We start from the raw sequence: 72,089 nt of genomic DNA on the forward strand, positions 1-72,089 counted from the left end.
GGATCTATTTGTAAATGAGCTTGGTGAAAAACATGCCACTCAGAACAACATTTTGGGGCTGTCACGTGCTCAATGACTAGCAACTTGACATAAGGTCTCATTGCTTCCCATCTGCTCTTTGTACACAAATGATATTCAAACTCACCGAAAGCAAATGAGGAGGGCCCACAGGTTCCAGTCTTTTTCCTCACCCTCCAGCTAGCAATGCCCTAGGAGAAGGCTCTTATTCAAGGGGTTAACTTCAAGAAACTTACCTGATCCGAGAATTCCAGCTGTTGATGTTTCTATGTGCATTAGCCTCTGCTAAAGCCACTGCTCCCAGGGAACAATTCAATCTGGATTTGACAAGTTGGAATGAAATGGGAGATATCATTATGAAAAACGTTACTAAACAAAAAGAGATACACAAAGATGTAGTCTAATGTAAACAAAAGAACATGGGCAACACAATACTGATAACAAATAAGCTAAGACCAGAACATTAATTGGAACAAGGAATATTTTTAAATTGTAAAATTTATAATCCACAAAAAAGATATGACAGTGTTGATGTATAAAATATCAAAAATAATTCAAGCATATAGTCATTCAACAAATATATATTAAACACCTGCAGTCTGCTAAGTGTTATTCACTAGAGGTATATCAGTGAATAGGTTGATTCTCACATGACAGACACATTTATCAGAATCATAGAACCTATATTGTAGCATGAAGGATAATAGTCAATAAACAAAGAAAGATACAATATAAGAAAGCAGAAAAAAAGACAGAAGGAGGATACTGAAGACTAATTAGGATCTGATTTTCAAGGAGGATCTCTCTTAAAATGTGCTATTTGAGCAAAGAACCTAATGCAGCTAGAAAGCAATCTGGAGTTATGGAGAAACACGAGGGACAAACATGCAGACCCTGAGGCAGGAACAAGTTTGGCCTGTTCAAAGACTTGCTTGTTAAACAAGTTGGTGTGGTTGGAGCTGATGGAGCCAGGCAGAGTGGGAGATGCAGTCAGAGGGGGAGCTGGGGCCAGATCGGGTAGAACTTGTGAGCCATTGCAGGGAATTTTTATTTTATTAAGAGAATTGGGAATCACTGAAAGATTGTAAACAGTTTTGCTTTGTACAAGATTACTCTGACCACTGTCCTAAGAACTGACTGAAAGGAGGTGCAAAGAAAGCCAGGAGGAGGGGTAGAGAGGCTTGGGGCAAGAGAGATGATGGAAGTTGGGATGAGGGTGATAGCAGTGCAAGCTGAGAAATGACACAATCTGAGCTATATTTTAAAGATAGTATATTGATGTGGGGTATGAGGAAAAGAGTAGAATCACAGGTAACTCCTAGATCTGAGGCATAGATAATTCATTGAATCATGGTGTCATAGAGATTTGAAAGACTAAGAAAAATCAAGAGTTCTGTTCAAAATACCTATTAGACATCTAGGAGGTGATATCAGGTAGAAAGTTGGGTCTACCAGCCTAGAGCCCAAGGGAGAAGCCAAGACTGAAGAAGCTAATTTAGGAATTGTCAACATACAAAGCATTAAAAAGCTTTGGTTGAGAAAAATCAGAAAAATCTTGTATATGGAGAAGAGAACTAGGTGTAGTCCCAAGCCCCGGGGGCTCTCCGGCATTTAGACACAAGAAAGAGGAGAGGAGCTATGAAGGAGACTAAACAGGAGTAGGCAGGGAGGTAAAGGGGACACCAGGAGAGGGAGGTATTCCAGAAACTAGAGAAGGTATTTCAAGGAAGAAGCAATTGACTGTATGAAAATTCTTATGAGTAATTGAAGATAAGGACTAAGAACTAATGGCTGGATTTGGTAACATGGAGGTCATCCATAATTTTGAAAAGAATAACTTCGGTGTGCTGGAAAGACAAAGCCTGAGTGGGGTGGGCTCAAGAGAGAACGTAAAGTGAGAATTGGACACTATGAGTATTTGAAGAAAACAGAGAAATGGTGTAGTATCTGGGGGGAGAGTGTGAGATCTGAGAAAGGTTTGTTTGCAATGGGCCTTTTACACTATGTTTATATACAGATGGGAATGATCCCTTAGATCATTAGAGAAGGAAAGATTAGTGATGCAGGATGGAAGGAAAGAGAAAGAATACTTAGTGGAATAGACAAAATCCCTTCCAGAGAAGTGGCCAGAAGACTGAATACAAAAGGGAAGAGTTGGTCCCGGGGGGCAGGAGAGACCCATCATGGGGAGATAAGGCAGGGAAAAGTATAGAGATGCAGATGTGTGTGAGGGGCTAAGCCTGGTGGTGAGAACTGGGAGTTGTCTTCTGGGGGCTTCTGTTTTCTCATTGAAATAAAAGTGACATTATTAGCTGAGAGTGAGGAGGTGGGAAGAAAGATCAAGTCTCTACAAAAGGGAAACTGCAAAACGGTTTCCTAAATGAGTGGGGATATAGTAGAAGTGACAGATAGTGTCCCTTTTGTGGTCATAAATGAAAGTGAAAACAGCCAAGCTGACGTGCAGCTTTGTCCAGGAGTATTTCAGTGTTCTCTCCTGAGATTGGGGTACGTAGAGAGTCGCATGCAACCAGAGTTGGAGTTTTAAAGCAGCATAGAATGGAGGGAAAGCAGAACAAGGGCACTGAGGGTTTATACAAAGGAGTGATTACAGTCATGGACCATGGAATTTAGGCTGATATGTATAAAAATCCAAATATGAGGGAATGATCCACAACGGAACTAGTGGGATCCATGGATCAGATATGGTAGTTGAAGAACTGTTACCGTGGAAAATGAGCTGGAAAGTTAGGAAAAGATGGTGGACAGAATGTCAAATGCTTGAAATTAAAACCATTTTGATTATTGGTAATGGAAATTTTTTTTAATTATTGGTAATAATAAGATCTAGGTATGAGAGTAAGTGGCTGAGGAAAGGTAGAAGAAAAGTAATTGATAATAAGAGAAAAGGGTTTTGAGTGGTTCATCTATATGAATGCTGAAATCATTGAAAGAAAGGACAAGAGTAGTGGTGAATAATGTTGAAATCTTTAAAGAATGAAAAGGAATGAACAGAATATTGATAAGTAATTTTGATCATAGCAGTCAGGATCACAGTGAAGGATTTTAAGTATATCTCTTTCAGAACTTGGTAAATCAAGCACAGAAAACATACCTAAGGCTCTAAAGAAATGTAATTCACAATGAATAAACCTACTTTAATAGAAATATCTAGAACTAGGTACCACGTTAGCCAAGAATACACATTGTTCTCATGCAGTTATTAAATTTTTATAACTGAATTAAGTACTTCACCACAAAGAAATCTTTCCAAAAATTCCAATGAATGAAAAGAGAAAAAATTGGGGACGCCTGGGTGGCTCAGTCGGTTAAGCGTGTGCCTTCGGCTCAGGTCGTGATCCCAGGGTCCTGGGATCAGGTCCTGCATCGGGCTCCCTGCTCCGCGGGGAGCCTGCTTCTCCCTCTGCCTCTGTCTCTCTCTCTCTCTGTCTCTCATGAATAAATAAAATCTTTAAAAAAAAAAAAAGAAAAAATTAAAATTATAACATTTTTATATAGATGTAAGGAAATTATTAAAAAGATAAAGAAATTTGTCAGAATATTCACAGTAGGGGTGAAAACAGACGCTTCATCTTAAAAGATGGTATCATTTACTTAATTTGTCTCCTCTTCTCCACTAAAAAGTTGAACTTTTTAGAGTCCCAAAATACTGTACCGTATATAATAACTTGTAATAGAAATTATTTTAAATTGAGTTGGTCATCAATATTGCTCCTACATAACCTCAAATACCCAGATATTTTATTGCCCAGAATAATCATTTCACTTGCTTCCATGTGTCTGCCTTGCAAACCTTGTGGGATAATTATAGCTACTTCACTGCTCGTGCAAGAAGTGTAAGAATCAGTGAGACACTGGGCGCCTGGGTGGCTCGGTCGTTAAGCGTCTGCCTTCGGCTCAGGTCACGATCCCAGGGTCCTGGGATCGAGCCCCGCGTCGGGCTCCCTGCTCCGCGGGGAGCCTGCTTCTCCCTCTCCCCTCCCCCTGCTTGTGCCTCTCTCTGTCAAATAAATAAATAAAATCTTTAAAAAAAAAAAAAAAAAGAATCAGTGAGACACTATTTCAAGAGTTCTTGGAATGTTTTAGACAAAAGAAGCTGTAGAAATGTAAAGTCAGAGTGTTACTGTTATCCACCTACTCCAAATAAATGACTACAATTCAAGCGGTGCCACCAATATACGTGGTACTTTCCAACAGCAGTAGAGAAAGACAACAGATCCTCATCCCTCAAACCTATCACTAATCCTTCCAAGATATAAACAAAAAAGGTCCCAAGTATTCAGAATATCAATTTACAAACTCTAAGGTTTACTGTCTTGACAACATACTGGTATTGTGAGCATGATGATAAGGACATTTAAGTCTGACTAACGTACCAAAGTGCTTTGGGGGCACACAAATTTCCCGAGACCACTAGACCATGTCTTCAAAAAGGTAGGATGGGGAAACTATACCCAGCAGTACAGAACAGCCCCAATAGCTCGGCAGCTTACAACAAGCATCTACTGACTTCTCCTGTTACTTGAAGACTGTGACTTGGCTGGGCCTTGCTGAAATCAGCGGGACTCAGCAGTCCTCATGCCTCCTCACTCCCCACCCCAGACACCACTCTCTGAGACCTGCCATTCTCATGGTAAAGGGCAGGAGGAAAAGGGCCCAAGATGAAGCACCCCATTGCATTTAAGCTTCTATTGAAGGAGACAGCTGTCATATCCACTCCCATCTCGTTGGCCAGAGCAGGTGACAGAGAGCAAACAACTGGGAATAATCCCACCTGTCACAAGACTGTGTCTCAATGAAATCTCCCATCCACTCCCAACAGGATCTTTCACACTGTGGGAGCTAAAGCTAGGGATTACACTTCCCCAGAGCTTCCTCTTGTGGAACTGTGTGCGGCTGTTTATAAGGCTTTGTGAGTGCTTTGCTCCTACTATGAGGAACCCAGTTCTCTTCCTCCAAATATCCTTCTTTTAAAAAAAAAAAAAAAAGATTTTATTTATTTATTTGAGAGAGAGTGGGTGGGAGAGGGAGAGAGAACCTGAAGCAGACTCTGCTGAGCACAAAGCCCGATGCGGGGCTTGATCCCATGGCCCTGAGATCATGACCTGAGCTGAAACCAAGAGTCTGGTGCTCAACCAACTGAGCCACCCAGGCGCCCTTCCAAATATCCTTCTTATTGGCCTTCTTAAGGATGTTAGGGAAGCTTGTGCTATTCAGATTCAGACGGATTGCAGCAACAACCTAGATCTCCTTTGACTGGTACAAAAATTCAACAGTGTCAAGACCCAATGATAGACGACTTTCAATCCTCTATAATCCATTTCCCTTTTTAAAAATCCTATATGCAAATTAAAGACATAGATTTGTATTCATTTTTATTTCCTCTTCAAACCACATGATATCCAAGTTAGAATAATAAACCCTCACATAACAAGCACTCATGTGTGCAGTGTATGCCCTTAACACAAAACCGTCACCAAGACCGTTTGTTTAAGGATTGATTTTCTCTCATTGACTTTTTTAATAAGTACTTCCATAGCATGTATTATATGCTAGATGCTAGCATTTTACACATATTAATTTATTTACTCCTTGTACCAATGCTGTAAGGTAAATGACATCATCGCTATCTCTGGTTTACCGATGAGGTAACTGAGGAACAGAAGGTCAAACAACCTGTTGAAGGTAACACGCCAGGTTGGCCGCAGAGCTGGGATTCAAATCTAGGCAGTCTGGCTCCTGGGTTCATGCTCTTAGCCATTATGTGGTGCCGCCTTGTCCCCTTCACTCAGAATTTTCTCTATTCCAGGAGACTCCATGTTGAATTTCTCCAAGCAAAGGAGAAACTTACGGTGCTCGTTGCCTGTGTTGTCTTGAACTTTCAACCCTTGCACTTTCTCAAGGCCTCCACATTAGAAGAATTTATACAGACATAATGGGGTTTAGATTTATTCCACCCTTCAGAATTAGCCATGCTGCGATTCAAAGGTATTAAAAGGGACTTGCCCACTTACATACCTAGTAGGAGACAGCTGGGACTTCTTGAAGACATGAATCTGTATCAGCCCATGTATTCATTGCCCAGTCCCCATGGATCCAAGGCAGTGAATGCCCTTAATGTATAAGTCAGCTTTCCTCTGAACCAACAGTTCTTTCTTAACGAATGGTCATTTCTATTTTACAACCTAGCATTTGCTAAGCTTTTCCCTTTTCTCTCTTTTTCAATATACCACACAAAGCTGGATATGTTTTAAAATAAAAAAATATACTGTGGCTGAGGCACCTGGGCGGCTCAGTTGGTTAAATATCTGACTCTTGCATTGAGCTCAGGTTCTGATCAGATGGCTCTTGGGATTGAGTCCCACGTCAGGCTCCGTGCTCAGTGGGAGTCTGCTCGGATACTCTCTCCCTCTGCCCCTTCCCCCTCTTACCCACTCTCTCTCTCAAATAAATAAATAAATCTTAAAAAAAAAATATATATATATATATAGTGCTATTTTTAAGGATAACAATCTCAAACAAAATTCACATATTTCAACCCCTTGTTAGAGATTACAGGTTCAAATTTCTTCTTCTTCAAATCTTGCTATCAGATGTAAAACAGTGAAAGTTCCATCGTAGAAAGTAGCTAATTTCAGGGGTGAGGAAGTTAACAAGCAGTGTAATTTGGAAGGGAGATGGGCCTCAGAAGGAGAAGAAAAAGAGGATAAGCAACAATATAGCTGGATAAACTCTAGACTATGGAATTCATTGCTGTGTAATCAAGAACTGGCTCTCAGTGAATGTGGTTAGTAACCTTCTTGGCAGATGAAATGGTTTGGTGATGTTGCCAAGAATATATGTAGATTCTCTTTTCAGAATTAGCCAGCTTTGATGCAAATCATATTCTTTCATCCATCAATAATCAAGATTGTTGTTTCTCAAAAGAGACCATTATCATGCCTGTAGGCAAAGCAAGTTTTATTTTAGAATTATACTTTGTGTGAAAAGATATATATATACATATATATGTATTTGTGTGTGTGTGTATATATATATGTATGCTCTGTGTGAACCAGTTGCCATCTTCTAAAGTGAATAACTAAATAATCACTTTCTACACAAATCACTTAAGTCATGTTTGCATGTTAACATATATGGGCAAGGTATGTAGGACAGGAAAAGTTATTTTTCTGTATTGTTAAAATAATTATATGTTAGCTAGATAATGGCCTAGGTCTTTATCATAAAATTTATTTTCTAAAAATATTGAATAAGACCTAATCTTCTTTATAAGGCTTATGAATCTCAAATGCACTTTGGAAATTCAAAGATAATGCCTCCTATCATACTTGTAATAATCAATTATAACACTACCATCTATTGAGTATTTATAACATGCAAACCTAATGCTTAAGTCCTTTCCTCATAATAACACTAAAAGATAGGTACTGTTATCTCCATTTTATGTGAGAAAATGAGGTTCACAATGGTTGAGAATAGCCCAACGTCACAGAAAGTGGTGTTGCCTAGATCTAGACACAGGTATATGTGGCTGCAAAACCCACGTTATTATTCAGTATACAGTAGAGATTCTGTGTCCGAGAACAGAAGCTGTAGAAACAGAGGCTATCTCTGTTTCATTGTCTTTTGCAATAAAAATATAAACATGCTTTTGTTAAGTATACCAGTAGAGTTTTGTCTTCACAAACACTAAAACAACTCCCCCCACCCCAGATCGAATGTGATTTAGTGGGGAACAGGAAAACAGATTAGATGTGTCTGGTCTGCTGTCTTCCTTTAAAACATCCATGAAGATAAAAGAAAGAGACAGTAAGTGACAATAGCAAAAGAAAAAAAAAAAATGACGTACCAAAATTTCCAGGCAATCTCCCCTAAGTGCATCACAAATGGGGATAGATTGAAAAGCAAATTAGTGGACTCTACCATAACCATCTGACCCAGAAGCAAAAGATATTCAATAAATATAAAAAATTTTTAAAAAAATATCTGACTCATTTCCCCTTTGCACACCTAACCCCAGAATGTAGTCTGGACTCTAGAAAAACAAGCAAGCAATCACTTTCAGAAGTAACCAGAGTCCTGTCCTCCTTTTCTATCTCGTTTTATACCTATCTCTATCAGCTCTTTTCTCTTTTTATTTTTCCATTCCATTAATAGGAGGTAGAGAGGAGTATTAAGATAGTATCCAAGGACGTTTTGTATTTGGGGGGGGCGGGGGGGAAGAACACAAAAATCAAAACAGACACAGGAGAGCCTAGAGTGCTGAGATGGGTGTGCTCGTTCGCACAGGTTAGAAGCCCCCATGAGTTAGAAGCTTGTCAGCTGGTTCCCCAGCCCAGCCCTAGCACAAGGATCACTATAGCAGTAGCTCTGTCAGATGTGATGAATGCCAGTAGGCATTACAAACAGAATAAAAGGAAAATGCTACATCCTGACTTTCAGGTTTATATTTGAAAGAGGAAAGTTGTCTGAGCCCTAGTGAACAACAAAGAGGACTTGAGGAAACTGAACTTTGTTGAAAAATGCCATGCTGGATAACTCTTCCCGAATCAGTGCGTCCAGGAAATAAACAGTGGAACATACTAAAACGTAAGAGAGAGAAAACATTTGGCGGAGAGGGAGAGATTTCCCTAAAGATTAGGGGAGGTCATGGCTCTGAAAATTCTTTTCTTCAAAATTATATAAGAATTTTCCAAGACTCAGTGTGCTCACAGAGATCTCAGAACCTCTATAAAATAGGAGCAGACATCTCCACAAACAAAACAGCTGAAATAAAGGCAGAGATACAGAGGATATTGGCTGAAATAAGAAAAGAATCACAATAGCAAAATGAAAGTCTGCTTTGGGTACAGTAAAAAGCAGAATAGACACTGTAGGGAATTTTTAAAAATTATGTGGAACAACAAATGTGAAAACCCATGTCAAACATAGGAGGAAAACACAAAGAGATAAAACAACAAGAAAATATATATATATATATATATATATGGAAAAGAGAAAGTGTACCCACTCTAAGATTTAAAGGTGTCTATGAAGTAGAAATAGTAATATTCTGAATGAAAGAAACTTAAATGAGGTTATTCAAAATAGAACTATTAATTAAAGACATTATCTAAGATGTTGCAGAAGTGAAAAAAATACAGTTCTTACAGAACTTGAAAGAGTTTATCATGTTCTAAACTTGATTATTGTTTATGTGAAAGGTAATGTGAAGACATTCTTGACTGTATTCTTTTTGTTAACAGACCCCCACTCAAACATGCTTCTATAAATAGGGAGAGTTCATGAAAAGATACTTAGATAGCAGGCAGAACAAGCCAACTGGGGAGGCCATGGAAACATCTGAGCCTCGGGAATAACTGTAACCTCAATGCAGCCAGAACTCTCTTTGCACACTCATCTCTGAGTCTCTTAGTATCAATCGGGCTCCATTTTTCCTCACAGAGTGCAGAATAACTTTCTTCACAGGGCAGAAAACTTGGCTGCCAATGGTCGTGAGAAAAGACTGAACACAGGGCCAAGATCAAAAGCCATGGGGCTGGACTTGCTTTGAAACCGGTGCCCAACCTGAGACCAATAACTGCCATCAGAAAGAAGTGCACATAGGGCAGCCCCAGAGCATGCGTGGATATCAGGCTGCAGAAGCAATCCCTGAAGAAGAGGAATTATAATCCCACAAAAAATGGTGACAAGCATCCAGGAAGGAGGAAGGCACTCAGACCAAACAATGGGTATTCTCTCAAGACTTGAATATACCACGACCAGCTTCTAACGACGATCCTAGATATGAAAGGTTAACACAAATAAGAATTAGAGAAGCCCAGATAGAATTCGGCGGGGGCTGGGGGGAGGTTAAAAAGAAAAGAAAAATTATTTCAGAAATAAAGACTAAATAAGGATTACAAGAATGAATGTACACAGTAATGAACAATTTAAAAGTAATAGAAAGTGAGGGTAGAAAAAAATTTTAAATCAAAAGATGTGAAGGGAGAAAAAAGATTCAAAAGAAAGTGACAAATACTGAGGATAGACCAAAAAAATTGCTAATTGATAGTAAATTGATAATAAAAGTCCCTTTAAAAGCAAACAAAACCAACAACAGCTAAGAAACAAAACAAATACAAAAAGCTAATTCAAGAACAGTTCCTAGAGATAAAATAAATATTTTAAACTACATTTTCAAAATATATACCATGTACTTGAGATTATCAACACTTGATCTTGTTTTGGGATGGAATTAACATTTAAATCAGTAGATTTAGTAAAACAGATTGTGCTCCTTATTGTGGCAGGTCTCAGTCTCATCCAATCAGTTGAAGGCTTGATTAGAACAAAAGGCAGACCCTACCCCCAGTAACAGCCTAGTCTCCTGCCTGATGGCCTTGGAACTGAGTACATTAGCTCTTCCTGTCTCTTTAGTAGTCTGCAGCCTTCAGACTCAAACTGGGATAACAGCTCTGCAGATTTTGAGTTTGCCAGCTTCCATAATCACTTGAGCTAGTTCCTTTAAATAGATAGATGATAAATAACAAAGAGAGAGAGAGAGAGAGATTGATCCTATTGGTTCTGTCCTCTGGAAAACCCTAACTAATGCACAAAAACTTGAACACTCTTAAATAAGTTTAAAGGGACCTTTTTCGAACTAATACTGTTTTTCATCCATGCCAGAGAAAACACTGCTCTTCTTTTTAATGATATCTTATTCATAAGCCCTTTTGAAATAATATAATAAATGTAAAAAGAGGACACTTAGTGAATAAAAATCTACTTTTATTCTAAGTGATTTGGAACTAATTAATATAACATGCAGAAAAGCACTTATTTTCAGTTCGAAATTCTCCAAGTATCACCTTTACGAAGAATGATTCAGTACTTCAGGGGAACTGATGATGATGATGGTGGTAAAGATTATGATGATGATGTAGGTGGCTCAAAATTTAAGTCTCCATGATATTTCTTACTGAGATATGTCTTTCAGTGTCCGAAAAAGTGCTGATTCACTAAAGAATGAGCTGAACCAATCAACCTAAGTAACAATGACCCCATTATTAGTTTTATACCAAGTATTCTTGCATGGAAAATTACTTATTCTGTAAAATGTTGGACAGTGAATTTAACTTGAAGTCTCACTAAAATGTGAGGCTTAGTTAGGAGATTTAGCTTGATAAATTTGTGTGAATGGCTGGGCATTTTTTATTGTTGATTATTTTCATATTTCATGGCAACATTCCCAACCGTAGGTGTTCACCAGTGTGGAAATACAATTTTCCACTGAAAAGAAGAAACAGCAACTGTGTGAAGATTTGTGACTGTGGTTTTTGTTTTATGTATAGCCTTTAATCTGAATCACGAGTGCATCCAAATAAAATCTGCATAATTAACTTTTGCTTTGTTTTTAAAGAGAAAATTGCAATGAATGCATGAACATTTTGCTAAGTATCTCAGTCATGTTCACAATATGCACAGAAGCTAAATGAGCTTCTAACCCTGGATGTAGGGATAATAGTCAATGTCATTGTATCTATTAGTTACACCAATTATCCTTTCCCACCTTCACATGAAAGGATAAACATTGCAGTGTTCATTTTAAAAATCGAATTCAGTCATCAAACTTTTATTTAACAAAAACCACAAAGAAATTACTACAAGCTTTAAAAATGTAGTATCGTTTATATGGATAACCACTCAAGTTGTGAGAAAAAAAATCTAGAAAAAATGTGGCATTCCTATTGTATCTGCTTGTTTTCATTTCTCCCCAGTAGGTTTGTTTACTGCTAGAAATGTTATTTCTTCATCCCACCTGAAATAATGTGGCTTTACTTATCAAAATGTGAGAATTGTGCCACCGGGAGGAATTATCTTAATCTTCCCCCACTTTTCAAGATTGATCTTAGCACAAAGTCACTGGCTCAATTTCACTTTAAAACTGAGAACTTAAAGCAAATGATATTTATCTAGGAGAGGTGCCAAGCAGGAAAGAGTAAAGAAAGCCTTTTTAGAGTCCTGTGCTCACTCAGGAAAAACATCACCTGATGTTATCTGAGGCAGAATATTTTAGGTTGTATCTAAATGTCCATAGACTCTGCTGAAGAATGGAGTAGTCCTCAGTCAGTTGGCTATTTTGCCTGCATAATGCCAAACAATTGCTTTTAGTTTGTTTCTTTATTATTTACTTATTTATTTTTACTCAAAGTTGAATCCACAGCGAGGATTCAAACTTTTCGGGGCTCATTTGAAAGACTGATACTTGAGGAAAGCAGCCAGAAATCTATATTCACATGTGACTAAGGCTCTTCTGAAAAGGAGCAGACTCACCTTAAGAGTAGAGTATCAGGGCGCCTGGGTGGCTCAGTTGGTTAAGCGACTGCCTTCAGCTCAGGTCATGATCCTGGAGTCCCGGGATCGAGTCCCGCATCGGGCTCCCTGCTCTGCAGGGAAGTCTGCTCTTCCCTCTGACCCTCCTCCCTCTCATGTGCTCTCTGTCTCTCTCATTCTCTCTGTCTCAAATAAATAAATAAAATCTTTAAGAAAAAAAAAAAAAGAGTAGAGTATCAGTCAGCTTGGCCCAATGACAAAGCCTCAGTGATGATGGGAGACATGAAAATTTGAGTATGGCCAGAGTCTGCCACTTAATATATAAGATCTATAGGAAAGGAATTTTTTTCCCTTATAGTGTTTTCAGCACCTGGAGCAATCAATGCCTACCACAACAGTAAATGTTCAATGAATAGAAATATTGAATGAATGAATGAAGGGTCCTCAGTCCAATTCTTCATAGAGCTATATTTGAATCAAGGTGTTTCAATTGTTGGAATCTGTACGTGGAGAGACAGAGAAGGGAAAACTGTGAGGAGAAAGAATTATTCCTATGTTTTGCCCCAATTATTGGGACAAAAGGCAGAGGTATAATCTGCCCTTCTGCAGTAAATCCTGTGGTCAATTCCCAGAGTCCCTCCTTCAGGATAAGAGTTTCTGACTCCCCCAACTGCTGGGAATATTTGCTGATGATTCACAGATGAATCCTTCCTTGGCAGTTGCCCTCAGTCAAAGGGAGCTGTCTCGCCCAAGCTTATGTTCCCTGCCGGGGCAGCCCACATCCAGTAACAGGGTCAAGAGGAGGGTACACAGTCTGGTCCCTTGCCTCAATACAGGTCATATCTGAATGGCCATCCCAGATTCCAGGATCCCCACAAGATTGGCTGAGGCCTCTGGGGCGGTTGCACTGCAGTTCCTTTTCTGCCCCTGCTCGGTTCTGCTTCCCTTACTCCATTGCCAGTGTAGCTGCTGAGAGCACCCCTTGATTATCCCTCCACAGGAAGATCTCCATACCAGAGTCTGTTTGCAGGGAACCCAACTAAGACACCCTCAATATGGTAAAAAAAAATAAGGAGGAAGAAGCATTTATCCCACTTTACTTCCAGAACCATATCATGCTTTAGCCAAAACAGTATAGTTATTGCAAGTGGTCACTCTGATGCCAATCCGATTAATATTTCCTACACTTACAGCAACCTGAAGAGGAACTTCAGTGAGATGCCGTAAGGATCAGTGTTTGTCATGATCCATTCAAACTTCCCTCACCAAAATCCAAAATAGAATATCTTCTAATTATAAAACTAATGCTTGGTCATTTTAGAAAATTTACCCAATAAAGAAAAATATAAACGAGATTGTAAAAGTCACCTACAATTCTACTGCCAAGATAGAGTTGTAATTAAACTGGCACACAACCTTCCAGACAGTTCTCTGCATATATACAGACTCATCACGCACATACATACTCATCTTTTTACAAACAAGCAAAACTTTACTTCTCAGACTTTCATTTCCTGTTTTTTACCCATTTAACCATATAAAAATGTATCATTTTTACTGACTGCTTAATATTCCCTTTTAAGAACTAAATCAAATTTAATTCAATCTTCTACTGATACATTTAGATCTCCCTAATTTTTCAGTATTCTAAATGATGTGGAAATAAATATCCTATTCACATCGATCAGATTAAATCCTTTGGATTATTTACTGAAAGAAAAATTTCTTCCAAAAGAACGTACATTCTTTGAAATTTTGCTGCCTAATATCTTATGAAAATAGACTAATAGTCTATGAAAATGACTCATTTCACCCACACTTTTTCATTCTTTTACTTCTTTTCTAATTTAATATGTAAAATGCAACGTCATTAACATTTCAATTGACATTTCTATTACATATGAAGACATGTTTATCATATCAGCATATGCCACAACTGTAAGAAATAAGACATGCTCTTGATAGAAAAAATCAAGATTCAAACAGATGAGATCATGCTGGAAAAATAGGCTGAACAAATAAATGAATTTTAATAGCGGTCAGAATAAGGTTTCAGGATAATACTTTTCAAATAACCTCAGGAAGAACAGGATGGAGAACATGTTGTTGTTGTTGCTGTTTTTAACAAAGTTGACACAAAAAAGGCCTAGGTATTTTACGGAGTGAAAGTGCAAACTGGGCCATGATGAGATGCAGCCACCAGAAAGTTCAAGGGAAACTTAGCTTTCGGAGTCCAGGACGAAGATGCTCCCTCAGTGTGTTCTGAAATGACTACCCTAGACCTGAAGTATTTTGTTCAGCCCAATATTTTCAAAGGCCCATTGACTAACTCTAACACGTCCAGAAACCAGGAGAATAAAGTGTCCATAAAACAGATCATATAAAGAATTGTTGAAGGGATAGGTAATATTTAATAACCAAATAAATAAAATTTAAGATGGCTTGGAACATGGTAAGAATGGACTGGAGGGCACAGGGCTGTAACTTAGCTATCTTTACACATTTGAAGGGTTGTCACTCGGAAGAGGGATAGGATTCATTCTCTATCACCCCAGAAGGCAGAACCAGAAGCAGTGCATAAAGGTACGCATAGGCAGATTTCATTTCAACATTAAGTAAGAAATTTCTAATGACTGGAACTGCTCAAATGTGGAATAAAACTACCAGGTCAGTTTTCCCTTCCATTAAACCACCACTGAGCCCTCTTTCTCTGTGGGGTCATTCCAATACCTTCTGAGCCCCTCCTTCTCTCTCAGTACTGCATGCACTTGACCCTGTTGTATGGAGGGGACAGGAGGGCCTGGAAAAGCAGAATGGGCTCCTTTGCTTGTGTCCCCTGGCATTTTCACTAGAACTAACCATTTCTCTCAGGCCCGGGGAAGTGCAATTGGTACTCTGCCTTTCTCCTTTCCAAAAAATTGTCTTGTTTAAATTCCAAACTGTTTCCAGCATTAAAGCTAATGTCAAGCCACCTAAATCAAAACATTTAGAAAACACAGGGAAAACAATGCAAATAATTTCATGTAGCTCTACTTATTGCCTCCTCCAACACCAAGCCTTTTATGAAAGTTGCACTAATCCGACATACCTGATTTCTCCCCCACACACTAAGCAAAGGCGTTCTCTGCAACTTAAGCTCTCATTCACGTTTCTCCCAGGAACCTGTTTCCTATCCCTAGGCTAGTTGCCATGTATACAGATGTGGATTCTAACACTTTTCAATATGCAAAAAAGAGAAGCCCCATCATGCTTTCTGGGCAAATTTCTATCTTAGACGGATTGGACACCCAGTGAATGGAGATGACAGAAATATTCATCATCACTGGGCCTCTTCCTTTCCTTTCTTTAAGATGTTACAAATAAAACTTTCTATCATTTAAAAGTAGCGTCTCAAAAACAGCCTCCGAAATTACTCAAGGGTCTTCAAAGTGTGTTTTGGGTCCTCCGCACACTAAGCAGGGCTCCTTAGTCCCTTCAGCGCAACAGCCCACGCCTGTCAAGGCCAAGCCAGCAGAAGCCACGCACACGTGCACGGGGAGGGGGCGCGGGGGTTATAGCTACAGGGCAAGTGAATTAGAGGACGGCCGTGCCATCCGTTGGTGCCACATAAAGCCAAACCAGAACGTTTGTTTAGCTGTGTGTATGTATGGAAGTACGGAGTACCTTTCTGAAAAGAGATTCACGTGCGAAGTGAAATCTGCAGAATGATGCAGAATATTTCACTCGTTATATCCAAATAAAGAAACATAAAGGAGGAAAGAGACATAGAGTGAAGGGCAGCCTGAATTTACACAGATGAGGTTCCAAAATTCATTCAGAAATCATAATGTTTCCCCATGGAAACCACCTTACATAATACTCATTGATTTCTAGGCAAATCCACAGAGGGCTTTTTTAACCCCACTTGCACCTGGATGTGGTACTAGTATATCATAAAATTAAAAATAAGAGCTAACATGTTTTAAACAATATATGTTAGTTATCACCTCATTTAATCTTGACAGCAATACCACGAGTTAGGTATTATTTATCACCATCATCATCTCATCTCTCACAGGTGGGAAAACTGAAGCTCAAGCTACTAATGTTGGCAAAAGGTCTGAAGACAAGTCCTCTGACTGCAGAGACACAATGTGTTATCCACAATACAGTACTATCTCCAACCTACCCTCTATATATCGTTTCCAAGACAAGGGATCCAGAGTTCCAGCTGGAGGTTCCAAGAACCTGTCACCTTTGCAGCCTGAAAGCAGAAGGTACGTTCCACCTGAGCCCAGCCAGCTCCCTACTGAGCAACGAGAATGGGTATTCCTCTATGCTGAGCCAATGAATCATGAGGGAAGTGCTAATGAATTGTGTGGAGAGTCTGAGGGGAAAGTACAAAGAGTCTGAGGGGCAAGTACAAAGTACAAAGAAAGTCTGAGGGGAAGCCATCTCAGGCTGCTGGGAGGGACTCTACCGTGGAAGAGGCTTTTAAGAAATGAGGTCTTGCAGCAACTAAGGACACATCCCAATGTGGTGCTGCCAATTGGAATAGATTTTTGTTCAGATAAACTTTTGAATGTTTAATATGCCTCCCTTTCTCTTTTAGTACCAGGTTCCTTTAAACATGAGCAGGAAAACTTGGAGAAATTAACAAATCTTTTTGAGGCTCATTTTTTTCATCTGCAAAGAGGAGCTATGATGCCTCACTTGCAATGTTGTCATGATAATTACATAATCTAATGGATGTAGTCTCTGTTCATTTAATGGGAGTTTTGTATACCCAATGCCTAGGTCATAAGGGACATTCAGCAAATGTTTGTTGAATACACGAGTGAATAAGAGCCATCCATATTTAAGCACTGAAGATTATTGTTCAGAAACCATATCCTTTGCTTTGGAAAATACAGATTTTGATCTGAGGGGAAAAAATGCTTTTTTTAAAAAAAATAGCATGTTATTTTAACTGAACTGGGAGAAAAAGAGACATTTCAACCATTTATTGTCTGTGGATTCCTATCCATGTTTTATTCAGGAAATATGCCCATATGAAGGATATCCCTGTGGTAAAACATTAACAAATTAAGCCAAATGTCATTAAGTTTGTCTCATTTCTCATTCATGTGGAACTTCAGTAGATCACATAAACAGGCACACTAATTCTCTATGCTCTATATTTTTCCATTTTTCAATTGCTCTCTACTTTGCCCTGCTTATTTAATTAAGGATTGGCTACTTACCAGGCTGCTATGGCATCCTTTCTGCTGTTTTCCGGAGTTTAAGGAGAGAGGGGTCTCACTTGGATTATGCAGACACATCTGACTTTGCTCATTCATATTCATGAACCCCCCTGGTTGTGTTTTCTCTGTGTGAATTGCTCTTTAACAGATCATTCTCTCTCAAACCCTTTGCATTCACACAAAGCTGCTTCTATAACCAACAGAAACATTAGCAGCAGGTGAAATCTCCATTACTGGTGGTTAGACAGGAATGCTAATTGGATTCAAATATTAACCATTATTTCCTCTAAACTTTTCCTCTAAATATTTCACCTGGAGCTATTTGCATTTAGTAATTTCCTAAAGACCAGAATGCTCCATCTGCATGGAAGCCTTATAGTAGGAGATGAAGCAAAGACAATTGTGACAGTTTTATAAGCGTAAAAATTACCTCCAGATTAGGGTCAACGCCAGCATTACTGGAACAAGGACTTTTTTCCTCCCTCACTCTTAATTTTCCTAGTTCATCCTGTGCTTGTAATTTATGTTTCCTGGGCCTTTAGCAATGCTTTTCAAGAAGCTGATTAGAATAACAGGCTTTTAGAATAGGTCTTAGAAATCCTATTCTTGTCCAAACTCCCTCCATTTAGAAATAAAACACACACAGAGGCAAGAAAAAGATTCAAGGAGTACATGCCTAGCTAGTGACAGAGCTGGGCCTAGCATCCAAGTCTCCGAACTCCATCCTGGCTACAACAGGGAGGAGAATCTTCATGAAGTCAGGGGAGAACGGAAGAGATACCATTCAGTAGGCTCCGAGGCCCCTTGCCTTGTAAGTTTCCTTCTGAAACTGCCATGGTGCTGGTAGGACCACCTCCGTCCAGCAGCCTCCTTGTTGAGTGAGTTTAACACAGACTGCAAACTCAAGTCTTACTCCAGAGTCCTCGATCTTTCCATAATGCCCAAAGTGCTTCCCAAAGGACTGTGAAGACAGAGAGTTCTTGAATAGCACTGCTGAGATTCAGACTCCGTTCAGGTGTTTATTGTCCCGGAGGAGCGGCGAGTGCGTCATTTTAACAGAGCTCTGTGTGATCGCTTGGAAACCACAGGCACTGATCCCTATAGGCCTCAGTTCCCTCATCTACAAAATGGGGGCAATGATAAGGTTACTGCCGCGTGATGGATATAGATGGAACTGCAGATAAGTAGAGTAGAATTCTTATTTCAGAGTTTAGTAGTAGCGAGCGTTCAGTACATGTTAGCTTTTATTATTTGATAGGTAGAGAGACTCCCACAGGGTTTTATGCAAGAGTGCCTATCCCAGGCTGTTATGTATGTGTGTTGGAGGAGAAAATATATGATTTCGATTTTTTTTTTGTATAATTGCCCTTCTGAAATTGCCGTTTACTTATGGCTTGATATTCTGGGTACCATTTCCACTAGCCATAAACTCAGATAGGAAAATGTAACTCTTTCTTCTAAATTGACTTTCAATTTAAATTTTTCTGTAAACGTACCTATTTCCTTCTCAAGCCTCAATGTTCCCCTGATGGCAGAAAACTTAATTCATTCACTTCTGGGTAAAACTCGGACAAAGCCATTGATGTGTTACTCAAATCAGAATCCTGGCAAGTCTTAGCCCTTCTGGGTTTCCTCTCTCTTTCTCTTCCTCTCTGTGGTCTCGGCCCTGATCCCTAAAAAGTCTTTTCACTCAAAATGATTGTCTCTGCCACACATTTGTAAAGATCTACTTGAGAAGCTCAAATACTCAGCCTTGAATGTTTTTCCTCCTTTAGATTTCTGAGGCTGAAAACCCTATGGTATAGACAGGAACGTATAGGGTTCCCAGCAGGCTCCCCCACTGCCAGAGTATGGGAAGGAGAACATCAAGGCCTGAGCAAGAATAAATTTCATTTACTATGTCCAAATATTACCCCACTGTACAAGAACAGAAACCTATTCAAATTAAGTAAAAAAAGAGAGAGAGAGAGAAAAAAAAGGAGGCTTGCTTTTGGAATGCAGGGATTTCACAGATTTCAAGATCAAGAAGCAAAAGAAATCTGGACTTCTAGAGGCACTTGGATGGCTCAGTCAATTAAGTGTCTGCCTTCGGCTCAGGTCATGATCCCAGCGTCCTGGGATCGAGCCCTGCATGGGGCTACCTGCTCAGCGGGAGCCTGCTTCTCCCTCTGCCTATCGCTCCCCCTGCTTGAGCTCTCTCTCTGTCAAATAAATAAATAAAATCTTAAAAGAAAAAAAGAAATCTGGACTTCTGGAAATATGAACATCGAATCGCAAGCTCCCTCTCCTTGTGTCTCCCCCCGCCCTTGCTCCTCCCAGGACTTGCGGTTTCTCCCTTCTGCCTCTTCCGAGGTGTCCGCTTGCAGTCTTCTCTTTCTTGACACGCTCTCTTTGTTTATCTTGCACACGGCCTCAAAACAACCACCCTCACGGCAGCTCTGTGTAAGGACTTTCCAGCTCGAACCCTGCAGCTGATTTCAGGTGTCACCGAGGTTCTTAGTACAAGTCTCCCCCGAGAGAGTCTGACTGTTCGGGCTTATCTGGGACAGCCAGACCTTACGGGCTGCTGACAGGTTTGTGGCTTAATGTCCTTTGGATCAGTTATCCATTCTAGTCCAATAGACTGTTGCTATGGCAGGTACCCTGAAACACACCTCTAATACTGTCTAACAATGGAAGAACAGGTATTAAAGATATAGCATGCGGAAAGTAAAAACAAGAGTGAGCTGTCCTACGCTCTAATGCAAGACCCTGGAAGAAAGGACCATTGACTGCCCCGTAGCAGCTCCTAACGCTTCCCGGGTCCTGGATGGCAGTCTGGAACTATCTGTCTGTGTTATTTCTAATCGCCAGTGTTTTCTACTTCGGAATATCTACTAAGAGGAGGATACTATGATTGTACAAATGTTTACTCTTTTATTATAGCTCTTTTCTTAGAGATTAGAAATAAGAATTTTAAGTTATCTTTCTTTTGAGTAATATTTTTTTGTACAAAGATATGAGCTGGGTGACCTGGAAGAGCAGTGAACTGCCATCATCTGTCACTGCAGGATCAGAGAGGAGACAGAAAAAGGGGTTAGGGGATCGAAATAAAATAAAATAAAATAAATTTTTAAAGAGCGGGTGGTGCCAGAGAGGAGCCAAGAGGCTTTCAGGCTACTGTAAAATTTTGTTTCATATTGACTCAGCCAGAGAGAAAGGACTCAAAACCTTTCCATGGTTGTATTTTGGACCTTTGGAAAAGTATATTTGACAGAGGTTTCTATTATTCAGGAAGTAACTTGAAGTCGAATTTTTGTGATTTCTTACTGGACAGCATTTGTGATAAAATCCTTTCTGCTGGTTTAAGTGTGAAATTGAGGGGACTTGTACTTAACGAAGAACATGCCAAAAATTCCTCTAAAAATTCAACCTATAACAAACAAAATAGCATTCAGAAAGATTTAGGAAAGATAGAGGAGAGACAAAATGGAATTAGATTCTAGTGAATCTTACCTTTATTCTTTTTTTTAAGGTAATTGAATCAACAGAGTAAACCACAAGAGGCAAATGGATTAAATCTCAAGACGAGATTCGTAAAATGATGAGTAAGCATTTTCTTATACTGGGGCACCTGAGACTCTTCCAGGAGGGCTACACTTTGAACCTCAGTGGCCAATTGTATCAGGAGAGAAGGGGGAAGGGAGAAGCAGTGGGAACAGGCAGACATTGGCTACAAGCTCAAGTTCCCTGTTGTGTGATTTCTTGACTAGCAATTAAAATACCTAAGAGAAGATGCCAAAATCAGAAAAGAAATTTAGCAGGCATGGAAAGACCCATGGAAAACTTAAAAACAAATCTTGCCTTGAAGAGAGAAGAAAAGAGTGCATGCCAAGAACCGACACAAAGTTGGTCAAGTTTACGTTTTGGGGAAGGTAGCTGTTTGAACATATTTCTGATGCTTTAGAAACCAACTTTTTCCTTGTTCATCCCTGCATTTTCCATCTGTAAAAGTAATTATGGAAATATATTTGCAAGACAGCCACCAGTTTCCATCTGTATGTAATCCCCCCACGTCGGTTACATACACTGACACTCTGCAAACTTTAAACCTGGCGAGGACTCTTTTCTCTGATAGAAAGTATATTACTGCACAGGCATGCATGCACCATTTGGGGTTGGAGTGATGGCTCGGGTGAGCAGAGTGACTAAGCAAAATGACAGACCTGATCTTGTGCTACAAAATAAGTTGACTTAGAAGTTGTACCATCTGGAACACTTTCAAACCTAAGTGAGGCTTGAGTCTGTGGAGTCCTTGTAGGAAAGATAAATCTTTAATATGTGTTCCCATGCTTGTATGGAAGAAATATTTATTGAAAAGTATCCTTTTCCCCCCAAAAGTATCCTTGTCCCCCAAGAGAGCTCCCCATAACTGGCAGAGAAAATTAAGTGTAAAAAAATATCTATGTTACATGGAACCATCCCAGGGGAAACAGTGGTCCGGATGGGCCATGTGATTCTTCCCTTACAAGGTGACTTATGGAAGGTAATCGAGGAGGTAAATAAAGGAAGGGTTTTTGTTTTGTTTTGCTTTGCTTTGTTTTGTTTTATTAATGGGGAAAGTCTTCAGTAATTATTGGTTGCCAACACCATTATGCCTTTCGTAGCTAAAAGAGAAATTCAACTAAAAGTTACTCTTTCTTCCTGATAGGGGAAACACACCGAACCCATGGGGCTCGATGAGGACAGAGGACTGATAGCAAAGGAAATACTGACACTGGCCATGAGTAGCGTGGAGAAAATCTTTAAAATTAATGATACCTGAAATGAAATCTCAGCACTCGGGTCGGAGACAAGCAGAGCTCCTGGGTCTCGGAAGCCCCACATCCGACTGTGATCTAGGTGAGTGACTGTCAAAGTGTGGTCCCTGAATCAGAAGTATTAACATCACATGGAAACTCGTTACAAGTACAAATGCCCCAGGATCCACCCTGACCTACCTACTCAGAAACGACGAGGGAAGGACCCAGCAAACTGTTTTAACAAACCTAGATAATTCTGATGCATGCTAATGTTTGGAACACCAAATTCTCTGTGTGCCTTTACCCAATTTCAAGTGAATGTTTGTTAGGCTGTTTGGGGCCAATTTAAATGACCTAAGACAGTTAAATCTAAGTACAAATCTGCCTGTTCGGAAAAACTTTTTTTTTTAAGTAGGCTCCACACCCAGCATGGAGCCCAACATGGGGCTTAAACTCATGACCCTGAGATCAAGACCTGAGCTGAGATCAAGAGTCAGACGCTCAATGGACTGAGCCACCCAGGTGCCCCTGGAAAAACTTTTTGTGCTATATTCATCAACCAAATTTTTGAAACCCTTAAACTTAAAAATGAAAAATAATAGCTTAGATGCAAAAAAAAAAGTATTATAAAATTATATACATGTAATTGCTTGTATTATATATGTAACTATTATGCTTTATATAATTGTATATGTAACTAGTGTGCTAAACAAGTACAACTCGAAAGGGTGAAAACTCCAGGTTTACTCTTTATCATAAATAACCCCTGCAAAACCCCTCATCTTTCTCCTTGTCCCCAGATAAAAACCTGCGTGGGTCATGTCGTTTTTCAGTGGCTTCTAGACATAATAGCAGTTGAGTTGAATGTAATATTCTAATCTGTCCCCTTTAGCTCAGGCCTACTTCAGGAGCAGCCTGGAGTCGGGAAGGGAGTGGGGGCCTGGCCAAGCCTTCTCTGTTTCCATGATGCTGGAGCTTCTTGTCCTAGTTCCCTCATCACAACTCCTAACTCCTTCACCCCTATGCAACCTTCACCCCAGTAGCCCCACTCCATCGGAGCAGGGTGGCAAGGAGATGAGGGAAAGTAGAAACAAAGGACTTGCTTGAAGAGTCCTACTCTGACCTAACATTGGTGCTTTCTGGTCCCAGCGGATCAAGGCTGAACTCCATCTACCTGCACAGGTTTCTTATGGGTGATACACTCTCCAGCTAGGCTTTCCCAGTCCTTCACTCCCCACTTCCTGCCTGACGATGGATCCCCTTCTTACACCTTGGCCTTCTTATCCCTGCAGGCCCTCATCTAGGAAAGGGTCCTTCATATAGCTTCCACCCAGCGGCCTTCTCTGGCATCCGCCTGGCCGATAGGAACTCACACATCCTTACCAAGCCACTTAGCATTCCACCGCTGTCCCCTGTCCTCCGCCTGCCATCGTGAGCTGTTCGACGATAGCCTCTGCCTTTGGTTCTCAGACCAAGTCAACCACCAGTCTCTTGTGTACCCCCAGGAGACATATAGCAAGCCAGGATTCAGTCCCCTCAAAATCCTTCTCACTAGACTTGGGGTGATAAGGAAGCACTCCCCCCTCCATGCCCCTGAGAGAAGGGGACAGAAAATGCCCTCCAACAACTTTCTGCAAAGATCCTTTCTCACTCCCTTTCTGCATCTTCAACTCTTATATCTTTTAGGAAGGGATTGGGTTAAGGGTATAGAATCCAATTTTTCCACTTTCTTTAAAAATTCTGCATACATAATTTTTCTTTTTGAGGTATAATTGACATAACATTGTATTAATTTCCAATGTACAATGTAATGAATCAATATTTATTGACTGCTATATATGTTGGTATAAACTGTGAAATGATCATCACAGTAAATCCAGTTAATATCTGTCACCCTACATAGTTACAATGTTTTTCTCTCATGCTTAGAATTGTCGAGATTCACTTTTAGCTATTTTCAACTATGCAATACAGTATTATCAACTATAGTACAACCATGCTGTATATTATATCCCCATGACTTCTTCATTTTAAAATTGCAAATTTGTGTTTGTTGGCCCCCTTCAACCCATTTTGCTTATTCCTATCCTCTGCCTCAGGTGACCACCAACCTATTCTCTATATACAGGAGTTTAGGGGGTTTTTTGGATTGTTTTGTTTTGTTTTGTTTTGTTTTGTTAGATTCCACATATAAGTGAGCTCATATGCTATTTATCTTTTTCTCTCTGACTTATTTCACTAAGTAGAATGCCCTCAAGCTCCATTCCTATTGTGGCAAATGGCAAGATTTCATTCTTTTTTATGGCTGAATAATATTCTACTGTGTGTGTGTGTGTGTGTGTGTGTGCACATGCATGTGTGTGTATACCACATTTTCTTTATCTATTCCTCCACTGATGAGCATTTAGGTTGTGTCCATGTCTTGGCTATCATAAATAATATGACAATGAGCAAAGGGGAGCATATATCTTTTCAAATTAGTGTTTTTGTTTTCTTTGGTTAAATACCCAGAAGTAGAATTGCTGGATCATATGGTAATTCTATTTTTAATTTTTTAAGGAATCACCATACTTTTTTGCATAGTGGCTGCACCAATTTATATTCTCACTACAGCGCACGAGGGATCCCTTTCCTCCACATCCTCACCAACACTTGTTATTTCTTGTCCTTTTGAGAGTAACACTTCTAACAAGTGTGAGGTGATATCTCTCTGTGGTTTTGATTTGTATTTCCCTGCTGATTAATGATTTTTTTAAAACACTTTATTTATTTGAGAGAGAAAGAGAACATGAGTGGTGGTGAGGGGCAGAAGGAGAGGGAGAAGCAGACTCCCTGCTAAGCAGGGACTCCCCCCACTATGTGGGGCTAAATCCCAGGGCCCTGGGATCATGAACTGAGCTGAAGACAGACGCTGAACCAACTGAGCCACCCAGGCATCCCTGATTAATGAATTTTTAATTATTCTTTGGATAAAATGGTTTGGAGCCTCCCAGACCAATGTATGCCCCTCACTCATTGTAAACTCTGGAAGAGCATTTAACTTCTCAATATTCTTAAAATGGGGAAAATAATATCTACACTAGGTCAAAATAGTAAAAAAAAAAAAAACAAAAAACAGATTGTTAAGGAATGAAGTGCAAAATTAGTTCATATCCCTCATAGATGTAAGAAAAGGTGAATCCATAAGCAAAAGAAAAAATGCATCAACACTAAATCCAGACATCTCAGTGAGTAGTTTTTCGGCACATATACGAACGTGAGATGTTTTCTAGGCAAATCATTGCTGTTTAGAGGAAAGCTAAAGGTAAAGTATAAAACAGCTCTGGGTCAGGTTAACTTGATACACAAAGGCTTGGGGATGTGTGACTTTGTTTATCAGACTCTCAAAGTGAACTTTGAAATAACACTCAAATCACGTTCTGTATGCCAAGTTCAGACTTGTGCGTCAGCCAAGGACAATTGCAAGCTTTAACCCAAGAAAGCTGCCTGATTCCAGTGGTTCCATTCTGCAGTGCTATATCTTTGTATGTGAAGCAGTGTTATTCGGACCAATATTTCCATATTTGTCACATGTTTCACTCATGATTCTATATAAATTAGTAGAAAAAAAGAACATACCTGTAAAATATGTTTATTGTTTTTTTTTACAAAAACTCATTCAAACTTGCTTAGGCAAATATTTCTAAGGGTACAAATATCCCACAGCACCCAAGATCAGAAAGTTAGCTCTGGTCTCAGTGGAGACTGAAACCAAGGAACTTATCAAGATCCCATTCATCCATCCATTTATTCATTCATTGAACACTGTGACAAGCACTGAAAAATTGCAGTGAACAAGTCAGACAAGGCCTCTGTCCTCATGAAGCTTACATTCTAGTGAGAAAGGCAAATAATGTGAAGAACCAAAATTTGAGTTATTGTGATTCAGGCTATGAAAGAAATAAACAGAGTGAGGAGATAAAAAGTAACTGGGGAATGACCTTGTAGCCTAAATGATCACAGAAGTCACCTCTGAGCAGAAGAAATTAGAGTCGAGTTGGGAAGGATGGGAAGAGAGTGAGTGAGAAGGATGTACAAAGAACCTGGGAAAAGGACATTCCGGTAGAGAGAATAAAAGTGCAAATAACTGGAAGAAGGTGAGAGCTTGGCTTATTCCAAGCATGGAAAGGCCAGAGAGTAAGGGGGAGAAGGTATGAGACAAGGGTAGGGAGGTGCGCAAGACCCATATCATGGAGGGATGTATGAACCAGAGTGAGAAGTGTGGGTTTTGGTACGGGTGAAGGGGGAAGCCACTGAGATGTTTTAAGTAGGAGAGTAGCATGGCTTTTAGACAGATAAAGAGAACTTTTGCTGTAGTGTGGGAATGTACTTTAGCAGAACATGAGTGGAGGTAAGGCAGACAATTAAGAAGCTTTAGTAGTAGTCTAGTGAGGAATGATGGTAGCAGGTCAATGAGAATTGGAAAAGGTGATCGATTTGTGCTTAAAAAATGGAGGAAAAAAACAATAGGACTTGGCACTGGATTGAATAGAAGTGGTTAGGGGAAAAGGGAGCCTTGAGGACAACTCCAAGGTTTGGGTTGAAACAGCTGCGTGATGAGTCATGAGCGACGCCATTTTGTGCTAAGGGAAGCTGGGGGAGGGGCAGCTGGGGGGGCAGAAGAACTAAGAGCACCAATCCAGATCCGTGACAACTAGGTGAACATACAGGTAAGAAGTCTGGGTAATGGGAGAGGACTAGTCTGGAAAACAAATTTGGGAATCTTTAGAACACAGATGGTATTTAAAGAAATGGATAAGGTCACTCAGAGAGTTTAGGGAAGAAAGAGAGGACGTCTCAGAAGTTAGCCCTGAGGAAGTCCAGTATCAGTCAGAGAGAGGGGATGAGGTCGGCAAAGAAAAATGAAGAAAGAGTAGTCAGGGAGGCAGGAGGAAAGTCGGCAGTGGATGTGGTAACAGAGACAACAGTAAAAGGTGAAGGGAGATGAGGATGGAGATGTTGCCTTGGATATAGTTTAATGTAGGTCATCGCAATCTTCACACAAGCATTTTTTTCTCTCTCTCCCTCCCCATGGTTTCTATTTCTGATTTTTTTCTTTGTGTGTCTGCTTAATTCTTATAACACTTAGTGTTTACTATGTGCTCTGGCATTACTCTAAGTGTTCCTGTATATAATAAACTCATTCAATCCTCAGGATAGCCCTAGGAGGCAGCTTTGTTTTACAGATGAGAAAATGAGACTTAGAAATGTTTGGTAGCTCACACAAGCTCATTCAGCCAACTGGTGACAGTGCTGGGATTATGAACCCGGGAAACCTATCCCAGAGCTTAAGATCTAACCACTATACTATGAAGCCACTGAGACTGATGGTCATTTTTTCCTCACTAATTTTGATCGAGAAGTATCTGCTCAGATATAGGATTCCCCTTGTAACTGAAATATGTTTATTGCTATCTACTTACTTTGGACAATTTTGTCATCTTCCAAAACCTCTAAGTAGTAGCCTCAAAACATGTAGCTTATTTAAAACAATGAACTCCATTAGACCTGCTGTGGAGACCCACACAGCAGCCTTGCAAGTGTGTGGCAGACACACGGACTCCCTGAAGCCCTGGGTTTTGTTACTTCAATGGAAAAGCTCTTTGAAGTGAATCAAAACATGATTTGTCAGTAGAAGGATGATACAACCTCTAAACTGAAAAGATATGAAAAACCAAGGCTTGCAATTGACTTCTTCACGTGCAAAATCTGTGTTTTATTTTCACTTTAGGGCAAGAAGCTCATGGAGAGTCTTTGTCAGGTCTTATGCACTTTCATCGGCTACCCCCCTGCTTCCGGACCTGAGAGGCAACATCTCCCGCGTGGAAGGATGCCAGCGCTTCAGTGAATCTGTCAGTTGATCCAGATATTGTCTTGGTGCAGAGCTTTCTCTACCGGACCACACAGGAAGCAAGTAGTTGCAGGCTGTGACCCACCTCCCGTCTTTCTCTGGACCCTTTTGCACATCAAACCCCTCCTGCTGCCATTTCTAGAAACCACCTATTTAATGGGCAGAGCAAAGTTCAATTGTCGACGCAGCCTGCTTGATTAAATACATAATGAAAATAATCATAGTGCTTAAAGCATCTGCATGGTGCTTTATAAAGCTGTCACGGGCATTACTCTTAGTGGTTAGGGTGGACACCATTTTAATCAGCAGTTGCTCTTTGCCAGACATCATGTTAAGTGGATTATACAAATAATTTCACTTAAGGATTTGAGATCCACAATGAGCTATAGGACATGGAAATGAATATTATCATCACATCTATTTAATGTGGAAATTCAGGTTCAGAGAGATTTTGTGAATTGCCCAAAGTCAGAGAACCAGCATATAACGAATTATAACTAGAACCTATCTCTTTTAATCCCTTGCCATTTATTCATTCATTTAAAACTTCATTTATAACACTGATTGAGCTTGTTCAATGTTCCAAATACATGCTAGGTGCCAAGGATACAGAGATGAACACCATGGACCTGGTTTTGTTTAGGAGCTACAACCTGATTCATTAGTTTTCTTAAGAAATAATTAATATAAAATAAATAAAATCTTTAAAAAAAAAAAGAAATAATTAATAAGCACTTAATAAATATCAGGCCCCCTAGAAATAGGGGCGAATAAGAGTCTTTCCCTGCAGAAAGCCATGTTAAGAGGTCTTAAATCTTACTGTGAGCTGAAAGACTGTCCACAACCTAATCATGTTATACATACAAGAAATAAATTTCTATAATTTGGAAGTATCAAATATTTAGGGTCTCTGTGTTACAGGTATTGGCCTACCTTAACTAACACATGTGTATATATGACCATGGGCTAAACGTAGAGTATTATAGGGTGAATGTTTGTGCCCCACCCCACCCCCAAGAATGCATATGTGGAAATCCTAACCCCCAAGGTGATGGTACTCGAAGGTGAGACCTTTGGGAGGTGATCAGGTTATGAGTCCTTATGAGATTAGTGTCCTTATAAGAAGAGACACTAGAGCTCGTTCCCTCTCTCTGCTCTCCACTATGTGGGGATTCAATGAGAAGACAGCCATCTGCACACCAGGAAGGGACCCTCACCAGACACTGAATCTTCTGGCACCTTCGTCTGGGAGTAGGATGCCTCTGGAACTGTAAGAAACAATTTTTTGTTTTTTAAGCTACCCAGCCTATGCTAATTTGTTCAAGCAGGCTGAATAGACTAAGACATAAACTAAATGATTTTTTTGGTCTGTTTTGTTCACGGCCATAATTCCATTCCCCAAAATAGTGCCTGATAAGCAGTAGGCATTCAATAAATATTCATTGAATATATATACATGACTTTTTGAGAATGGCTAACCTGGGGATTAGGATGGGAGATGGGGCAAAGGGGAGACTTCTTTTTCCTCCATGCACATCTATAGGGTTTAATTTTACAAACCAGCATATAATAATTTTATTATGAAAAAATTTTAAAGAACAGATTAAAGATGGTAGACATGTACCCCAACTCTTAAGGAATGACATCACAGAGAGCAATGGCTCTGCTTTTGAGAGATGGGATACTTCACTGACTGGATCACTGGTCTGACCCACTCAGCAGTTCTTAGGCTGTGGAGGAAACACTACAATGATCGTCATTTGTGTGTGTGTGCGTGTGAAATTCCATCTAGGTGGCATATTTGGCAGAAGTACCTATCACTCCCGCTCCGCCCGATGTAGAAAGATTGGAGATAATCCCCTCCAATGACAATTTCAGCACAAATCTCAGCATCCCCCCACAACTCCATGGGAAGACATGATCTAAAAATGAAACCTGTAGGTGCCTATTATGTGAAGCTTAGCAACAAAGGAAAGGTCACCAAGACAACTGGCATGTTATTTGTTCATATTTCTACAGTCACATCTACTGGAATGAAAAATCCAGTGTGGTTTTCTGTATGGTGCCAAGTATCCTATTAGATTTATGTATTTTCTGGACTGATAAATATTTTGGCAATGCGTAGACATAACTGATAATAATGTTTGCTCGGTGAAACTGAGAAATTGAGTTTATTTTCACACCTTTTGCATTTAAACACGTGCTAGAAGATGAACCAGAAGATAAATTTCTGCCACTTACAAACTTTACGACCTTTGGATAAGAGTTGTCTTAAATTCCTGCTTAGCCCTAAGGAAAGTCTTAAATCCCAGCTTAGTCTTCTTTACATCTGTAAGGATCTTGTTGACAGTGGCTAAATAACAAGAAAAGTCTTTGAAACATTAAAAAATGCTATAAAATATATTATTAAGAACTTTCAGCTTGATTAAAGATGAAAAACAACATGTGTTACTCTTTTTGTGTTATAATAATAACATCCTAACCTAGACGATAAGCTCTATCAAGAAGGTCAACACTTCCCGGGCTCACCATTGGCATCCCCAAAGCCCAGCAGTGTCTGACATATGCAGGTTCTATCGGTCATGGGTCAACCAGAGAAGCAGAACCACGAGAGTGATATAAAATAAAGGAGCTCATCGTCTGTATCCGATGTGGGGCCCGAAGTTGTGATAGGTAAGCTAAGAAGAACATCTAGATGTAAAATAGAGGGAAACAAAGATAACCTGCAGGCCACATCTGTCTCTCACCACCTCCAGACTCAACGACACAGGCAACCTGCAGGAGAAGCTAATGCCCTTGACCTAGTGCAGCCCACACACCATCCAGGGAATAGAGAAGCTGAAGCTGACAGGCCAGCAAGAGCTGGAGAAGCTACAGGCCCAGGTGCTGTCCAACTGGCCACCAAAGTGACAACATCCACAGGTTGCCACCATGACTAGAACCCTGCCCCAAATTTCAGAGCATAAAACAATGGTTGTGTTTCTTTTTTGTCTTCCAGATTTTGTGCAAATTTCTTTTGTGGATGACTCTAACCCTGAAACATACATGGAAGAGAATTCTGGAAAGCATAGATCCAGTTTTAGTGATGCTGACATAGTACAAAGCCACCACATAGGCACTAGAAAGTTCTGCTTAAATATATGAATATATTTCTTTAAAAAAAATTTATTTATTCATTTGAGAGAGAGAGAGAGAGAGCACGAGCAGGAGGGGCAGAGGGAGAGGGAGAGAGAATCTCAAGCAGACTCCATGCTAAGTGTGGAGCCTGATGCAGGGCTTGATCTCACGACCCAGAGCATGACCTGAGCCCAAACCCAGAGCCGGACCCTTAACCGACTGTGCTACCCAGGTGCCCCTATATGAGTATATTTCAACATACAAACATAGACATCTTAAAGTATATTTCAACATACAAATATAGACATCTTAAAGTAAAAAATAAATATATATGAGATTCATATGGATATTTGGAGCAGAAGCTTGACACGATATTACAGTTGTTAACAACACTGTAGGTTCTTCACCTGAGACCTGTCTCCTCTTGTTCTGCCTTGTTGGCATCTTCTGCAATAGAGAGAAGAGCCATTGGGGAGGAATTGGTGTGTGCAACAGTTGGCAGAGGTGTTCAGATGAATGAATGGAGACACTGGAAGATTTGGTAAGTTTCAAAATACTCTAAAACTTGAAATGAAGAACCCATGGACCATGTTTCCACTCACCATTTCAGCAGGGAGTCAGGAGATATAGACCTGCATATAAAGACTCTGGTGTAAAGTCCTCTACCATGTCCCAGGCCTTACAACCTCCCTCATGTTATTTTTTGTTTCTTCCTATTTTTCTGTAGTGATTAGCAGTAGATCCTCAAAATGAAAAACAATGCAATTGGCTTTATTTGAGGTGCAAGAAGGAGAAAGGGAGTTGGGAGCATTCGATCAACCAATCAGTCAACTTTTCATTCAATCTAATACTTCTTATTATTCCCTATCATCACATCTTTATTTTTAGATTTACACACAATTTGGGGAAATTTCCTATTCCTTTATGTCTTGCCATAAGTTTTTATTCCATGATGTGTAGTCAATCCAGAAATGCAATTAGTAGGAGATATAAAATAAAAGTACATCCTTAGCCCATCAAAGCAAGGCACTATCATAAGTTAAATTCTGTATTTACTCTAAACATTCATGACATTTTGACCACAATGAATTGATTTTCTTTTAAAAAAAATACCTTGCTTTTAACTTACTGTGTATATGAAAATGGTATCAGACTGGAAAGCTAAGTATCCAATATATTACACATTATCCAGCCACCACTGTATGTGTACAACATGTGCTAGATGTTGTCACATTATTTCATCCTCATCCTGGCGCTATGAGGTAATTACTTTTATTTCCATTTTTTAGATGAGAAAACCTGATAGACTGTCGATGATTTGCGCAAGAATACATAATTTAACAAGTAGGCAAGTCATAATTTATACCTATCTCTGTCTGATTCTAAAACACGTATTTCTTCCATGAAACCACATTGCTTCAGTGGAAAAAACAATTATAAATATTCAAAGGATATGTAAATAAACCTTCACTGGTGAACAACTATTTTTCTAATGTCTTTAGAGAAAATAAACTTCTCTCCCTGTGTATGTGAGCTGCTTGTGGAAAAAGATTAAAGAAAGACACCAAGGAGCCCTTGGAAGACCTGGTGTAAATCTGTGAAAATGACATCTTCCTCCTTTGTAATCTCCATTTCGTGTCTGCGGCATGACAGCCTGGGCAACAGGGCTTTGACAGTATCCTGCCTTTTGCTTTGTCCCTGACAGCAACCAGGTTTGCCGTAATCCCTCAGAAACATCAGCCTGTGGAGTCTTATTCTCCAGCTAAGCTATTCCCAGGAGGAGCTAAGGCACCACCCTCACAGGGCTCTCCAGATGCTCATTACCTTCCTCCAGCCTTCTACTCTCTACTTCTCCGCAGCTTAAGAAATGTTACAAGGCTTATCTTAAACAAAAACAAATTGCTAAGAAGACATTTGATTTTGAAATCCTATCTAAAAATCAGAATTGCACTTTTTTTTTATAAAGATTTTATTTATTTATTTGAGACAGAGAGAATGAGAGACAGAGAGCATGAGAGGGAGGAGGGTCAGAGGGAGAAGCAGACTCCCCGCCGAGCAGGGAGCCCGACGCGGGACTCGATCCCGGGACTCCAGAATCATGACCTGAGCCGAAGGCAGTCGCCCAACCAACTGAGCCACCCAGGAGCCCAGAATTGCACTTTTTTATGACAAGCTGGTCTTTGTGGTGAGCCTAATGCTGTATAATATTCAAGGTAGCCACATGGCCGTGAGTGAGGGATCTGCAGATGTTCCTGAGAAATCATAAGCTTCTTTTGTTCAGGAAGACAGTTATCACAGCCCAAGGAGTCAGTGAGTGAAAGAATTCACCTTGTCATGTGCGAGTGTTGACACACAGTCACATAAGCAGTCAGTCCCCAGCTTATAAATGGGTTGGGCTCCAAATCACTAAGTCAGACTCTAACAGATTTTCCACTAAAACCATTATCAGTGTTGTTCTTTTACTCACACCAGCCCATAGACTTGATCTAAAGTCCACAATAACTAAGAACATTCAATTAGTTTCTATATCAAAAGTCATTCAGGGGGTGCCTGGATGGCTGGCCCTTCAGCTCAGATCATGATCCTGGGGTCCTGGGATCATGCCCTGCGTCGGGCTCCCTGCTCAGCCTCTCCCTCTTCCTCCCCACCCCCCACTCATGTTCTCACTCACTCGGCTCTCTCTCGAATAAATAAATAAAAAATCTTTAAAAAGAAAAAAAAGTTGTTCAGAGTCTCAACCAGAACTCAAAACCACATCTCCAACCCATTAAAACACCAAAGGGCTGGGAGAGGAAGACCTCACAGGGGCTATGGTAGAAAGATGGGCTAATGTGTCCACAAAGCAACAGAATGGAAGACAGGGGCAAGACAGAGGGTGATGGTCTTACTCCACAACTGCAGGGACTGGGCCCCCTCTCTCCTGGTTTCCGATGTGACCAGCTTTAGGATAGTGGCAAAGAAACAGTGGGGTGAGACAGGAGTAGCAGTCTCAGGGCAAAGTTCAGGAGCCCCGTGAGCGCTAAGGCAGCCATCCTCCTGTTGGTGCCCATAAAGGGTCACCTCGGGCGTTTATTAAGAATGCACCAGCAGGTCCAGTTCATCAGCTCCGGAGACAAGCAGCCCAGGTGGTTTTGAAGCAGCCCACACTCTGACAAACAGCTATTCTAAAAGTAGAAAAGGAAAGAAAGAAACCAGTCTTTACTAAATACCTGTCTCCAGTATTTTGAAAAAGCACAACATGAAGGATGTTAAAAAAAAAAAAAAATGTGGCTTTACTTTTGTCTCCTACTTCCTCTTCAAGATGTGTTCAGTGAGGAAGGCTTTCCTTTGGTCCAAGTGGGGAGTGTGGTTGATTTTTCTCATTCCCAGGTAGCTTCCCCAACCATAGCACCACCAGCGCGGGGTTACCCTGCTCCTCAAACACTAACATGTCTACAGATCACCTGGAGGTCTTGTTAAAATGCAGATGAGGGGCGCCTGGGTGGCTCAGTCATTGAGCATCTGCCTTCGGCTCAGGTCATGGTCCCAGGGTCCTGGGATCGAGCCCCGCATCGGGCTCCCTGCTCTGCGGGAAGCCTGCTTCTCCCTCTCCCTCTCCCTCTGCTTGTGTTCCCTCTCTCACTGTGTCTCTCTCTGTCAAAAAAATAAATAAATAAATAAATAAACAAACAAATAAATAAAATGCCGATGATTCCATGGATCTGGGCTTGGGGGTGGGGGTGGAGGTGGCCGAGGTTTAGCATTTCCACTAAGCTCCCAAGGAGCTGGTGCCTCTCCTCCTAGGACCACACTCTGAGCAGCAAGGAGTCGAGGACAGAGAGAAGAGATGAACGAGGGTCAGAAATGTGCTATGTGGATTAGTAGGAGCATGAGCTAGTTTTGGGCCTTCTGGGCCTGGCAGATGTTTAAAGCAATCCATCTTAGGGGGACCCTCATGGCTCTTCAAGAGATTTGTATCACTGGGGTTCTCTGACTTCAGTTACCCTGACCCGGCTTACACATCTCTCTTCTGATTATCACCTGCTTTTCCTTCACCAGCCCTTGGACTCTCAGATAGACTTCTGTCTTCTTGCCCCCAGGGTCCCTTTGGCCTTTGGGATGCCCCCACTGGCCAAGACTAAAAGCTCTCTCTCTGTCTCTCTGTCCGTGTGTGTGTGTGTGTGTGTGTGTGTGTGTGTGTGTGTGTCTGGCTGGCTGGCTGGCTGGCTGGCTGGCTGGCTGTGTGTCTGTCACACTCTCGCTCCCAATCTCAGTCTTCCTCTCAGGAACTATGATCCATGGAAAACCTTTGCGGAACCTGTGCCCTGAAAAACCTTGGGAGTGCAGGCTGTGTCCCAAAGCAGTAGAAACTCCCCTCGTTGTGCCACCAAAGCAGTTAGTCAGTTCATCTCTCATCCTCTAGATTTGCCTGGTGAGAGACAGACTTTTGCCCACTAAACTCCCAGCTGCAGGGGTCACACACTGAGCTTTCTGTGTCTTCCACCTAAAGTCTCCCTCTCTGGTCTTGAAATTCAGGAGCTATAATCCCCACACAACCCTCCTTCCAGGAGGGTCACAAAGAGATAGAGCTCAGAACGTTGCTTTCTCCAAAAATGTCTGCCTCACTCAATTGTTATGTTATTTGGTAATAGATAAAAGATAATACTATATTTTTTTAAAAAAACAAGGGGATAATCAATACAGAATTAAAGATTGTGATTACCTCTGACGGGGTCACAAATTTAGCTTCAATAGTGTTGCAAGTGTTCTAGTTCTTACAAGGCAGGTTCACATAAATGCTATTATCGTGCATTTGAGGGGCACACGGCCCCCAAATATGCTGCTTCGGCTGCTTCAGGGGGACTGGGATGGAAGGTCCAGGAAGGGAGGCAGCTCTTGCCTGGGGCATTCTGATTCTCCTTCACAGGCCTTTTCTTTCTATATGGTTTTGGATCACCAATGGCCTTTTCCTATCACCTTATTCTAAAGCAGGAGAGCCCAGAGTCCTTTACAGCATGGCAGCTGAGTTCCAAAATAGCAAAGTAAAAGCTGCCTGGTGGCTGTAAAGGGCTAGACCCTGAATTGGCTGAGTATCACTTCTGCCATTAAACGTGTTAGTGGAAGCCAGCCACGTAGCCAGTCAAGTTCAGGGGAAGGGAAATAGAATCCACCTCCTGACAGAAAGAGTGGCATATGCCTACATAAAGGGAAGGATGTGTTGTCTGCTATCTTTGAAGAGTATCAATCACATGAAGCCATGGAATATTTTTCCCATAAAAGAAAGGACTGTGGTCTGGGTTATAAATATTGATCCATTGGGGCGCCTGGGTGGCTCAGTCTTGGTTAAGCGTCTGCCTTAGGCTCAGGTCATGATCCCAGAGTCCTGGAATCGAGTCCCATGTCAGGGTCCCAGCTCAGTGGGGAGTCCGCTTCTCCCTCTGCCCTCCCTCACCCCGCTCATGCTCTCTCTCTCTCTCACTCTCACTCTTTCCCTCAAATAAGTAGATAAAATCTTTTAAAAAAATAACTGATCTATAGACATGAATCTGAACTTAAGAGAATTTGACTAGGGGCATCTGGGTGGTGCAGTCGGTTAAGCGTCTGACTCTTGGTTTTGGCTCAGAGCTGATCTCAGGGTCATGAGCTCAAGCCCCGCATTGGACTTCCACGCTCAGCATGGAGTCTGCTTAAGACTCTTTCTCCCCCTCCCTCTGACGTTCTCTCCCTAAAAATAAATAAATAAATCTTTTTTATAAAAAAAGAATTTGAATATTTCCACCTGTTCAAACTATCATCACTCACACGTATTTCTCTAAGGTAAAAGCTTTCACATGTTAACATCAACAAAGAAAGATCACCTGGAAAATAAAAGAAAGGGTCTTCGTTCAGAGAGAAAGGAACATGTGCAAGGACAGGTTGTGGTACCATCAAATTATGTGCATGTAGCAAACTAAACACCCTCCAAACCTAAATATTTGTGAGGAGGAATGCTTGACTCCAAAACTATTTGCAAAAATGAAAATTAAACAATAGTTAATTCTAACTGATGCCAACTTAGGCAGTGAGTGAAAATTCGTCATTCATTTGCCCTAAATGAGCTTCTTCATTTCAGTACCCTATTTCTGTCAATAGAATAACTCTTCCTCTATCTGTGGAGGTCAAATTCTCTAAATGTGGTAATAGCTTTTCCTTTGTTCCTCCGACCAGTTCTTCCTTTAACGTATTGCTCACATTCACCCTACTCTTCAACTTGTAACCACAATATAGCCCAGATTTTTATAGCATTAAAACAAATGGACTATAATTTTCTTCCATCTCTAATTTCATGCCCACCCCCAACCCAGTACACTTGAACAATGTCATTCTAAAAATGCTTCTTCATCTGTCCGTGTTCCCATTCAAAAATTTTGTTGACTCTTCATACTCTTCACTACTCCTTGATGGGCTGGGAGGATGGTTTTCACAATCAACTTAAGAGATCTTTCTCAAAAAGATTCCTCTCTGGGGCACCTGGGTAGCTCAGTCAGTTGAGTGTCTGACTCTTGATTTTGGCTCAGGTCATGATCTCAGGGTCATGAGATCAAGCCCAGAGGCGGGCTCCTCACTCAGCGGGGAGTCTCCTTGAAGATTCTCTCTCTCCCTCTCCCTCTGCCCCTCCCTCCATTCACATGCTTTTGCGCTCGCTCTCTCTCCCTCCCTCAAATAAATAGATAAATCTTTAATAATAAAAAAAAAAGCGGTGCCTGGGTGGCTCAGTTGGTTAAGTGTCTGCCTTCAGCTCAGTTCATGATCCCAGCGTCTTGGGATCGAGCCTCACGTGGAGCTCCCTGCTCAAGGGTGAGCCTGCCTTCTCCCTCGCCTTCTTCCCTTCTCCCCTGCCTGTGTGGTCTCTCGTGTCTCTCTCAAATAAATAAATAAAATCTTTTAAAAATTTAAAAATTAATTAAAAAAAGATGCCTCTCTTTGGAGATCTGTCTACATGGCTGCTCTCTGCCTGCCCCCCACCACCACCCTACATGCACTCAAAAAGAGAATGGTAATTACTGGAAGGAGTGTTTCACATCCTTCATGAACTGGTGCAGGAAAAAGAGATGAGAACAACTGGATGGTAAGGTAAAGTCCAAATTCCTTGTCAGGTACTTGACCTCATATGTAACCTATTTATGTTCTTAATATTTTTCCCACTACCCTTGACTATAAATCAATTACCGATGGAAATAAGATTAAAACAGTAAGAAAACTTGGTCCCCAGTATCATAAAGCTTACCACATAATAGGAGAGAAAAACACTAAACAAAGGAAAACACCACGGTGCTAAAGGGCAGGAGGGAAAGTGGGTTCAGGGCTCCAGAACAGAGAGGAGAACTCTTGCATCAGAATCCTGGTTTCTGAGAGTTTCTCAAAAAAAAAAAAAAAAAGAGAGAGAGAATGAGTTTCTCTATTTAGGTGTCATGTAATAACTCACTCTCTATGGAAATGTTATACAAGCAACTGTTTATTCTCTTATTCCTAGGCTTACCTCATGCCAAACAAGGGTGTAGGCTAAAAAGAAGGCTCAAGATCCAAAACAACATAACAATTTTTCTTACAGATCCTAAGATATATTCTGGTAGATTTTGTTAACCACCCCGAGTGTCTAAAACAGGAAAGAAAACTAAACAGAACAAAAAAAGGAGAGACTGTGGGTATGTGTTGTTCATTCATATTTTGTGGGTTGTCTTACTGTTTGTTTTGTTGGCTATTTTTATTAATAATAAGCAAAACAGAAAAACAGAGTGAGTCACAAATAGAAGATGCATATTTAGAGTCTCTGGCTAAAAATCAGGAGATGACAAAGAAAGTAAGGAGTGAGGGGGGTGGCTGTCTTGAACTCACTCACGGACTCACCCGAGAGCATCGATTGTGGTGTACCTCTCACACTTCCACCAGGGGGAGTGCGGCCTGGGAGAGCAGGTCAGGCGTGTGGGATTATCTTCACAAGCAACCAGGGATCTAAGAGGTGGGAAGAACACACAGGTTTTGGGACCAGACCATCCTAGGTTTGACGCTTGGTTCCAACACTTCCTAGCTGAATGAGCCTCAGTCTCCTCTTCTGTGAAAAGGAAAAGATAAAACCTTTCTTGCAGATGTTTTGGTGCAAATTAACAGATGATACATGTGAAGAGACTGGTTCACGGTAGCTTTCAACGAACTGTAGCAATTATTTTTGTTAACACTAGGCCAAGGTCACCGCCATTTAACACAGGACCATGTATCCCAGGGACAGAAGCACAGCGAAACTGACCTGTGTCACCAAATCCTACCAACAGCTTAAGGAACCATCAGAACTCACTAGCTGTGGGATCGTAAGCAAAGGTATTCCACCTCTCTGGCTGTGTCCCCCATACCCATGGGGATTGTGTCATCTATCTCCTAAGAATTCAGAGTAATTGTTATTTTACAGTTCGGGTCAGCTTGGTGCCTTGATATTTTTTAAAATGTTGATGGGCCTGTTGGTAAGCGCTCAATAAATGGCAAATGTTGTTATTACTATTCTCCTTTTACAAATTAAAAAAAGAGGAGAAAAGATTGACATTGTTATTTTCAAGATGTTGAATTTCCAAACATCTTACTTACCAAATGACATCACCTCTTACCACTACCCATGAGCACAGATTAATTTAGACCCTGTCTTTAAATTATCTTTTCAGATCTTTTTTTTGCCTTTCTATATTTTGTTTTCCTTGCAAAGGAGGCATTAATGTTTTTACAAAGAGTCCTACTGGATTATCCATTTTATAGGCACTAGTGAGAGTTAATTGTAAAGACTTTTGGTTGGGAGATTGGAACATAAGCACAAATAAATTTCATCGTTACCATCTTCTCCTAAGATGACCATGGTTAAGCTTCCAATAATGTGCAAGTGACTAAAAATAACATAATACATATTTTGGTCATTAGCCCTTCTTACTCTAGTGTAGCTCCCTCAAATTTTTAAGATGCCTCATCTAAGGGACTTCAGAGTCATTTCACCTTCAGGACCTCTGGGGATCTCTGTAGGATCAAACCAGATCATGTGGCAGGAGTAGTTCTTGGACATGAGGTGTATTTCTTGTAAATAGGTAAGCACTGGGTGACCAAGAGGGAATACCTTATTATTTTAAGCTTTCATTTGGAGGGCAGATCAAATTGAGTCCACACAAATGTGACTTCAGCTGAAGATAATGTGGGAGGCACACTGCAGGCCCATCAACATTTTTAAAAATATCATTTAACTCATCATTAACACTCGAGACCCTCCTCAGCACCAGGCACTGGGCTGGACCCTGTGACAGAGTTGATTAAAATAGACCCTTATATTTTTTTCCCCTGGTGCTGAACTTCCAGAGTATTGACTGGCACTTTTCTCCCTATGTTAAGCCTCGTACATTTTTCTTCATCAAGCTATCCTTCTCTTGGTTCGCTGTGATAGAGAATCATGAGTTTCTGTTCTACAGCAATTCATCAGATAATTGTTCTCTTCCCTTGATTGACTTCATGTAGACACAGCCAATCTAGGTCAAGATAACCTGTTTTCCCTAAAATAGTTCTTTGTGTGTGTGTGTGTGTGTGTAAACTCTATGCACAGTGTGGGCCTTGAACTCACAACCCCGGGATCGAGAGTCCTATTCTCTACGGACTGAGCCAGCCAGGCACCACAGTAGTTCTTTTTTTCTTATCCCAAACAAAGCACCTGTGGCCCTAGCCTGAACCTCTAGCAGACACGGTGCTTGGTGAATAAAAGGTGCTTTATAAGCATTTGGTTGATTACATTTAGACTTTTCATCTTATTATTCACAAAAGTACTGCTTCGCCCTTATAGAAACAGATTGGGTTATGTACTTGGAATACACTCCTTCACAAGGGCCCTCACAGTCAAACCACAAGGCTGAGGGCTGTAGGACAAAGTGCGGCACACCTGTGCATCCAGCCCGACCAGGTCAGTGGACTCCCCCAGGCCACTCCTTAGCAGGAGAGCAGTAGGCAAGTTGCTTTGTCTCCCTGAACGTCTCCTTCCTAATCTGCACATTAAGAACAATAATCCCGTGGGCGCCTGGGTGGCTCAGTTGGTTAAGCGACTGCCTTCGGCTCAGGTCATGATCCTGGAGTCCCTGGATCGAGTCCCGCATCGGGCTCCCTGCTCGGTGGGGAGCCTGCTTCTGCCTCTGACCCTCCCACCTCTCATGTGCTCTCTCTCTCTCGTTCTCTCTGTCTCAAATAAATAAATAAAAAAAAAAAATCTTTAAAAAAAAAAAAGAACAATAATCCCCACCTCATGAGGTTGCTTTGAAGATTAAATAATATCCTGAAGGTAAAGAGCATGGTACCTCTGCCACGTGATCAATGCTCATTTCCTTTGTTTTCTTCTCCCCCGAGGAAAAATTTACCTTTGCCATGAGGTTCGCCCAAAAAAGGAAAAGGTCTCCCAAAATTGCTCGCTACTTCAAGGATTATAGATTCTCTTACTCCGCCTACTACTCAAGAAGTGTCAGGCACATTCCAAACTCCAAAGGAAATTAAATGCTGTTCCCCTGCCACCCACTCTCCCCACCGGGGCCCCAGAGCACATTAAAATAACATTAGGGCAATGATTTAAGCTGAAAATTGGGCTGCCAGGGAAAGCGCCGGCCCCGCTCCCCGAGGCGTAGCTATATCTGTGGGCAGAGCCACAGCCCGCTGGCTGACGTCACAGCTTCAGGATGTTTCTGCCCTGGCAGCCCTGGGAAGGCACGCGAGGGGCGGGGAGCCTGGCGCCTCTGGGTCATTGAAAAAGCCTGCTGGGGACCCCCAGTGGTCATCGGGAGTCATAGGTTTCTCTACAAAAAGAAGAAAGCTTGCGGCCTCAGGGAGAATACCTAGGATTCAATTATGTCTGTTTTCTTTCCCCCAGTACCCAGGGTTTTTTCTCAGAAGTTAGTGGAATAAACAAGCAAGCACTTTAAAACCGAAACAGGCCTCAGGTTTAGACATCGGAGTCCTGTGTGACATGGACATCAAAAAGATGACTTCTGGTTGGGAGGGAGATCTGAAGTGTGCCTCAAAATTCTCGACAGGAAAGCAGGAGGCAGAGCAAGCCAATTAAGGACGGGAGAAAGTACTAGAGGGTACTGCTTTTCAGGAGGACAGCCATCACGGGGACTACATGCAGGGGCCCTCTCCTTGCATCCGTGTCTGCAGACACAGAAGGGAGAGAACACTAAGTCAAGGGTGTCCTGCTCATAAACAAATTGTTGTAGCTTGTGTATTTCTGCTTCCTGAGTCTTCATCCCTCTAACCCTAGTGAAAATAAACAATAAAGCTGCATAATGCTAAGAATAAATAATAAAGGGTTCAGTCTCGGCTCCGGAGGCATCTAGAAAACAGAGATGGACCCAACAGGAATTTATTTACACAAAGTACCAAGACACCCCTGGGTCGGAACTTTTCCCTTTGAGGAAAGACTGGGGGATACAAGCTTGTTTGAAGGAGGGCTGGTGGGGGTGACTTTGAACACAGCGTAGTTTTTGTCACTCAGATTAATCTCCTGCTCAACCCTCTAAGCTTTCCCTTGCTCTTTGCAATGATGACGCCCAAGGCTCACCTCTCCTTCAGCAGTTGGAAGATATCAAGTCACCATGTGTGACACCTTCTCTGAGAAGGAGCACTGTCTCAGTAGTGCCCAGAGACAGCATCCTGGGCTTAGCCATTAAGGACCCCGTCTTCAGAAAGTTGTCACCTTTGGGTCCCTGGCAGTCCCTACTGACTGCCCTGCCCTAGTGTCCACTAGAGGTAGAACTACCACTTCGGGGCATTAGCAATGACAGGAAACATGACCCAAGACATAAGCGGAAGAGGAAAATGGCAGACAACATAGGGAGCCAAGGAGCCAGTAGTTTGTTCATTCATGCATCCTTCAAGCATGCTTGCTGTGGTGGATGGAATGGTGGCCCCCCAAAAATAGATGTCCGTATTCAACCCCCCTCAACCTGTGGACATGACTTTATTTGAAAGGACTTTGCAGTTGTAATGAAGTTAAGGATCTTGAGATGAGACCATCCTGGATTATCTGGGTGGGCCCTAAATCCAATGACGAGTGTCCACAGAGGAAAGACACAGAGAGGTAGGGGAGAAGGCCCTGTGAACACTAAGGCAGAGATTGGAGTTACTTAGCCACAAGCCAAGGAATGCCTGGAGCCACCAGAATCTAGAAGAGGCCAGGAAAGACCTCGCCTCACAAACCCTTTGAAGGCAGCATGACCTACCAGCACCTGGCCTCCAAAACTGTGAAAGCATAGATTGCTATTGTTTTAAGCCATCAGCTTATGGTAATTTTTTAAGGATTTATTTATTTACTCTAGAGAGAGGAGTGTGCACAAGCAGGGGAGGAGCAGAGGGTGAGGGAGAGAGAATCTCAAGCAGACTCCCCGCTGAGCACAGAGCCCATGGGAGGCTCGATCTCACGACCCTGAGATGATGACTTGAGCCGAAATCAAGAATCAGATGCTCAACCGACTGAACCACCCAGATGCCCCAGCTTACGGTAATTTTCAAAGGCAGTTCCAGGAAAGTAATACATTTGCAAAAAGTATTTACTGAGCACATTCACTATGCCAAACACCATGCCCGGGACTGGGGATAGGGCAGTGAACAAAACAAAGACTCTCATAGAGCTTATCTTACAAGGAAGAAAGAGATTAACACACTGGTGAATAAACAAACAAGAAATTGTCCGAGAATGAAAAGTCCTACAAATAAATATTTCAAACATGGTGATTTGGCAAAGAGTAACTGAGGAATGCTACTCCAGACAGGGTAATTCCAGAAAAGCCTCTCAGAGAAGGTAACATTTTAGCTGATACCATTCAGAAATGCCCAGAAAAAATTGGGAGGAATTGGAGTAGGGCTAGACTTTTTCCAAAGAGAGTCAGGAAAAAGCCAGAAAAAAAATAAATAAATAAATAAATGCTATTTTGTAACTATTACTGTGCTCCATTTAAGAGCCCCAGATGGTTTTCTAAACTGTGTTCCTTGGAGCCCTGAGGTGTCCTGCTACAACCCCTTTGAGAGCCACAACTGGAGGGAGATGCAGAGGGGATTCTGGCAGGCCCCTGTATCCCCGATGTCTCTGCCAATCAGAAAAGCAGCAGGCCCGCCAACTTTATGTACATACGGCTTCCAAGTAAGCTTTTACTGAAGAAAGTATTCCGTGCTTAGAGAAAATTTGAAAAACGCTGCCTCAAGTTGGCGCAGCCTAAGAAACATGAAATTATGCTATGTAGCCTGTGTTTTATCCAGGGCTCTCTGCCCTTCCAAGTACAGCCAATAGTTCACCAGGATCTGCACCGACTAAGGAAGGGCACGGAACTTTTCTCCTTCCTCACAGATTCTGTCTTCTCTTTGATTGGCATCCACTCCTCCAAAATCTCTACTTTCTCCTCAGAAAAGGAGGCTTCGCTTAACTAAAACGTACTTTACTTAACTAAAGGACATACTTGGATTGTGTGGAATATTTTTTAACTTTATCATACGATAGTTCGGTTTTCACACTTTGCCTAAATATTTTCTCAGGATCCTACCCTGGTAAGATGCAGCAGTTGCTTCACAGTAGGGCTCAATGAAGCCAAGGACCAAACAGAACTTCCGGATGGCGGCAGTCTCCTCCCCTCTGTAGGCATACACAAAGAACTCAGCAGCAGCGGGATACGCTAAAGTTGAAGAAGTCTGTGGATTTGACCAGGCCAATTCCAGACTTCTTAGACCCCACATTTACCTGTTAGAATTAGATCATCTGTGAGTCACAGAAAAAAACTGAGTATCAGTGGCTTCAACAAGAGAGGATAGTTTTATTTCTCTCTCCAGGAAGTCTAGGTGGTCAGGCCAAGCCCAGTATGACTCTTGACACTGTGAGGGACTTGGGTTCCTTCCATCTTGTTGCTCTGTCACACAGGGGACTTCTATCCCAAGGTCACTTCATGTTTCAAAATGGCTGCTCTCTCCAAATTTTTACCAAGAGGAAGGACAGACAAAAGTGGGGGTGAGAAAGGACATGTCTTTCCATTTTAAAGACGCTTCCTGGAAGTTGCCATCAGTAGTTCTGCTTAAATTTCACTGGACAAAACTTAGCCACAAAAGAGCTGAGCAATGTAGTCCTTTTTTCCAAGTAGTCATGTGCAAGTTTAAAATGAGGGCTTTTATTACTGCCTTCTGCCTCCCTGTGTAGCCTTCCCTTGCTCTGTGCTCAGTGCTCACTCCCACACCCTGAGCTCTGAAGCATGGTCCTGCTCCCAGTGCCTTGAACAGATCAGCTCCTTCCAACAGAAAGTCTTTGCATGTGCTCTTCTTCTCTGGGTCACTTTCCCCAGCCCCATACCCCACCCTCCTTATCTATTTAATTCCTGTTTATCCTCCAGAACTCAATCAGCACTCCCAGTCCCAAACAGGGTCAAGGGTGCCACCACCTGATCTCAGAGGAGCATATGTTTCTCATCTATAGCACTTACCACAGTTACATTTTGACATTTCCTTGTGTGGTTATTTGATTCCTGATTATCTCCTCCTTTAAACAGTAAGCCAGCTCATCTATCATTCACAGCTGTGTCCCCAGTATCCCCTGTATTCCTTGCTTAATATCTGTGTTTAGAAGATGTCCAATAAATATGAGTTATACCATTTAAATTCTGTGCTTCACAAACATGGTGCAAATTTCCCTGAAAAAAAAATCTATTTATGATAAATACAACATATATGACTCATTATAAATTTTTCTTCCATTTCATCTGCCAAATAATAAAATAAAATATAAACTTTTCCTTCTTCATAGTCTGGAAAGTCTGAAGGGGTTTTTTTGGGGGGTGGGGTTTCTTGTATTGGTGAACTTAGGGGTGGGAGAGTAGAGGAAGAGGATTTGTTTCACTTCTGTCTTTAAGTCTTCCCAATAGTTCCAGGATCCGGGTGTTTTTTCTTCCCAAATTTATGTGTGGCGAGCCTTACATTTTTGTACTGATCCATCCTAGAATATATTTCTTAAATACACTCTAATCAGAGCAGCAGCCTTGCTTTAATATTTGAGCCAATCTGACCTAATTTTAGTAATATAAAAAACAGTTTCGGTGCTATAACTTGAGCAGTCCCCTAGCAACAGCTTTATTGAAAAATTTCCTGCTGTGTAATTCACCAGCACTCACTGTTTTGGGGAGGTGATGGAATTGGGGTTTGTTCGGGGGATCAGAATTACACAACTCCCAACACTAATCTTTTACTGGAACTGAGTCACATCCTTCTGTATCCTCTTTGTGTAGAAATAGCCATGAATAATAAAATAATTATGGGAGAGAGAAAAAAGAATCAAGAGCCAACCATACTTGCAGTGTTTTCCAATTGTGGCCTTCTACATGATTCTATTGTTATATTACCTTGAATCACATGTTGTTCTTTTTTTTTTAATTTTTATGTATTTATTCATTTTTTTTTTGAGAGAGAGAGAGAGAGTGCGTGAGCATGAGAGAGGGAGTGGAGTGGGCAGGGGGAAGGGGCAGAGGGAGAGAGAGAATCTTAGGCTTGACATGGGGCTCGATCTCAAGACCCTGAGATCATGACCTGAGCCGAAATCAAGAGTCTGTCACTTACCCGTCTGAGACATCCAGGTGCCCTGAATCATATATTGTTCTTAATAATGATAAAATGATAATAGCAGCTAATATTTATGGAGCAGTTACCATAGGCCAGGCAGAGCATCAACATAAAGCATTAGAGAATAGTTGGTTAACCTAATATTATAAAACCAAATACGCTAGAGCACCCTATATTTGAAATTAACTGTGTCTGGCAGTCTATGTATATATAAATAGTACACAAATCCCCTACCCGTGAATTGGGTACAATTCCTAAGACTCTAGCTTCACCTCTTTTCCTTCCACATCCAAGTCTTGGATACGCTTCCATGGATACCCTTCCTTCTCACTTGGGTTTCAAAGTCGTAAAACAAAGTTTAATTATATGCACACAGAAGCCAAATAATAACATTGAGACCTAAAGAAATGACCAAGGCAGACACTTTTATACTTTTTAGACAAAGAAACATAAATCCGTGAGGAATTGACAGAACAAAGAAAATTTGTGTTCAAGAGCTTCAATTAGTAAGGAGTTCTAAACAGAATTTGGGCCGGAGGCTAGAGTCGTAAATTAGTAAAAGTAACAGGATTTGTTTAGATAGGCTTCTTTAGACCTGAATTCCCCACCTCTGACAAAATGGACATCCCCCTACCTCGCGGTGTAGGGAGGGTACGTTTCCCATGGGACATTTATTTCCCACTTTTTGGAGCCAAAACCAGGAGTGGTCCGAGTGTTCTTGCACTGGCTGTTTCTTAAGTAACTTTAAATCAAAATAATAACTATGCCAAAGTGGCACATTTGGGGAGCAGCCTCCCCTGTAGCCCCGCAGTACCTCTTTAGGCTCTTAGAGATTCATTTCTTAGGTGTGTTTCCCCTACCAAAGGATAGTTAGGTGAGAATCTAATACATTGATAAGCAACCCACAGACTGCAAGCTTCATGCAGCCCACTTGGTTTTGTGACACTGTCCCTAATGTAACTCCAGGAGCAACACATGGGAATATTAAAATTGACAAATGATATCCCCCCATATATACACATTCATAAAATCTTCTCCATGTTTTCTCTTGCTTCCAGGCCTCTACACTTTCTGTTCCCTCTGTCTGAAACCCACTGCCTCCTTTTTCCCGGCAAATTCTGAACCATCCATTAGATCTCAACTTTCACATCTCTCTAAATCCAAATATCCAATGGATCCTCTCACTGTGTAGCATTTATCATGCTATATCACACAGATGCTATTCGTTTGTCTTTATTGCTCAATGGACTATATGTTTCAGAACAGTGAGGATCATGTCTTCCATTTGCTTATTTTATTTCTTGCAGAAAACGCAGGTAAGATAAATATCTGTTGAAGATGTATATAAACATATTGACCATTTATCACAGCTCTGGCAATGACCAAGGACATATGTCTTCAACACTGCTTCGTGACCAGCTGTAAGTTGCCCAGTTCTTGAACATAAACTGCACCAGATGCTTTTGCTTTCATTGCAAAAACAGCAGCTGTTCAACCACGTGAATATAAACAGACCCATCCAACTACCCCCATCACAAAATAAATGAACACTTCAGGATTCCTCGCCATCAAATGTGTCTCCAATAAGTCGCCAGTTAGAAGGACTGATAAAATTATGGAAGACTATTTAATGTGAGAACTTATTTAAATATCTGAATACATTAATGATGTTTCTAAAATGCTCAGCACTTGCAATGGTTCCCTAATATCCGTAGAATAAAAATCCATATATCTGAGGCAGGCATTCAAGGCAACCGCAACCTTGCTCCCTCCTACCTTCCCAGCCCTTCCTTCCTAACTCATCACACAGTCTATACTCTAGGCAAATGGATTTGTTTTTCTCCATATAAGCCCAAGATGTGCAATCTTTTGCATCATAATGGTAATAACAGACCCTCAGGGAGTCTATCAGGTGCCAGGCCCTCTTCCAAGTGCTTTACATATGTTAACTCAATCTTTATAACAACACTATTTGGTAGGTATTATTATGATCCTCATTTTAGAGATGAGGAGCCTGAGGCACGTTGCTTAAGGTCAAACGATTAGTACGCAGCAAAGCCTGGATATGAGGTGTCTAACCCTGTGTCTCTCGCCATCCAGCAGACTAGCCCAGGCTCGTTGCCAGAGGGTAGCAAATTTCCAAGAGCGAGTGATGGCACAAAGGTCCTGCTGAGGTCTAGGCTCAGAACTGACACAGTATCATACCCACTGCATTCTATTAGGCAAAGCGAGTCATAATGCCAGCTCATATTCCAAGGGAGGAGAAATATTCTGTTTATTGAAAAGAGAACAGCAAAGTCACATGTAGATACAGGGAAGGAAATAATGGCAATCAATTCACAAGTGCTCTACCACACATGGCCAAAACTAGCTGTCAAGAAGGGTGAGAGAGGGGCGCCTGGGTGGCTCAGATGGTTAAGCGTCTGCCTTCGGCTCAGGTCATCATCCCAGGGTCCTGGGATCGAGTCCCACACCCGGCTCCCGGCTCAGCGGGGAGCCTGCTTCTCCCTCTGACCCTCTCCCCTCTCATGCTGTTTCTCTCTCGCTCGCTCTCTAAAAAAAAATAAATAAAATCTTTAAAAAAAAAAAAAGGAAGGGTGAGAGAGTCTTCAAATGGCAGCCATAAGCTCATGAGTAGGAAGAACAGATTCAGTGGGAACAAATTAGCAAGCAGTCTGTAAGGGTTTTTTTTTTTTATTATTATTTCAGATATATTTTATTTCTTCAAATTTATTTATCAGGAGTGACTGAAGTAAAAAATATAATTGAGTCCCATCATCATGGAAATGGCTTTAAGGGAAAACTGGTAGATGAATATCACTGCTTCCCATTTTCAACCAGTAACAATTGCCACTTATAAACAGCCAACAGTCTATCCAGAATGCTCAAGACAGGGGGTCCTGGGTGGCTCAGTCGGTTAAGCGTCCAACCCATGATTTCAGCTCAGGTCATGATCTCAGGGTTGTGGGATCGAGCCCCACGTCGGGCTCCCTGCTCAGCGTGGAGCCTGCTTAAGATTTTCTCTCTCCCTCTGCTCCTCCCCCACCCCATTTGCATGCATGCTCTCTCTCTCTCAAATAAATAAATAAATCTTAAAAAAAAAAAAGAGAATGCTTAAGATATGTTATATAATACAACCTGCCTGTTCACAAGGGGAACATCTAGGCAATAACTTATGTGAACTTCTTGATGTCATCATACAAAACAAGCACAAAATCACCACGCGTGCCTCTGAGAACATTGGACCACGCACCCTTGAAAAGAGCTTTGGTTCCTTCATCACAAGCAACCTTCCTCCAGCAGTCAAGCGTGCCTGCCTACGCGGTGTCAGTTCCTTTGCACCCTGACTGCATCATCATACAGTGACCAACAGTGTCAAATGGATAGGAAGTCAACCCAGCAACCACTGTGACGGATTGTGCGATCATCCAGCGGATAAAGATGTGAGTATTCTTGGGATCTGGAAGCATTCCCTTTGCAGTGTCATAGATACTGAAGTAAGCAGCTCGGTAGATGATAATGCCCTGCACAGACACATTAAAGCCTTGGTACAGAGCTTTCATCCCATCAGACTTGTAGATCTTAGCCAGGCAGTCATCGAGGCCTCGGAATTCCCTTTTAGCTCCAACTTTGCCCACATCAGCTACTAGGCAGGTACGGGCAAAATCAAAAGGATACACAAGACCCAAGCATGTGGCCCCAGCGGCACCACCTGACTCCAGATTCCCTGCAAAGTAGCACCAAAACTGGGTTCTCTTGTCCACACCACCCAGGAAGTTCTGCTTGTATTTATCTTTGAAGGCAAAGGTGAGAACCTGGGTGGGAAAGCATCTGATGACATTGGCTAGGTTACCAGGCCAGAAGGACAGGACTCCCTACTCCCTGGGGATGCGAAGCCCTTGTATTGCTTCTCTGCAGTGATTTGCTTGCAGGCATGCTGTACCTGAAGCAGCAGCTTGACCCAGTGGATGGGTGCAACCACGGTCTTGGAGATGGCCATGGCCTCTCCACCCGCCAGCAAGTCGTTGGCAAGGGACACAGCAGCATCTATCATGGTGAAAGGAGAAAGGAGACAGGCAACTGTGGAGCAGTCTGTAAAGATTTCAATTGTCCCCTAAATCTAATCAGAATCACTACAGAATAGTTTTGGAGAACTTGACAATTTGATTCCAAAATTTATGCAGAAAAGCAAATGGCTTTTCTAGATAAGAAGGGCCAAGACAATGCTAAAGAAGAGCAAGATGGGGACACTTGTCCTTGCAGATGTCAAGACCACTGGAGCAGGCCGGAGACCAGAAACAACCTCACGCATACAGGAAAGCTCCGTTATAAAGGAGCATGTATTACATATCTGTGGAAAACTAAAGACTCAGTGGAAGGCAAACCCAGAAAAACTTTAGAAGGCAATATCGAGTATCTTTACAATGTGGGAGAAAGGAAGGAGCTCTTAGGCAAGACTCTCGAAATCAGCAAAGCAGGAGGGCAGGAAGGCCACATTTTACCATACTAAACTGTGGGCCTTCTGTTCACCAGAAGACACTATAAAGAACACGACAAGACAAGCCAGTGTGGAAATGGAACAGATAAATGGTGGATAAATGAGTGGAATAGAACAGCAAGGCAGAAATCATTCAAACTGGCCACAAGCTGCAAACTGAGAGAATATTTGCAATATAAGCTATCAATAAAAGATGGTTATCTAGAATTTATGAAGAACTCCTCTAAAGAAAAAAAAGGACAAAACATATACCAGTCATTTCAGAAAAGAGGAAATGCTTATGGTAAAAAAAAAAAAAAGATGTAAGAGATGTCCGGTGTCATTCATAATTAAGACAAAAGAAATTGAAATCAAAATCAGATGGCATGTTATGCCTCCCTGCTTTTGCAAATTTTAAAATATCTGACAATGTCAAGTGTCTTCATAATGAAGATATTTAGCAACAGAAACACTCATACACTGCCAGTAAGAGCACAATCCTTGTGGAAAACAGTTTGGCAATACATAATAAAGTTGCACACCACATACTCTATACCCCACAATTCCTCTCCTGGGTATATGTGCTAGAGAAACTTTTATACATATAAGGAGGTATTTCCAATATTCATAGAAACATTGTTCATAAAGGAAAATCTGAAAAAAAAACAAATATCTAATTATACTGAAATGGATAAATAAAATATATCTTCATACTGTAGAATTCTATATATAGAATGGATCAGCAGGACGGGATCTCAAAAATGAGGTTAATAACACCAAGAAAATGACAAAAGTCAGTCATAGAAAAAGTAAGCTGCATGATTCCTGCTACAGTTAAGTGCAGCCAAGAGTACCTGGGTGGCTCAGTCAGTTGAGCATCTGCCTTTGGCTCAGGTCATGATCCCAGGGTCCCAAGATCGAGCCCCGCATCAGGCTCCTGGCTCAGCGGCCAGTCTGCTTCTTCCTCTGCCCCTCTCCCCGCTCATACTTGGCTCTCTCTCATTCTCTCACAAAAATAAATAAATAAATAAATAAATCTTTAAAGTGCAACCAAAACTCAACAGCATATTGTTTTAGGATTCACTGATAAGGAATTACAAATCCCAGAGTTTCTTCCCCTGTGTGGCTGGAGGTTACACCTGACCCAAAGAGGAACTTAAACAAGATACTGGAGGCAGAAGTGAAGCAGCACCCCATTTTCTTGAGAGGCACGCGCAGTCAAATGGGGTGATGGGCAGACACAGAGGGGCTGGGTAGGTTCCTGCCTACACTCCCTCCCCTCTCCGCGGCCTACAGCCCTTCTGTCCATTGCTGGCCCTTTGACCGTCGGCAGGCAGCTGCAGTGGACTCACAGGGGGCCCCCCCGCCACTTCCACAGTCACTTCCCACAGTCTCCTGCAACAGCCTCTTTGCAGCCCTGCTCGGTGGCTTGGGTTCTGAGCTTCTCCTGGAGATGCTGCCTGGCCCATCCGCACAGTGTCCAAGAGGCTAGTTATTGGCTTTCCTACATTTCTCGAATAGCCCTTTCCAGATCTTCAGTGAAAGGTAGAAGATGCAATTCCTATAAAACACCCCTTAGCCCACATCATTATAAAGACGAGCAAGGGACTATCTTGCACAACACTGTGCAAGTGGGGAGGAGAAAGGACAGCATTAAGGAGGAGCACAGGGGACTTCAGACTTCGGAGGCACTGGAGTGTTCTTTTTCTTAAGTTGGGTGGATACAAAGTACCCATTTTATTAATATTATTTAATTCGTACAAAATGTGATAAATGTTGCAATTCAAAGTTAAAAATGGGTGGGAGGATGGGTGAAATAAATGAGATTAAGAGTACATTTACTGTGATGAGCAGAGCGATGTATAGAATTGTTGAATCATTATGTCATACACCTGAAGCTAATATAGTACTGTATGTTAATTATACTTCAATAAAAAATAGGGTTTTTTTAAAAAGTTAAAAATAAAAACATATAACAGTGATTTCAAACCAGAGAATCCAAATCCTTAGGGAAAATTAACATGAAGTTAAATGTGAGGGAGAAACAGAATGTTATTGATCGAAGAGAAGAGCAGGGTTAGCTCCCCGGGACTTGTGCCCTGTGCATAGAGAGGGTGAAGCCGTCAGATAGACTGGAGACCCTGAAGGCAAGATGGCCAACTGCTCCCTTCCTGGATACAGGGGCGCGGGCGAGACAGGCAGGGGAATGGCCGGGACTCTCCCCACTAGACAGGCAGGTACTAAAAGCAGCAAGGTACCTTGATTTTAGCTAGGATGGCAGGCACTGTCATGAAAAGGCACTGTGTCCCGGGGGGTGGCCAGAGTCCGAAGCAGTGTTTACAACTGCAATGCTGTCCTGGAGAGAGAGACACGGCACAAGGCAGGATTTTTCCAAATGGCCCCTTAGGGGAGACCCAGAGGTCTGGAGCACAGGTGGACCTCAGGTAAGGACAAATGGGGGGCAATTATGATAACAACGTCAGCAGCTACCATTTTCAGAATGCTTACTTATCTCCCTGGCATCTAAACATTCGTCTCTTCTCTTTCTCTGACCATCTCATTCAGTCTCATGACGTTCAATACCGGCGACAGGCCGCTGACTCCATCTCAGCCTCGACCTTTCTCCTGAACTCCAAAGGCCTCCCCAGCATCTCACCGTGGGTGTTTAACTGGCATCTCAAAGGCAACTGTCCAAAACTGAGTCCCTGACCTTACCCACATCAACCACCCGCCCCCTCCATCAACCTACCCTCGCCCCACACCTGCTCCTCCCTCCACTACTCCCGTCTCCGTTAAATGAAGATTACATCCGGGCTGTTGCTTAGGCAAAGACCATGGCATCTTTTGTGACACACCTCTCACCCTATATGGGATCCCTTGGCAAATTCTGTTACTCCAGCTACACTAGTCTCCTTACTTTTTCACTAACCCACCAGATCTCCTGCCTCAGGGCCTTTGCACTGATTGTTCCTTCAGCCTGGTACACTTGGTCCTGAGAAAACTGCCTGGCTGGTTGCTTTGCCTTGTTCAGTCTTTACTCAAATATCTTCCTAATGAGGCCTACTTAAATTCCCGAATTAAGGTCACAAACCAACCCCCAACACCTTCTCTTTTTTCTTGCTTTATTTTTCTTTTTATCATTTATCATTATTTAATGTAATGTATATATGTCCTAATTTAACTTGTTTTCTGCTATTACACAAACTCATAATAGGACTTAAGTCCCAAAAAGGTAGAGATTTATATGTGTTTGGTTCACTGCTGTAGTCCCAGAATTAGAGTAGCACCTGGCCCGTAAGAGGCTCTCAATGAATACTTGCTGAATAAATAAATGAATAAATGAGCAAAGGCTTACCATCTGTCGGGCACTCTAAGTACTTCACATGAATTACCAAACGGTACTCTCAGTGAAATTCCCATTAATCATTCCCATTTTACAGATAAGAAAACTGAGGCTTTGGAGAGTTCATTGGACTTGCCCAAGGTCACATGGTAGTGGGTGGCAAAGCTGGAAAATAAATCCCAGCAGCTTGATTCCTGAGCCTCCACTCTTAAGCACAGTACTACCCTTTCCCAGACCAAGTCTAAGACATGGCCTTGAAGAGAAGGCTCAAAGTCAGGTGCCAGAGACCAGACATAAACTGAAAAATCAGGGACAGAATGATAAACAAGAGACAGAGCCAAATCCTCAGAATCAGATGCCACAGGGTGATAAGGGTGTGAGTCTGGCCCAAGAGAGGCCATAATGGGACTGTGACCAGGGACAGACACACTCAGGTGGCCACAGCTCATCCTCAGAAGCTGGGAGAGATGTGTTCTTTGCATGCATCAGGAAAATTCAAGGTCTGGATAAAGAAAATTCAGGATCTTGGACTATAAGGAAATGATTTTGAAGGAGGCACACACTGAAGCACACACACTGGGTGTCAAATATTCGCTCAGTGTTTCATTCCACAAACCCACCAGTTCCCAGCTGCCTTACCTTAGAGAAGAACATCACTGCTCTAAGACGTGGGGTTTCTAATTGGTCAAATAAGAATGCTAATGGTCTCTACTCACGAGATTGTTTAAAGCCTGAGATAATGCATATAAGTCGTTTAGAATAATACATGGCATATAAATGAAAGCTTCAATGTGTATTAGCCATTATCGTTGTGATTTCTCAGAATTACTGTCTTCTACTGGGTTAGACTCTAGGTCTTCATGGTCTTGGGTAGACAGCATGAACAAAATTTGCTCTCATGGAATGTGCCTGCCATCAGTCCCTTGGTTATATAGGCCAAATCAACCTCCTGACAAAGAACTCCTGGGACAGCGGATGCCCTTCACCCCCTTCAGCCTGCATGCACCCCACTTCTCACAGAGAAGCAGAATCCGATGGTCACAAGCCAGAAGAACGTGAGCACATTCTGTCGTAGGCGCCGTGCCTGATCCTGCTTATGCCTGTCATCTCGCCAATAAGGGCTCTGGGCCTCAGAAGTCTGTAAGATCAGAAGAGGGGAGATCCAAGAAAGGAAATCCAAACCCGGGTTCCAAAAGAAAGTATCTGTGAGGATTTCAAATAGAGAGAGACAACCTGGGGAGTCTGTCTTTGAGACTACAATAAGTTGCTGTTGTCTAAGCATCCACTGAAAAGCCAGGTCGGGAAGGAGGGATGAAGAGGAAAGATACCTGAGGGAAGGCTCCTTGGAAATAGTGCATGGAAGCTCACTCAGAATTAAAATTCCATGAGAAGTATATACTACTGATGGAGCATCTCAATATAGCAAAATGCTACTAAATATGTGTATTCCAGTATATCTATGTTCATTGAGAACTGATAAAATCCGAAAACATACTCTGTGATAAGGATAGAAAATAAGGTTTTTGCAAATGGATTTTTTTTAAGCTAGAAAATCAAATGGCCACAGGATGGCAGTAAAAGGTAAGAGATAAGGATAAGCCATGTATTTTATTAACCCTTAAAAGCCCTTAAAAGTGTTTTAAGATATACAAAAACTTCCAGTGCCTGAATATAACCTGTATGGCATTCTTAAAATTAGATATAGAAACAAACAAAAAACCTTAAATACCAGTACTCTTTGACTGTAGTTTCAAGTAAAATGATGCCCAAGTTCAGTTATGACATCTTTAAGATTCTGTGCTTCCTGTACTGCTATCTTCAAGCTAGAACCAATATTATTACAAGTAAATTATAGGGTAACTCAGTTTTTAAAGGGAATTCAAAAGCACAAAGGCAAGCTTTCCATCCGGGTTTCCCTTGAGCTCTCAACTCTTGATGCTCTTCCTGTGCCTTCATCCCATTTCCAGTCAAAATGATTATCTAAATCCCCTTAGGCAGTTGAGGGGCCTTGACTGCCTGTAGCTCAAAATTATCTCCATGCCACCTGGGTGGCTCAGTTGGTAAACCCATTTACTCTTGACCTCAGTTGAGGTCATCGTCTCAGGGTCCTGAGACTGAAACACCCCCATCCCTTAGCGCTGCCCCCCTTGGGCGTTGAGCCTGCGTAATATTCTCTGCCCCTCCCCCCATGCTCATACAGGTCTCTAGGGGAAAAAAAATATATATATATATTTGATGTTTGAGTCTTGTGAGCTGCTGATATGCTGGCTCTATTATTCTACACGACTTTTATGCACATATACATAATTTCCTCATGACAAAGAGGCACATTCTGTGGGGGCATATTCGGTTGCCCTTCAGGGGCAGTGAATCAAAGATGAACCTGGAAAAATAGTAGGCAGCCTGGCAAGCTTTATTAAAAATTTAGATGTCATTCTGATGGCATAAACAAGTCACTAAAAGTTTTAAAACACGAGGGACGTAATCAGATTTGCACTCAAAAAAGATTAGCTACCATGTGCAATGAATTGTTCACTCTGCCACCGATCTTATCACTTCTTGGTTAAAAACTTCAAGTGCCTTCCAACAAACAGCCCTTAGAATGAAAAACCAAATGTTCACTTTTTAGTAGTAGTAGTCGTCGTAGTAGTAGTATGTTCAATTAGCCAGCAAATGTTCACTTTTTTTACAGGGCCCTTCTAGATCTGAGCTTGAAGGTTAACTTACCTAATCCACCTGACCCCTAAATGCTAGTCCTTTCCTTTTTCCTGGGCACCATTCAGCCTCTCCCAGTGTTGGAGCATTCTTGCCCTGTGGCCCCTGGGCTTGCCCTCCGCTTGGTGAATTCCTCCTCAATCTTCTGGTCTCAGATTAAAGACCCTCTGGGCTTCCCCAGAAGCTTTTCTCTGCACCCCCAGACTTTCCGTTCCCCTGTAATGAGATCCCAGAAGCCCATCACACTCAGTATTTGAATGATGACTCATTTAACGAATCTGTCCCTACTGGGCTGTCACCAGGGCAGGGGCAGAGACTGTGGGGTCTCGTTGTGGGGTCTAACAAGTGAGCCGGGCCAATAGCCGCACGGAATAGACAAATAGGCTCAATGAGTGGGTAAAAGCAAATGTAGGAAAACATGCCTCCTGGAAGCATGAATCCACTTAAAAACTATTTTAACAGTGGAGATAAGATGAAAGGGATAGAGATTGAGAGGAAGGGGGCAGCTGCAAGAGCTATTTGGATGTATGAACTGCAGGACACTAATTATACTTCATATGCTCAGCTAATTGCACTTTACCTGGCGGCTAGGTGCCTTCTCCACCATAGGTTTCTTCTTGCAGATCAGCCCTACCATGAAATTCCATTTAGCTAATGCAATGGGAGAATCGTGACCCTAAAGAATTTATGAAGCTTGACCCACTCAGGACTGATTATCCTTCCGGTAAGCGTCACCCCCCACCCCCCACCCCCAGCAAGGCACAAGAGAAATCACATGCTAATTCCCCTACTTCAGAAAATAATAGCAATTGAGACTTTGGATGAGGCCTGGGTGCCTTTTAACCTGAGAGAGTATTTCCTTTCTCAGTACCTCCCTGAAATGTAATGTCTGTCTTTGAGAGATTTCCATGGGTTTAACCTAATTGGTCCATAATTGGAGGAACCAGCATATCAGCAGCTCACAAGACTCAAATATCAAAAGATCCAGCCCTGAGGAGTCCCTTTGTCCTTAAGCACAAACAGTACTGAAAAAGGAATCTAGTCTTTACCTGTAACTCCAGGAAGGACACCTGGAGAATCTTTTTCTTTTTCAATGATTGCTTTTTATTAATTTTTTTATTACCATATAATGTATTATTTGTCTCAGGGGTACAGGACTGTGATTCAACAGTCTCACACAATTCACAGCGCTCACCATAGTACATACCCTCCCAATGTCTATCACCCAGCACCCCATCCCTCCCATCTCCCTCTACTCCAGCAACCCTCAGTTTGTTTCCTGAGATTGAGTCTCTTATGGTTTGTCTCCCTCTCTGGTTTTGTCTTGTTTCTTATTTATAACCCCAGAAGCATTTCTCCGATGGGCATTGCTTCCAAATTTTCTAGCCTCAAATTACTCTACATGTTCTTTCTTAACACAATCTCCATAACTCCCTCTCCACTCCTTCAAACTTATCAGCTTTTTCCTCTTTCTCTGCTCTTCACTACGTGTGCTTTGCTTCTCCTACTAAGACTCTTTCCCCTTCCCTTTTCACCTCACAGGTCCTGATGAAAACCCCTCGCAGGGTTAAGGAGCTTCTCCACTCCCCAAAAGCACCCAGTTTGGGGGTTAAGGAGGCACTAATACCAAACTTGGTCTCCTCTCCAAGCCAGGAGGGCTTCACCCGCCTTGGTGTTCTTTCCCAATTATCTGCTCAGAAGCAGACCCTCCTCTGGAGTGCAGGAGAGGGTAGAGAGCAGGAGCAAATAGTTTCCCTTCTTGGGTGTGGACAGGAGAAAGGCTGGGTATACTCACATGTGAATCATATTGTTCATAAAACTAAGTATAGACTCCTGAAGCTTAGACGCTTTGTATCACAAGGCTAAGTCAAACTTACAAATTCCACTTTAAACACTAAAAAGCAATAAATTCAAATTTACCACATTAATTTAATATGGAAATTAAAATTGTTTTCCTGAATCTAAGTTGCCACGTCACACTTCTTAGTTTGAGTTTGTGATATCACACATCCTGTGCTAGGTGATGACTCAATTTTGTCACCACTCTTCTCTATTCAAACTATTGTTCAGCAAAATAATTATTTCCGCAGTGCACAAATGACGCTACTTGGCCTTCACTTGACAAGAATGCTTCATTTACATATTCAGTCTACTTCTGTCGACTCTTTCTCAGCCTGTGATGATTAAAGTGGTACTATTGGGGGCCAACATAATTATGAACACAAATATAAAAGGAAGCAAAAAAATTGAGAGGTAGCCCTCAGTTAGATTAGCATCAAAATGAAAACACAGTATTTTTCCATTTCTTATAGATTCTTATGATTGCCCAGAAGTCTGGAGACCCCACTGGAGAAACACAGCTCTAAGGTATTGCTCGGTGACTACCAGCCCTAATATTCATATAACCCCTCTCTTTCAGTCTTCTCCGTGGGGAAAGTAACCAGCTCTTATCTAGTTGTGATATTCAGTTTTAGGAAGAAATGTTCCCCAAAAGTTCTAAAGTTCCAGATGGTCTCTTCCTCCTGTCTCTGAACTCAAAGCATTTATTGAACATAACAAGTGGCAATTCATCGTTGAAACCTTTTCTATGTATTGTACTATCTATCTACTGTTATTATTTAATGAGTTGATGCCTGGCCTCTACTAAATTTAATCTTCACTACCTCCTCCAAAGAACAGTAACCAGAATCTTGTTTTATTTTATGTATTTATTTTATGTATTTATTTAGAGAGAGTGCATGTGTGCACGCACGTGAGGGGGCTGGGGCAGAAGTGATGGAGAGAGAGAGAATCTCAAGCAGACTCCCCGCTAAGCGTGGAGCCTAAACCAGGGCTCGATCCCAGGACCCTGAGATCATGACCTGAGCCAGAATCAAGAGTCGGACGCTTAACCTACTGAGCCACCCAGGCACCCCCAGAATCTTGTTTTAAAATTTATTTGGATCCTCACACTATCTAGAGAGATAATATCCGTGCTAAACATAAGAATGTTTATCATTTTTTGTGCTCTTTTTACGGCACCCACACCGTCCTCCTCAGATCCTCATGTGATATTGCTCTATAATTCCTCTCGACTCTGCCAATAATAATTAGTCATTTACAGTGTGTCGATTTGGATCTTCTGAGAAGCAGATGCCAAAACAAGATGAGAGGGCCAAGAGATTTATTGGAGGAAATGTCTGCAGGGAAATAAGCGAGAGAAGGCAGAGAGAGCCTCCAGCCTCTGCTATAGGTCTGACAGCAGGAAAAGTAAGGGAACAAGGGATCAGGGGATCCGGCAGGAAGAGCCTCCGAGGGAAGCACAGCTCTTAGAAGGTCTCAGCCAATCAATGGGGTGTCCCCACACCAAATGCGAGTGGGCTCTGGTATCTGCACTGTGATTGGTAGTTGGCTGGGAGCACGTGGCAGAACCGTGGCCTCACATCCTGGCAAGGGAGACTCTCCTGTAGAGAATGAGGTTTGGGAATAGATCATTCAGCTTTTTCGCACACCAACCGAATTTTGGTCAACTCAGTTTTGCTGCCTTGTTCAGGTACAACTAAAATGTGTTCCCCACTGAGGTAACACTCAACAACTTGAGAAAACGCAACCGTTCAGTTCAAGTCAGCCTCAAGTAAAAGTGGGATGTCTCTGGCACAGGCATGTATGTTGTGGTAGGTAAGTATTTGGGCTACGATATAAATAGTAAGCGTTGTTTAATAAATGCTTGAGAAAAATACATTAAAAATGCACATTTTGTTTGTTTTCTTTGGTTGGTTTGTTTTCTGATAATATCCCAAGGGAAGAATCCGAGCAGTGTGTAAATCAGTTAGGCTGTGGGAAAAGAATACCTGGGTGTGATGGCTTACACAATAAACATTTATTTCTCACAGTTGTAGAGGCTGGAAGTCTGAGATCAGGGTGCCAGCATGGTAGAGCTCTTGGTGAGGACCCTCTTCCTGGTTTATAGACAACAGGCGCCTTCCTGCTGTATCCTCACACCACGGAGAAAGCGAGCTAGTCTCTTCTAAGGGCACTAATCCCATCATGAGGGCCCCACCCTCATGACCTCACCTAAACCTAATTACATCCCAAACGTCCCATCTCCAAATACCATCATCACATTGGAGGTTAGGGTTTCCATACGTAAACTTGAGGGGTGAGGGAGGTAACATGCAGCCCTCAGCAGGCAGGAATGGCAGAAGGGAAGAGGCACAGAAAACTCTCAGTGTTCTTACAGGTATCTTAGCGATGAAGGCAAACCTAAGCAGATGCTCTATCATCAGCCTCCGAATTGTCACAATTACTGAAGCTAACGCTGTCTTTGGTTTGTTTTGGTTTTTTACCTACAGGAGCCAAGGGGTAAGTAAATGAGCAAGGAAGACCTAAAGAAGTGTTACTCAATACACGTGGGAGGGATGGAGACTGTGACAACTTTGAGAGAACCTGGTCCATTTAAATAGGACAGCAGCTGTATAGCTTCTGCCGTGTGAGAATTTAGTTTTGCCATATCCCCTATTGTTTAAAGGTAATGGAGTAATGTAGGTTTTTATGTGAAGTCTTCTTATGATTAAATGTTGGTTGAAGAAATATACAAAGCACTCTTCAGTCCAAACAAACAGGGCTACAAACCAATTTCTTTCACTAAATTTCCCCCTTTCCCCAGCTGTGATGCCCTTCCCAAAGATATTTATATTACAATGGCTTGGAAATCTTTAAAGGGAAAAACTCTGGCAAGTTAGATTTTCAAACTAAATAAAAGGGAAGATATTTTGGACACCGTACTTTCTCCATGCCCTCCCCAATCTCAAATGTACACTGTGCCCAATTTCAACTATGTCTGAGACTCATCCTGGTTAGATTTGATTTTCTGCAAGACTCAAATCCATCCTCCATAATAGTTTTATTTCATAACACATAAAAAAGCACACAGTTGTGATTTGGGGAAGTACTCCGATTTTATTTAAGAAGTAAAGCCCTTGGCTTGGAAGAGCTTTTCCCCATTTGGTGTATTATAAGAGTGACAAGCCTCCCAGGCTGACCCTAGACCTCACATTTGACTGGTCATGGACTATCTGGGCTGTCAGTCAGCACCCCTAATTTAGAATGTACCGGTATAAAGGAAAAAGACATCATCTGTTCAGGGGCCTGATTCTATTGCTTAACTGCTTGAATGGCTCCCCCCAAATTCCACTGGGAACCACAGGCACAGAAGTGCTAGAGCATCTCATCTTTTCTGTTGAAAAGTTAAAATAGGGCATCTTATCACCATGGTTACAGAGTTCCATGGGTAGTCTTGGTCCCATTCTAACCAAAAAGATCAGTTAAGTGACCACCAGGGAATATGCACTGCAGCTGCACCTGACATGCTGCTAACAGTGGAGGGGCTCACAGGCAACTCGAGGCATCCTGCAACGGGCATGTGCCTTCCAGTAGCAGGTTTACACAAGGAAAATCATCTCTTGTGTTTTCCAATAGGTCTAATTAGAAATATCCACGTGGGTTTATGCGTACTTTAGCAAATAACTGAAGACACAAGCATTAATTATAAATAGGTATAGAAGGATAATTTGCATTAATACTCATTACATGAATTTAAGATCAACAAAATTAAATTGAATCTGAGAGAAGCAAAATGTATGGTCTTCTTTAAAAATATCACTGTAGACAGATGTGTGTATTCGGCCAACTTGTGTTGGGTATCTGCTGTGTGATAGACCTTGTGTTGGATGGGGTGGGTTACACAGACACGAAGGTCAACAGCCCCACTGCAAATTGCTCAGAAGTAAGTCAGAGATTTGTAAATGGAAAGATTATTAGCCAGCATAGTAAGTGCTATGTAAATGTTGTCTATATATTGTCAGGGGGCCCAAGAGGCAAGAAGAATTGTTTGGGGGAGTGCAGGGAGTCTTCCAAGTGGAAAGGGCATTTGGCCAGGTTCTAGATGGGAGAGCAGGCAGAAGAGAGAGCCTGGGCAAAGGCTCAGCTGTGAAAGGGCGCCACCTGTAGGCAGTGACGTTAAGAACCCCATTGCAGCTGGAACTTTCCACCCGTGGCATTGGCAGAAGTTGAGACCAGGCAGGCTATTGGAAGCCAGAATAGGCAAAACTTTTCATACTGGATTTAATACTGTAGGCCACAGAGAGACAGCTGAACTTTAGTCAGAAAGCAAGATGATCAGATTTGCTCTCAAAAGTCTCCTCCACTGCCATATGGAGAAGAACTAGAATAGTTAGAAACCCATAGGAAATATAAAATGAGCATACTGCACCGATGTGATGTGTCAGCCTTTTCATTGTTCAAAGCACTCTTCTTTTATTAAATATGTATTCATAAGAAAAATTTCTGTTACTATACTGATCAATTTTATAGTAGACTGTATCCATATCCCCAAGGATTTTGTGTATAGAAAAATCATCTCATGGGATAACTTTGTATAGTGTCTAACAAGAGAATGGGCTTAATAAATCACTTTTCAGAATTTAGACACTCAAAGATTTGTTTATTTGACTCTCATGCATTTTGCATTTCAGTACCTTACATAGAGCCCAAAGATGTTGGGGATCATTTTAAAGACTTCCAAAAGAAAAAAAAAAAAAAAATATATATATATATATATAATTCTACAGAATAAAAAGAAGGAGAATTTTTTTCAAACAAACAACAAAAGGGACGCAAAGGAGAGTTTGAAACTGTATTGTACCTCGTTCCCTGGGTAACAGGAAATATTTCTTACCTTCTTCCTCCACCACCCCTGACGAGTCATGAAATCCAGACATGAAACCTAGACAATATTTAATCACAGCTACATTCACCACTAATCATCAATAGACAAAACCCCAGTAGCTTGTGTCAACCATGAGAGCCCGAGGCAAAAAAAAAATCCTCAAGAGTTACAGGAATAGGACTTCACTCACAGCCCTGTAATAATTTCCTGCTCGTTCCACAAGAGCAGGTTACTGAATTTAATTTGTGAAAAAAGACACGATTATGACCATATCTCCAGGAAATGTGCTAATCATCCCCACACATTACCTATTGTAGCAATATGACACCCTGTTTTTCCCATTTTATGGATGAGAGAACAGCCCTAGAGAAACTAATGTTCCTAAAGTCACACAGCTGGCAAGTGGCCCAAATCAGATTGGACCCATGACTTCTTGATTCTAAAGCTTGTGCTCTCTTTCAAGGAGAGCTACCAAGGTAAGGAGGAATGTCAAGCACCGCTGAGTAAGACAAGCAGTGAATTCCATAGTTTTTAGAGGAGAGAGCCCCCTTGTCTGGGCTGCAGGGTCAAGGAAGTCTTCCTGGTGAGAGTGGCACTTGACCTGAGTCCTGCATACTGGACAAGTCAAAAGATGAGAGAAGCCCATTCCGGGTTTGAATTTAAGAGCAAACACGAAGTGATATAAACCTATAAGTAATGTATGATGGAAGTTTGTATATAATCATCCACTCAATAAACATACTATGCACCCATTACGTGCAAGATAACTATACTAGAGATCGGGTGGTAAACAAGGTTGCAGGAGGGCAACAGCATTTCTTAAACAATTGTTGTAAGCACCCCTGCCTTACAACATTACTAGGTTAACCAATATAACTATAGTGAGTTGTAGAGAATGAGAAAATAAGACAAGGCTGTCAATGTAACTTGGGAGTCAAAGTTGTGGGCTAATAACTTTGTCATTGTGATGACTATTTTTATGTCACACCTCAATGTGAAATGATTTTGAAGTGGCTTACGAAGATACCGTCATGAACAGAATGAAATGTAAAAATCTGAGGAAATTGGAATGAAGGAAAAAATATATGAAGAATAAGATGAAGCTGGAGTAAGGTCAGTCAAAAAGTCAAATACCTGCTGGAAAGGGCTATAAATTTGGCTTTATATTTCCTCTACTTTCTAAACGTCCTTCCCCAAATCATCAGTTGTGATTCTATAAGACAAACTATTCAATTAAAAACTAAAATTTAACTTCTGATAGTAGGAAGAAGACTAGCTAACACTTACTGGTTATCATTTGCAACTTCAATATGGGACTTAATTCACCTTCATGCAATAGGTGTTAGTGTAGTCTCCCTTTTACAGAGAAGAAACTGTGCTTGAGAGAAGTTAAGTGCATTTCCCAAAAGCACCTACCTGGTAGCTGGCAGTCCCCAGTCAAGCAAATTCTTTACTTACCTCAAACCCAGGAATTTAACTGCTGGGTTATATCTGAAATAAATATTCTCTGCAAGTCACCAAGAAAATAGACCAAGAAATGAAGAGCAGTGCATCCCACTTCAATGAGCATATAAACCACCTGGGGATCTTAAAATACAGATTCTGAGTCCATAGATCGGGGGTCGATCCTGAGATTCTGCATTTCTAACCCACTCTCAAGAGATACTCATGTTGCTGGCCCAGACCACACTGTGACTCAAAAAGCTGTAGTGAACTGTATTTGTAGTTTCCAGGGGTTCTATCTTATAGCATCCCTCAAAAGAAGTGGATGGCCTAAAACCAAAGCATTTCAATAACAGCGCCTCTTTTTTTTTTAAGAAAGGGAGGCAGGGGGTGGGGGATGGGTAGAGGGAGAAGGAGAGAGAGAGACTCTGAAGCAGACTCCCCGCTGAGCTCAGAGCCCAATGCAGGGCACAGCTTGATCTCACGACCCTGAGATCATGACCTGAGCTGAAATCAAGAGACAAACACTTAACCGACTGAGCCACCCAGGTACCCGGCGCCTCTTTTTAAAAACAAAATTATACAAGGAATGTAGCACTGGAATGATTTGGCCTAACCAAGGAACCTAAGAGAAAAAAAAAATGGGTATTCTATTAATAATATACCTTATGTTCACACTCGTCAGTATTTAATTGCAACAAAATTGTAACAAATCCCTTCAACTAGGGACAGGTACTGATGACGATCTCAAGGAGGTGGGTGTTAAATGTTAATTGCACACATGGCTCTGATTTACTTCGAGAAAGTAAAAAAGGCCAAAGCAGAGGGGGATTCATAAGGAAAGGGAAATGGCCTCAGATTTTCAAGGGAAATGGCCTCAGATCTTCAAAATCTGTTTAGAAAACAGATTTTCCTAAAATAACTGCCACATGGCAGCATCTAACATAAAGAACTTCTCTTTTCAATTAACAAAGGATGGGAAGGAGCTTCGGAGACAACTGCCTCAGAGCCCATGATTTTATAACAAAATTGCGTATGTTCAATCACTATTTTGCTTTTAACTTTAAACCTGTTGCCAAGGAAACATCAATACCTAAGTACATTCAAGGTAAATCTTTCTTCTTCATGTTTTTGAAGTGACTCAGTTAGCAAGGTAGCAACGAGTTACAGAGTTTCATTAATCCAGTACTCAGTTGGATTTAATCCCAATCACCATGTCCTTGATGAATTTCCTAGACCTTCTTATGCCTCAGTTTCTTTACCCATAAAGTGGGTGTACTGTTGTACTCTCACAATTTACTCCTGGGGCACGCTCCCTTTATCTGATGGACAGTCATCTTACTACGCATGGCCAGGGATCTACAAAGTCTTCTCTGTGTTTACACTGTGAAGGAAAGGGACTAAGAACTCCCATTCTCTCCTTCAGTAATTCAAAGCCAACCCTCCACTTGCCAAAAGGAAATAAAGCAATGTGAGGGCAGAATAAAATCTTAATTTTTTTCCTTCCAAGTTTTTATTTAAATTTCAGTTACTTAACTTAATTAGTTTCAGGTGTAGGATTCAGTGATCCATCACTTACATGCCATACCCATGCTCATCACAACAAGTGCCCTCCTTAATACCCATGCCCCATTTAGCCCATCCCCTGCCCACCTCCTCTCCAGCAACCCTCAGTTAGTTCTCTATAATTAAGATTCTGTTTTATGGTTTGCCTCTCTCTCTCCCCACCCCCCATGTTCATCTGTAGAATGAAATTTTTAAAAAGCCCATCGCTAAACTCTTACATAGTTTAGGTTTCTCAGTTTCGCGGTGCTTCAGAATTTACAGACAAGGACTGAGGTGTGTCTAACAAGGTCCTGCTGGCTCATTGGCTACTGGGTAGAAATGATCACAAATGGGTGGATTCAGTAGCGTGCCCCAGATGTTTATACAATTTGAAGGTTCCTTATAGGAAAAAAAAAATACAAACTTGTGAATCCCAAAATGAGTCCAAGGGTATCAGGGACTAAGAAAAGAAATCACAACAAATAAATTAAAAACTGACAGACACTGTAAACATCCAGAAAAATATCATAATTTTATTAACTTACTGACACACTTCTATTAGTCTTTTTTACTGTTCTTTGAACTTCACGCCCTTTGAGCCACTTTTTGTATGACAATTATTTTGTAATTTCCGTAGAGAGAATGGACTTTGATATTTCTGTAAGCAGGTTTATTCAAAATTTACCGATAGCGTAGAAAACCTTCTTTCAGCTTCACAACTCATTACTGGTAAATTCATATACATTTTTAGGATTGTGGTCAATACTGGGAAGGTTTTTGTCAAGTTTCTTTAACATGTGAGTTCTAGGGTTAAGGGGAATTTTCTACCAGTTGCATCTAGATGAGTACATATCAAATCATTTCCTCCTCCGCCACCCACATGCTTCTGATCTTGGGTACAGTACACACATCCAGCAGCTTGACCACCCCTCTGGCCTTGCACCTAAGCAAATCACAGTGGAAGTCGGGGTTTTTCTGGAAGCTACTCCGACACCAAGACAGTAGCAGTAACTCAACTATGTGTAGAAGTGTGAGTCAAATAGATCCCATAAACCCAAACTATACACATTCCCAAACTCAACTTTCCCACAACTGAAGCCCAGAAATGCCTGCAGCTCCTGCATGCCAGCTGATGGAAGGGCAAATGTGATCGAAAGCAAGTCAAAATGAGAGGAGTAAGTGATCCTCGCCAACCGCAGTTAAAATATCTTATTTTGACAACATGTGTGACAGAATATCTTATTTTGACTCCCTGCTAGGAGGCCCTGAAGCTTAAACTCCATTTGCTTCATTGTCAGTCCTCTTTGGACAGAAAATGGCTCTGTTTCATTTTCATGTGCCGGACAACTTTAATACACTCACCTTCAAGGTGATCACTTCGGGCAAAGAATTGTGTTGTGTGCTTTTTTAAACATCAGCCCTCACAACAACACTTGCGGGGGGGCAGTGGTTATTGCACAGCTGAGGGAATGTAGGCTCTAAAAGTTTACGCCATTTGTGCAAGATCGCAGAATGAGTGCCAATCATTTCCACAGCTGGCACACATCCAAGTGTGCTCTCCAGCTTTCTTGAGAGAAGAGAATGAACTTCAGGTAGAAGAACAAGAGAAGGACTTACTATGCTTTCTTTAGCAAAAACACACAAAAATGGGTGCTACATCAATACCTTCTAGGATTAAGTTGGACTCTAGGCCGAGAATCCAAAAAGTTCATTCAGATATTGGCGCTGCCTTAGGGTAACTTGGGTAAGCCATTGGTCAACAGTTCAACTCAGTTTCTTTCTGTTGTTGTTTTTTTTTTAATATTTTATTTATTTATTTAATTGACAGAGAGAGAAAGACAGCGAGAGAGGAAATACAAGCAAGGGGAGTGGAAGAGGGAGAAGCAAGTTTCCCGCCAAGCAGGGAGCCCGATGCGAGACTTGATCCCAGGACCCTGAGATCATGACCTGAGCCAAAGGCAGTTGCCTAACCAACTGAGCCACCCAGGTGCCCCAAATTGGTTTCTGTCATATGCTAAATAACACTTTCCAATAAAATTTAAAATACAGTATTTTCATTTTTGAATCAAGATTCGATGAACCTTACTAAATAACATATATGTGGACTGATTTGATATTTCTTACCAGAGCCGTATGTATAGATTGTACCCAACAAGAGTCTGGGTAATAAAGCATGGTTATAATAAAATTATTCTGTTTGAACTACCAGTTATAATTCTATTTGGTTTCCTGACTAAGCTTATATCCATTATCCCAGGAAATCCTAGGGTGACAACTTACCACCAAAACCCTATATCTGTTCAGACCGTTGAAAGCCATCTATTCACTATTTAGTTTTGCACTATTAGTCTATCCCAAATCCCTCTGAGAATGTGGCATGCAATACATGCTGCATTTAACACCCAACCCCCTTCACACTTTCAAACAGATGTGTTTCCCATTAATACTCATCAGAGAAATGCAAACTAAAACTACAGTAAGATAAATAAGTAAGATAATTCTCTGCAATGACCAGAAGAGTTTATATTTAAAGACTAACCTATCCAAATGTTGGCAAGGATGTAGAGAAACTGGAACTCTCAAAAATTGGTGGTGGGAATGTAAAATGGAACAACCACTTTGCAAAAATATTTGGCAGAACAAACTAAAGCTAAGCCCATGTGTATCCTCTAACCCAACAACTCCATTCCTGGGTATATATCCAAAAGAAATGAGTTCATATATCTATCAAAAGACATTTACAAGAATGTTCATAGGCATTCTTTTGGTAATCGTCAGAAACTGGAAACAACCTAAATGCCCATCAGAAGGAGAAAGCATAAATTGTGGTGTAATCATACATTGGAATACTGGGCAGGAAAGAGAATAAACTAACTTCAACTGCCAGCAACAAGGATAAATCTCACAACAAGCATGAGGGCAAGAATACAGATACAACAGACTATAGAGTATAATTTTTATAACCAAATTTACACACAAATACGACAGCATTCACAAGCAGGCAAAACTAATCCAAAGTGATAGATAAAAGGAAAGTGGTTACTTAGAGGAATTGACTAGGAAGGAATATTGGAAATCAAAATCCTCTGAGTGGAGGCTACGCAGGTGATACATGTACAAAATTCATTGAGTTGTAGGCTTAAGATCTGTGTACCATGGGGGCACCTGGGTGGCTTGGATGGTTAAGTGTCTGCCTTCAGTGCAGGTCATGATCTTAGGTCCTGGAATTGAGCCCCACGTCAAGCTCCCAGCTCAGCAGAGAGTCTTCTTCTCCCTCTCCCTCTCCCTCTGCCTCTTCCCTGCTCATGCTCTCTCTTTCTGTATCTCTCTGTCTCAAATGAATAAATAAAACCTTTAAAAAGAAAGATCTGTGTACCATAAATCTATACTTGAATGTAAAATATTTTTCACATATTGACGTCAAGGCAGATTTGCCTTGCAAAGAAAAAGATCAAGGTATCAAAACAGCTAAACAGTAAACTGGGGGCATATAGAAGAGAGCAGAGTCTCAACCAGCGTGGCTTACAAGGAGCACAGGGGAAGGAAGGAGGGCAGCAAAATCTGGGCTCTCTCTAAAGCCAATAAATATTTACAAATTTGTGTTCTCTGTCTCTCTCTCTCTCTCCACCACCTCCCTTCAATTTCTTTCTAAATTCTTGCTTTTCCCACTTGCATCTTTCCCCAAATACAGAAAGGAAAGAAAGAAGAGTTTTGGAGTCTGGGGTCGGGGAAATCCCGATCTTTCACACTGGTTTTCCATGAAGGGTTTGGCTTCAACCGGTTCAATGGATTGGCAGGTCATGCCCTATTTAACACTCAAGTAGTAAGAAAGTCAAAATCAGAGGGGTTTTATAGTGAGTCCTTATCTGGCCTTTCTAATTGCAGTTACGCTTTTTCAATAACTTGAATTACTCTACCACTTTATTTCAACAATGAAGAGCTGTCAGAAGACATATTAACACCCTAAAATACCTAAAATTAGTGTTAGTTGGAGATATTGGAGATGTCAACTAAAGGAATTTTTAAAAATAAAGACATTGAACACCATGTAGTGATTATTTCTATGGTAGCTTCACAATGGCAGGCTTTGGTCATCACTATAAACAAGCCTTCGAAATACTACTTAAAAATGCAATGCAGTAAAGTGGTATCATTGTGAAAGTAAAAAAAAAAAATGCATATTTACATGATGATCGAAATGATTGCCCTAGTATTATGCAAATGGATATTCATGGCTTAGGATAAAATTTCCTGAGCTTTATCTCAAGCAATATAGATTGAAGCAAAGACTGTGTCCTCTGGGAAAATGTAAGAAAACTTAAAGTGATTCTGGGGAGGCCAAAAATACTTAGCAATGGTTCAAGTGAAGAATTTAGTGTATGGATTTTGGATTTTCTATATTGAAAGGGTTTTAACTGCTTCATGAAATATGAAAGCGGAACAAAAAAGAGTCTTGGACCATTTCATCTACATCCTTTTGAATTTGAGCAAGTTGGGACAAAAAGCGTTAATAAAACCAACCCCCATGCTTTGGAATACAACGCGAAGGCAGAGTGTGGGCTAAAGAGGAACATAGTTTTATTGCTTTGCCAGGCAAAGGAGGCTGTGACAGGTTATGGTTTTCAAAAACTGCAGGCCCTCCCAAAAAAGGGGAGGGTTATAAGGAAATTGGATCTAGCCTGTTTTTTTGTTTTTGTTTTTGTTTTTTTATTCTTATGTTAATCCCCATACATTACATCATTAGTTTTAGATGAAGTGTTCCATGATTCATTGTTTGTGCATAACACCCAGTGTTCCATGCAGAATGTGCCCTCCTCAATACCCACCACCAGGCTAACCCATCCTCCCACCCCCCTCCCCTCTAGAACCCTGTTTGTTTTTCAGAGTCCA

The 72,089-nt window shown here is 41.4% G+C and overlaps 1 pseudogene; it reads right to left on the reverse strand.

Moving 5' to 3' along the window:
• Positions 1 to 50,100: 50,100 nt before the first annotated feature.
• Positions 50,101 to 51,024, reverse strand: LOC102747073 (ADP/ATP translocase 2 pseudogene; annotated as a pseudogene).
• Between the last annotated feature and the right edge of the window lie 21,065 nt (positions 51,025 to 72,089).

The sequence above is a fragment of the Leptonychotes weddellii genome, chromosome 2 (assembly GCF_054177405.1).
Source record: "Leptonychotes weddellii isolate Sample4059 chromosome 2, ASM5417740v2, whole genome shotgun sequence".
Classification (NCBI taxonomy): Eukaryota; Metazoa; Chordata; class Mammalia; order Carnivora; family Phocidae; genus Leptonychotes; species Leptonychotes weddellii.